Source organism: Solanum lycopersicum, chromosome 2 (assembly GCF_036512215.1).
Source record: "Solanum lycopersicum chromosome 2, SLM_r2.1".
NCBI lineage: Eukaryota > Viridiplantae > Streptophyta > Magnoliopsida > Solanales > Solanaceae > Solanum > Solanum lycopersicum.
This window is the reverse complement of record NC_090801.1, coordinates 55060930-55133018: the sequence shown is the minus strand read 5'-3', so window position 1 is coordinate 55133018 and position 72089 is coordinate 55060930. Positions and strand designations below refer to the sequence as shown.

At 32.7% G+C, this 72089-nt stretch overlaps 6 protein-coding genes and 1 long non-coding RNA gene across 13 annotated transcripts in view; 6 read left to right on the top strand and 1 right to left on the bottom strand.

The window, feature by feature from the left end:
* LOC101243762 (uncharacterized) overlaps positions 1 to 707 on the top strand; it is a 3923-nt gene extending 3216 nt beyond the window's left edge. Inside the window, exon 1 of the mRNA XM_069293515.1 lies at positions 1 to 707. This exon is cut by the window's left edge and continues 3216 nt beyond it. Coding sequence (XP_069149616.1) covers positions 1 to 566 — 566 coding nt within the window. The 3' untranslated portion in view covers positions 567 to 707.
* A 411-nt stretch (positions 708 to 1118) lies between these two features.
* Positions 1119 to 2749, top strand: LOC101244054 (lectin-like). The gene is made up of 3 exons (XM_004233851.4): positions 1119 to 1487; positions 1592 to 1710; positions 2302 to 2749. The coding sequence occupies exons 1-3, from the start codon at positions 1341 to 1343 to the stop codon at positions 2672 to 2674; spliced, it is 639 nt and encodes a 212-aa protein (XP_004233899.1). The 5' UTR covers positions 1119 to 1340; the 3' UTR covers positions 2675 to 2749.
* Positions 2676 to 4870, top strand: LOC101254356 (protein PHLOEM PROTEIN 2-LIKE A1). Of its 2 annotated transcripts, none has more exons than XM_004233180.5 (3): positions 2676 to 3676; positions 3889 to 4007; positions 4266 to 4870. In XM_004233180.5, the coding sequence occupies exons 1-3, from the start codon at positions 3404 to 3406 to the stop codon at positions 4651 to 4653; spliced, it is 780 nt and encodes a 259-aa protein (XP_004233228.1). In that variant the 5' UTR covers positions 2676 to 3403; the 3' UTR covers positions 4654 to 4870. The 2 variants fall into 2 exon arrangements, with proteins under 2 accessions (XP_004233228.1, XP_069149617.1); XM_069293516.1 differs by having other exon boundaries at positions 2676 to 3745.
* A 628-nt stretch (positions 4871 to 5498) lies between these two features.
* LOC101254658 (phosphatase IMPL1, chloroplastic) lies at positions 5499 to 20651 on the bottom strand. Of its 5 annotated transcripts, none has more exons than XR_740120.4 (11): positions 20258 to 20651; positions 19591 to 19658; positions 18838 to 18971; positions 16079 to 16167; positions 15337 to 15394; positions 15197 to 15249; positions 14684 to 14782; positions 14487 to 14600; positions 13641 to 13742; positions 13223 to 13388; positions 5499 to 5832 (listed from the first exon to the last, which is right to left on the bottom strand). XR_740120.4 is itself a non-coding variant. In XM_004233182.5 (10 exons), the coding sequence occupies exons 1-10, from the start codon at positions 20531 to 20533 to the stop codon at positions 13290 to 13292; spliced, it is 1092 nt and encodes a 363-aa protein (XP_004233230.1). In that variant the 5' UTR covers positions 20534 to 20651; the 3' UTR covers positions 13068 to 13289. The 5 variants fall into 5 exon arrangements, 1 of the variants encoding a protein (XP_004233230.1); XR_740121.4 differs by lacking the exon at positions 5499 to 5832 and adding an exon at positions 12997 to 13121; XR_002026835.3 differs by lacking the exon at positions 19591 to 19658 and having other exon boundaries at positions 20258 to 20604.
* Positions 6835 to 9294, top strand: LOC101255163 (lectin). Its single transcript, XM_004233183.5, has 3 exons — positions 6835 to 7206; positions 7836 to 7954; positions 8745 to 9294. The coding sequence occupies exons 1-3, from the start codon at positions 6910 to 6912 to the stop codon at positions 9115 to 9117; spliced, it is 789 nt and encodes a 262-aa protein (XP_004233231.1). The 5' UTR covers positions 6835 to 6909; the 3' UTR covers positions 9118 to 9294.
* Positions 9756 to 12642, top strand: LOC138341772 (uncharacterized). Its single transcript, XR_011214722.1, has 2 exons — positions 9756 to 11428; positions 11808 to 12642. It is a non-coding gene; the product is annotated as an uncharacterized lncRNA (long non-coding RNA).
* A 12050-nt stretch (positions 20652 to 32701) lies between the features above and the next one.
* On the top strand, positions 32702 to 42776 carry LOC101255457 (uncharacterized). Of its 2 annotated transcripts, none has more exons than XM_004233184.5 (5): positions 32702 to 32836; positions 32960 to 33079; positions 40505 to 40570; positions 41253 to 41708; positions 42339 to 42776. In XM_004233184.5, the coding sequence occupies exons 3-5, from the start codon at positions 40553 to 40555 to the stop codon at positions 42477 to 42479; spliced, it is 615 nt and encodes a 204-aa protein (XP_004233232.1). In that variant the 5' UTR covers positions 32702 to 32836; positions 32960 to 33079; positions 40505 to 40552; the 3' UTR covers positions 42480 to 42776. The 2 variants fall into 2 exon arrangements, with proteins under 2 accessions (XP_004233232.1, XP_069149615.1); XM_069293514.1 differs by having other exon boundaries at positions 32739 to 32836; positions 32946 to 33079.
* The last annotated feature ends 29313 nt before the right edge of the window (positions 42777 to 72089 follow it).

The window sequence follows — 72089 nt, the reverse complement described above, 5'->3', positions numbered from 1 at the left end:
ACATTGTGACAGAGATTTTCTTTAATGTTGATGTACCTGAGGCAAATATTGGATCCGATTCAAGAGAGTTGAAAAACCTTAGAGAATGTTCAAAGTCTCTATCAGACTACATGGTTTACATTCTTATTTTTCGACCTTTCTTCATGCCTGTTCCTAACAAGAAAAAGATAGAAGAGACCAACAACAAGATAAAAATATTGCTTCATGAAAAGAAACATTTAAGCCAAAAAGAAGCTTGCAAAGAGATCATGAAAAAAGCTGCTGAGGGGAGCATTCTTCAGGAATCGTTCTTGTATGAAGCTTTTAATGTTGTCAACTGTTTGCAAACTGAACCTCATTGGTGTCAAGACAGAGTTAAATGTTGGAAGATTATTCACAAAACTTGGATCGCGATATTATTTGATGCTGCCAAATGCTCTGCACCACGTGCTCATGCACAATATCTTGTGAAAGGTGGTGAAGTTTTATCCTTAATCTGGTTGTTGGGTGCTAACTGTGGATCCATGGCTCACTTTGCATTTTTTGAAGATTCTGATGAGGAAAACCAAGATAGAAATAATGGCTAGGCTCGAATCGATGTATGACTAAAGTTTAGGAATGTAACATATCATGTGAAGAAGAGCATCATACCAGTTGGCATCTTTTGTAGTGTTAAAACTTATGAATAAAATTGAGCTATGGATATGTTCATCGAGTACTTTTACATATTATTGATACCATGAACCATGTAATTTTACATGGACGATGTACTCAATTCTTGTGAATTATGGGGGATTTTTGTGTCATATAGACAATGTATATACTTGTGTAAAAAGCTTACCTGCACCTAGTGTTTATTACACACCAAACCATACTAATTTACACGGTCAAGTCATATATTAAGGTGGTAAAATGTATGATCAGTTAAGTTTTTACTGTATTCCTACCCTACTAGAAACATAATTGAATGAAATTATCTAATAGTAACAATCTCCACTTCTTTTTTCCATCTAAGCATCTCTATTTTTTGTTCTTTTACACGCTACTTCAAGTAGAGGTTTATGTTTCTCGATAACATGTTATTAGCACGAGTCTCTACTCAACTTCAAATAGAGATTTATATCTTTTTGGTGACTTTTGTATTATAGAAGATGTTAGCAGTAGGATCTTCCACACCACAGATGGGAGGTTCTTAAGCCAAAAACATCCCTAAGAATATATGCTTTCTTTTAAAAATTCTAACTTGGTTACCACTCAGAGCATCAGCATATATCTGGTTTTAACATAGATTACTTGACTTGGATAATTTTTTAGCAAAAAATATTATCATTTGTAAGCTTATCAAGGCAATTGATTTCTACATGAGTTGTGGAATACTTCGCAAAAGAGCAAAACCAAAGAACAACAGCAGTAGCAGCAACAATATTAGACGTCTTCCGCGTAAATTGGAAGAAATCTTACAATATGAAGAGCCTGATGTGGAAGTACTTTTGGATGAACAAATCAGGGTATATGAATATCCCCAATTACAAAACTATCCATGTTTTATAGTCTATATATATATATATGGGCGTGTTCGTCTATATTAATCAATGTATTATATATGCTACAGTACTGGATTGATACAAAGACAAAGGCAAAGTGCTTCTTCTTGTATGCCAAAAATCTACATGTCCTATGGTCAGAAGAAAGCAGCAAGTGGAGTCTGCCCCAATATAAAGAGCATCCAAGGTAATTTAATCTACATTATGAGATATATCTCTTACCTTTTAGTAGACTTTCATCAATTTCCAATGTCTTTTTGAGAGCAGTTGAAGGCTCTCTCTGACAAGGGGTTTATTAGGCCAAGCGTCTCACCATGAGGCTCACCTGTCTTGTATGTCAGAAAGAAGGATAGGTCGCTAAGGATGTGTATGAAGAAAAAAAATATATTGGTGACATGTTTAGGAAGTATTAATCAATCCTCCGCATTTCCACTTAAGGGGCATTTCTACACTAAGATATAGAATGATAGATGTTATGAAAATAGGGACAACAACCTGCAGGAAGTCAAGCTTAAATGCCTTTTGTTATTCTGTTTTTGGTGTACTAATGTCTACTCCAATGAGACTGAGTCAATCATAGATGGTTTAGGATCCATCTAGTTCCTCGTTTCGCATTGGAAAGACTTTAATCTTTTTCTTCTTTTTGTAAATATGGTTTTTCAGAACTACCTAAGTACTGACTGAAATACAAATGTTACTAGTGTCAAAAAAGATATAGAATGTTAAAACCGCACATAGACACAAAAATGCATTTATTTTCAATTGATTATGTGTGCAGTGATCAACCTGTTCAAGTTTACGAGATGGAAACAGTTCTATCACTAGCTGTTGGTGGAAGTTTTGATGCAGGAAAGCTTTCGAGGGGAGTAGAGTACAAAGTTTCACTTGTGGTGTTATTGAAGAAATTTCTCTCAGGATGGGAATTTCCACTGCAAACTATACTTGTTAAGCCTGATGGTACCGAAGAACATCAAAGTACTGAAGATCTTATGGAAAAGCCAAAAAGAAAATGGATAAAAATTCAACTAGGGACTTTCATGATTCCACAAGAGATGGAAAGTATCACAAATTTGGAATTCTATGTGCATGAAAGGAAAGGTAGAAAACTTAAGATGGGACTGGTTATTAAAGGTGTTGAAGTTTCTGTCTAAATTCTTCTACAAAATATTATGAGTAAACAAAATAAAATTTAACAATAATAGAGATGTCATATTTCTCAAACACAAGCATTTCAATAACATTAGTGTGTTTGCTGCCAAAAGGGCGAAAAAGTTCTATGCACTGAGTACTTACCATGTAAAAATAGTTACACAATCAGGTCACATTTATAAGGTAATAGTTTTGACTGACGATCTAGAAAAAAAAATGTTAAGTTACACAGATGATTGTAAACTATCATTTCAATAAGTATGGTCATATGGTGTCGTTGACAGATGCCAAACAATGCAAAAACCCATAGTGAACCCCATTCCCCCCCCCCCCCCACTACTTAAATGATTTCACTTGGGTTCTTGCCAAGTATTAATCCACGATGCTCTTGTAACTGATTGAATTTCCATATCGTTAATCAAGGATTCAAATCAGAGTGTCAATTTACACGAAGAAGAAGAAAAGATAAGCTACTTTACAAAGCAATTCATCGACAATTGAAGGAATTAATTCTTTAGTAGAAGAATAACTTGTAGGAAGGGTGAATTCGTCAAAAAAAAAAAGAGAATCAGATGCTTTAAGATAAGATTTTGAGTCACTTATTTAAAAGAAAAAAACAGCATAGCATCAAACTTTATGGCAAAATATCAAGTAGTCATAAAGCTTGTTTTTCTCCATATCTAGATAATATAATATTAGACTTGCAGAAAATTGTTCAATAATCTCTTAAGATGGGTGCAAAGCAATCAATTAAGAATCCAAAAGATAGAGAGCGAACGTCTGTGAGGACAGAAGAACCAAGTGAGCTAAGACCAGAAATAAGTAAAACTGATGTCAATTATAATGAAGAAACAACAATTATAAGAGTCCAGCCTCCATGTATAAGACCTAAGCTTCCATATTATCTGAATAAGATCTTGAAAGAATCAGAATCTCCGTTGGAGATTGATAGATTGTCCATGGAGCGACTATATAATGGAGTCTACCTCAAACAGAATAAGAAGGTAGAGCAACTTAAGTTTCCCTTTCTTCTTTTTCTCTCCAAACTTCTTTTTATCTTATCTTATACAGAAGTATGTATGATCCTATTTCAAAATAGCTATGCAGTTGTAATTATATACAACATTTTTATGATAGTCTTCTAATAATTCTTCATTTATTTGAAGTTCACAGTGTTATGCAATCTTTCAAATAATATTAGTGATATGATATGCAGAAGTACTGGATTGACAGAACGAATAACGCAAACTGCTTTATGCTATATGCAAAAGATCTCTCAATCACATGGGTAGAAGACAATCGTTACTGGAATTGGGTAGAAATAAAAGAGACAAGGTAACAAAGTCAAGATATACTGTCTGATTCAATTTATGTGATTCTATTTCCTTTTCGGCCTGCAAAAAAGAATGAAAATTTTGGTAACAGTTGAACTTAAACTTCATATTTTACCCATGAGATGAACTTTTATATTCACACAACTGTTGGGACGTGTTTGAAACTACAAGTTTCAAAAGTCCTGCAGCCACACATACATTATTACATGATAATCTGCGAGGACCTAGCTAATGCTTTTGAATTTACCACTTTTTGCAGCGATGAAAAAATTTTAGCAGCAGAACTAAAAAGTGTGCGTTGGCTGGAAGTTTGTGGGAGGTTTGATACAGAAGCACTTACGCCAGAAAAATTGTACGAGGTTGTGTTTGTGGTGAAGATAAAAGAATATGCAGATGGACTGGAATCAATTACATTGAGGCTTATCATCCCAAATAAGTCGAGCAAAGATGTTACAGTAAATCTGATGAATGTAACAGCAAGAGAACAATGGATAGAAGTGCCAGTAGGTGAGTTATTCACAATCAGTGAGCTTAAGAAGAAGAAGAAGAGGGAAGAGATTGAGATTTTTCTATATGAAACCGAGAAACTGAATTGTAAACAGGGTTTAGTCATCAAAGGTATTGTTATTCGTCCCAAAGTGTCCTGAGATTTTCCGTCTGGTTGATATACAAGAATGACTTTGGAGGTGGATGATCTTGAACTTTTAATCTTGCGCCCCATGAACAGAACATCAAGTATCGACTTTTGGCGTCAAAGGTTTAACCATGTAGCAAAAGTTCAAGACCACCTATTTCCAAGGTCATTAGATGTTAATATATTTCCTAAAGAATAAGAAGCTTATGCAATTTATTTTGGAGATATAAGTTTGTTCAGTTCAAAATTCAGTGACTAATGACCTGCCACTCTATCCTTTTCCACTAACTACAAATGCTTTCTTTCGCGGCAACATTTAATTGTAATCCACAATGTGCGTCTAACTCACACATCAAACGTTGCAGTAGTATTCACCAAAGCCCTGGGCTTGACCTCCTATGTACTCTTCCTTGAAAAAAAAATCTGAAAGTCTCTCCTCAATGCTTGAATCTTTACTGAATGACTTGACTCAAGGATAATTATCTCCTTTGAGGATTTGAAGGTTTGCAGGATACTCTTTTAACTTGTAAGCCAACAGCTTGAATTCTTGTATATTATGGATAAATAAGTTAGTCTAAGTGAATCCTAATACGAACATATCTTGAGCAAATGCATGCCACAGCGTAAAGCCCAGAAACTTTTGGGATTAAGTTATACATGATAAATTCATAGTTCACCCAGCAAGTAAGTTAGACCGGGTGTCAATCACCTTGCACCCAGTTTGGGGGGCGTGACACATCATCACCTTGTAAGAATTAAATCTTGAAAACATCATTATGTTAATGATGGCTTGATATCACGGTAACTGGAATAAACAAGGATTATACCTTCATTCTATCCCAGATTATCTGCTCACTCTTTCTTTAAACCAATTCATGCTTAAAAGAAATATAGTTCTGTTGCATTGTCCAAAGATCTTTGTGCGATGAGCACATAATTATGCATTCCTGCTAGAAGCTTAATGTGAAATAATATTTAACTTAGTATGAAAAAAACATGCATTGGTTGTGATGCTATGATCTATAAGATGAGAAGGAATATGGAAATATGAATAGCAAAAGGAAGAATATATATATTTGATAAGGACTGATCTGGACATAACGAAATAAAATCACCATATTCCTCAGCAGCAGCAGCAGCTTGCCGTATGATAAGACTTCTTCTATCAGGAGGTCAGGACAAGCATCTGATTCTGAAAGTATTGACCATACAAAGTGGTAACCAACAGTGCAATTAATAAGTAAAATAAAAAGCACTATTATTAGATCAATAAACATGAATCTTATTTCTCAGATCTATGTCTTAGAATTAATGCTATAAAGCTAGATTTTTTAATTTTAACTACATATCAGAAGAAGATAAAATGGCAAGCAATACACAATTCTAGCTGCAATATGTTCAGTATACAGCCACGAATAAACAAAAACCAGCCATCTGAAAGAAGGCACACAATTGTTATATAAAAGTAACAATATTTTGAAACCTTGCAATTTCACATGTTCTATCATGTTATCCACCTTATTTTTCAAGATAATAATTCCACTTATTATGGGCAGACATGTAATTATCTTGTACTTGACCCGGTCATGCAAAAATTCTTTTACACTACCACAGTATCACTATATAGAAGTAATTGATATGAAAAGGAGCCAGCAAGTGACTAGGGGTGAAATAACCAAGTATAATCAGGAGCAGAAAGTGCAGGAGGTCTAATAAAGTATTGCAGGAGTTCGGAATGTTTTAAAGGTGCTAAGTGCAAGCTATTTTTCAGATAGGAGGGTGTTTTTCCAATGAGGTGTAGCCAAATAGCTAGAGTAATGCAATTTTCAAAGTTTAGACATTCTCCAAATCCAGCAACATTAGTGAATTTATTACCAAAAAGGAAAAATCTACAGTCATTACTTTTTTTTTTATGACATGATGTATGGACCAACTTGGGTTCAACTCGACTAATTCCATGGGGTACCTTCTACCTCCCACCAGCATAGATACTGGATATCTGCAATCTCATAACTCATAACTTATTGTAAAGGAATAACCTTTTTAAGGTCTATCTGTGCTGGCATGAATCTGTTCATAGACAGTGCAAAGTGGAAGACAGGAATAAATTCTTAAAGTAGATTCCGACTCCACTCAAGAAAAATAAAATCAAAAGATGCTCAACTAAGAGAGTTTCAAAATAAAAACTCCCTTTATTCACGCGAATGACTAATGATTAGGCCGTCCAGAATACATACACCAGCATCCACAAAGAGTTCTTCTCAGAGAAATGGGGTCAGGGTTGTCACAAGATCAGGATTTACAACAAAATCAAGAACTAAGCAATGCTTCTCCTCAAGGCCACCATAGTGATGCTGCCGTACTCAATGAAGAACCAAGAAAGATTATGCCACAGAGCATCAAGAGTACTAAGACTAACAAGACAATGGAAGCCGCTAGAGTACTCAGATTTCCACATAATTATGAAGAAATCCTAAAAGAGGCAGATTCTTCAGTTGACAGATCCTCCATGGACAAACTATATGACCAGCTATATACGGGAGTATTTCTGAACCAAAAGCGCAAGGTAAGAAAAAATTGTCTAAGGCTCAATTTGAAACGCTGGACACCCTTCTGAAAAGGAAATTTTTCCTTTACCAAAACTTCTTTATTATACTATTTTCAAAAAGATTTTTTAACCTACTCACTCACATAACAACATTCATGTTTTTCAAGAAGTCAACTTAATCTCCATTTCTGAACCTTCTTTCATATAAAAGATTAACAAGACTCCAACTTTTACCTTAAAAGTCGTGTCCAAACCAAATGAGGCACCTAAATTTGTCCGGAGTAATAGATATATTTCTAGTGTTCATCCTTGAGAAGTTCGTTATTTTTTAATGTTGATATACAGTTTCAGTGGGTGATCACACTGGGTATGTTGTTATTTGTATATACGGGTTCTACAGTCCCTACATACTATTTGGAAGCATATATCTACTTTATGAGCTTATGTCATGCTCTCTGTATATTTTGTTAAAGCTTAGAATTCTGCCTTCAACTTAACCCCAAGAGAAGCATGTCCTCTTGTGACTTGTTAGACCAATTCTGTTATGCAAGTTCAACTAGTCAATTAAGCCCAATCACTTGAAATTATAGTTTTATTCTGTAGCCTTATCTACTTCTATGGCTATACTTAATTTGCACTTCATGCAGAAATACTGGGTCGATAAGAAGTCATATGGCAACTGCTTCATGTTGTATGCAAGAGATCTCTTGATCACTTGGGCAGAAAACAACCGTTTCTGGCACTGGCCCTTGGTACAAGAGTCAAGGTAATAGAAAATGTTTCATTTGACAACTCATTCAAGTTGAACTTCAGTGTAGATCCAAAGCATCTTTTACCACACATAGGGCTGGAATAGAAAATAATAATCTCTCCGTTCCACTTCATATGGTGGTATTTGATAGGTTATGGAGTGTTTTTTTTTTAATAACCGAGAAATCCGTTTGTGACCCGCCCTTTGGACCAATCACAGCCTTCTAAACTCAGTGGATGATGGGTCCGCCCTCTACCCTTCTCCACCTAAATACCGGGCTTTGCTTTGCATGGTGTGGGGCTTGAACCTGCGACCTAAGCCACAAACCCTCCACCTTTTGCCACTCGAGCTAGGCCTTGGGGGCATAGGTTATGGAGTTTTAGAAAGAAAGACTTCTGGTACATACCAAAAGTATCCTTAGAACTTGTGGTCATAAGCATTACATGATACTGTGGCGTAAGAATAAGATGAGAAGTTTAAAGTTGAAAAAAACTGAAGATAGAAAAAGTCATTCTTTTTTTTTTTTTTTTGGGGGGGAGGGGGGATAAACCTAAAATAGGAGTGACATCTAAAGCAGAACAGGAAAAGTAATGTGCTAAAAGAGATAAAAAAAATTAGTAAACATGTGTTAGCTGTCAGGCCACGAAATCATAATCAGCATTCAGGAGTTAAAACTAACTAAAACTTTCACATTTCCTATTAGAAGCTATTCTAAACCAACATGTACTGCATACTAAAAGGTTTTTGTAGTTGAAGACTAGCAAAGTAAAAAGGCCAGAAATGACACTTTTTATTGTTTATGCAGTGATGTCCTTCTTCCAGCAGCAGAACTACTAGATGTTTGCTGGCTAGAAATCCATGGAAGATTCAATACAACTAAGCTGTCGCCAGGGCTCATTTATGAGGTTGTCTTCATTGTCATGTTAAAGGATCCTGCTTATGGATGGGAAAATCCAGTGAATCTACGACTCATACTCCCAGATGGTAGCAGACAAGGACATACCGAGAATATGGTGGAAAAACGACGAGAAAAATGGATAGAAATTCCAGCAGGAGAGTTCATGACTTCGGCAGATCAAAAGAATGGAGAAATAGAGTTCTCTCTATATGAATATGAAGGTGGGAACTGGAAGAAGGGGCTTGTCATTAAATGTGCTGTCCTCCGTCCAAAAGCCTGAGTTCTATGGCATATGATACGAATTTAGCGTGCAACTGCAGTTTCTTTTTAGCTTTTTCACCCTAATGTTTACAATGATGAGCATTGAACTAGCAGCAAAAAGCATGAGATTGTGTTCTTTCTTTTGTATATGTAAATTAAGATGCATGTGCTATGCAGATATGTTCGATGCCTCAGAGATTTGGCGTTAAGCCCAGAACTCAATAGTATCAAGTGATAAACGTGTATAGACAAGAGTTGACCTATTTAGGAAAATCTTGCATACCATGTGTTAAACTAATAAAGAAAAGATAAAAAATATAACTTCTTCCCCACTAACAGAGATAGAAACCTATGTGTCACATTCCGCCAAATGACAACTAAATTTTGCGTCCGGATGGGGGCGGAAGCTAGAGTTGTGGAGAGGTTTGCGAAGAACTCTATAATCTTCTAGATTAATATAGAAGGCTAGAGAATTTCTTAGAATTCTGTAGAATAACTTCGATATTTTCTTGGAAAGGTTTAGAAATTCCAAGAATGTGTAGAATTTTCTAGAGAGGGAATAAAGTGTAAATAAGGAGGGACTTGCAAAGTAAGTAATATTTACACTTAGGTCCTTAGGAGCTAGTATAAATAGGGGGTGTCATTCATTTGCAAGGCATCCAAGCTTGAAACAAGCAATCCAACAAAGTGTAAGCAATCTTCCAAGCAATATAAAGTCTTCTTCCAAAATTCTCAAGTCTTTCTTTACATTCTCTTAGTGATCTTAGTTTTAAAGGCTTACTTGAGCTTACAAGATCGTGAAAGATTCGTGAGTAAGTTGTCAAGTGCCGCACGGAGCTTTAGTAAGACTCTAAGTCCGTGACAACGTGGTACCAGAGCAAAGGTTTGTACTAAGGGAATGGCTAACGGAGTAGACGTAAATGCCGCTAGCACCACCAATGTCAGGCTGGATGGTGGGGAGGAGTGGATTGCAAGGGTTGAAGTGGTGAGGCAGGTCGTAGAGATTTTAGGCCGACGCATGAATCTGGTTGATGGCAAGTTTAAAACCCTTGAAGACTTCACCCTCTAGGATACTGAATCCATCCGTAAAGAGTTGGAGGGACTCCAGCGGTCTGAGTTTGAGATTAAGAAGGTTATCACTTCCTTGGAGTGTTGGCTCATGGAGGCGTTGAGCACGATTGAGACCATGAAGGCCGAGATGAAAGCACTCAAGGAGGGCGTGGAAACTGGAGGATCATCGTCGCTTGACCGTGATAGAGAGGCCAGGGTCGAGGCTTCCAAGCCATCCATATTCAGAGGCGTTCGTGATGCTCAAGAGGTGGAGAACTTTCTGTAGTACTTGGAGAATTATATCAAGTGTAACCAAGTGAAGAGCGACGAAAACAAGATCAACACTTGTTGTATCTTTCGGAGATGGTCATGTTGTGGTGGAGGCGTAAAGAGTCAGAAATAGGGAAGAGGCGTTGCACCATCAACACTTAAAGAGCGATTCCACGTAGAGTTCAAGAATGTGTTCTTCCTTAACAATGTCATATATAAGGCGAAGCGCAAGTTTAGGGAGTTGAACCAAATGGGAAGCATATGCGCATATGTGCAGGAGTTTACCACCCTCACGCTTCAAATTCCTAACCTCACGAATGAAGATATGTTGTTCCACTTCATGGATGAGCTACAGAGTTGGGCCAGGACGGAGTTGAAACGCCGATATGTCAGGACTATTGATGAAGCCATCACACAGGCCGAAGCTTTGACAAACTTCAGGCACGAGAAGCCCGACAGAGCCAGAGGAGAGAAGGGAGAGGTAGTCATGACCATGATGGGGGAGATGGTGGAAAGGCGAGGAGCCGCGGCCACATCCTAAGAAGCATGAAACCCACAAGTGTGACGGCAAGGAGTTTGGACGTCATGGCAACAGAGGTTGCCAAAGAGGTGGTTGCTAAATATGCGGTGGCTCGCATGGCTATGCGAGGTGCCCTGAACTGAAGAGTCTTGGTGCTATCCGACGAGAGCGTTAAGAGAAGGAAGCACATGAGCAAGAACAAGGCGTGGAGACGACACAGTTGGGATTGATAGGATTATGCGAAGCTATCACCAAGCAACCAGAGAAGCCGAGAATATGCGGTGCGCAGCATGTCAACATCACCATCAATGGAAGACCCGCTCGTGCTATGGTCGACACAAGTGCAGAGGTCAATATCATGACCAAGACGGCAGCGACAAGGTTGGGTTGTGTTACAGTCCAAGTAATGCCAACTCAGGACGGTCAATGCAACCGACTCTCGTAAGTGGAGTCGTGCATGGAGTAAGCATCACGCTAGGCGAGTGGCAAGGTAAGACCAACTTCACTATCGCTCTTTTATCTCTTTGACAATATTCTTGGGCAAGAGTAATACATATATTGGACGCAGGACGCTAAACTTGGTTTCAAATTTTAACTTTAACCTCCAACTTTTATAATGCACAAACAGACACTTTAACTATCCAACTTTTAAATAAATAAACACATGAGTCCTACATGGCACAATACAAGTAGGACACCACGTAGGACAAAAAATGACATGAAGGATGACATGTAGAACATGTGTGTCTATTTATTCAACTTTATACAAGTTTAAGTGTCTACTTGTGCACAACCGAAGTTGAAGGGCATAAATGTGATTTGAAGTCATTTTAAAGGGCATATTTATGTATCATGCCTTCTTTTAGCAGTGCCACACAGTGATCGATCCTTACTTCCAACGACTTCTGTACATGGAGCAAGGAGGAACATGCATGGTTCCCATGGTTAAGGCACCAAAGACAAAAGGGCAGGTCCGACTAACGGCCATGCAGCTGAAGAAAAATCTTAAGAAGGAGAAGTCGACATTTGTAGCCGCCATTGCAAGTTTGAAAGAAGACAATGCTGCTAAAAAAGTCATGCCACTGTGCACGAAGAAGGTTCCAAAAGGGAACAACGTTGTGATGCTAAAGAAGCAGTCGAGGCACTCACCTCCTAGGAAGGAGGTAGATCGTGAGGCCGAGTTCGAAGAAATAAAGAAGCAATTGAAGAAGTTGCGCGAGGGCATTGACCGAGTCAATGGACTATTGATCACGCGTACAAGAAGACAAGACTCGGTCGCCGATGAAGTGGCGACGCGACGCTGTCGTCGCATCCATAGGTGGGGAGAGTGTCACGTCGCGCCACATGACAATTAAATTTTGCGTCCGAATAGGGGCGGAAGGGTATAGAGTTGTGGAGAGGTTTGTGGAGAACTCTAGAACCTTCTAGACTAATATAAAAGACTAGAGAATTCTAAGGAATTCTCTAGAATAACTTAGATATTTTCTTGGAAAGATTTAGAAATTCCAAGAATGTGTAGAATTTTCTAGAGAGGGACCAAAGTATAAATAAGGAGGGACTTGTAAAGTAAGTAATATTTACACTTAGGTCCTTAGGAGGTAGTATAAATAGGGGGTGACATTCATTTGCAAGGCATCCAAGCTTGAAACAAGAAATCCAACAGTGTAAGCAATCTTCCAAGCAATACAAAGCCTTCTTCCAAAATTCTCAAGTCTTTCTTTACATTCTCTTAGTGATCTTAGTTTTAAAGGCTTACTTGAGCTTACAAGATCATGAAAAATTCGTGAGTAAGTTTTCAAGTGCCGCACGGAGCTTTAGTAAGACTCTAAGTCCGTGACATATGGGTCTGTAAACCTCCAGGATTAAAAAGTAAAACTCTCGATTAAAACATCAAATTCAAGTTCAGAGCATTCGCCAGAAGAAACTAAAATTTGTACAATCTGGGAATACATTTTAAGGCCCAGTATTGCACTCTCTCAGTTACATACAAACATTTAATGGATTTGTTTGCCGGTTGTACACTTGTACAATAACATGGAAAAAATGGGAATCATAACATAATGTTAATAGATAAAATCGTATAATTTGATTGACCAGATGTCATAAAGTCAGTTCTACTAACAAATGTCTTTGTTCCAGTGAGAATTCAATACAATTTATTTCTGCTGCCAACATCCTTTTACCTAGAAGACATGTTATATTAATATTTACCTTACACCGACGTATATTTGACCAGTTCCATACAATAATATGTAAAATAGAAAATACAAATGCAAATACCGACCTAATCAAAATCTGATTGTAGAAGAATCTTTCAAGCAGCACATCTAAAGGACAAAACACAGGACGTATCAAACTTCTGTATGGTAATTTTCTGGCTTGAACCACACTGAGAAATCAATCCCTTTGCTCTTCAAATTTTCCGTTGCTGGACCAATTTTCTCAAGGAGCTGCGCATGTTAATGGAAACGACAATGAGTAGCAACGCATTTCCATTAGAAGGTTGCATGCTCTAGATTTTAACCAAAATTTAAAGGAATAAGAATACTCCATCTTCTAGATACTTATCATAAATAAATATTAAAAACAAAATTGATCAACCAGATTTGACGTACTGTGTTACATCAACTGCAAGTCTGCAACTTATGCAGATCAAAAACAGTTAGCAAGTTAATTTCAGTTCAACATAGGTAAATGCTGACCTTTGCATGGAGCAAACCATTGGATACCAAGACAGATCTATCAAATACTGAAAAACTTCCTCCATCCATACACGAAACTGTCCCTCCAGCCTCTTCAACTATCTGCTTGAAACATACACCACAGTGTTAAATATAGATTTGATCACTTGAACATAACTTGTCATTAGTTCGTAAACTAGAAGTAACCCCCTTCAGAGAAACTTGAGAAGGATAACATTTGAGCTAAACTCACTTTCATGAGTGGATATCCTGGTGGTATTTCATTACTACAACGTTACCAACATCTGATACTTCAAGTTAAAAAGATGAGAACCATTCACTTCTTCGATTTAAAAACCAACCCACTGATCTTGAAAAATTTGCATCAAATAGGATCATACGGAACTTAGAAATGAGATAAGTTTATATACTGCTACTTAGGTTTCATTCTAACAAAAGCATTCCTGTTATAGAACCTTAACTCCTTCTGCACACTTGCCCCGCTGCATTACTTGTTTATTGCACAATGGTTAGTTCTACTTATCCACCTAAAATATCACACACACATGCACAATGGTGAGTGCTGCATTTTTTTCCTTTTTGGATAAGTACATAATATGCTGCTTTCTTTCACCGACTAAATAACTTTCACAAATCTATAAAGAAAAAGGAAAGAAAACATGTGGCAAAGAAAACATTTTTAAGCATTTTTCCTATTTAATAGAAAGGAGAGGAAAACAAAATATTATATTGATACTACAATTTGTTGATTGGACCTATTATGCATCACCTCAGTTCTCTACAATTTTCTTCAAACATGAGAAGAAGAGTGTCTGGAAATATCGAAAATAATGAGAGCAAGAATACCAGAACTCCTGCAGCCATGTCCCATGGCTTTAGACGATATTCCCAATATGCTTCAGCAATCCCCAAAGCAACATGACACATATCCACTGCAGCAGCACCAAGCCTTCTCACACCCTATGCAGAATATGGCAGGAAGAATTTTTTTTCGGTGGGGAATGTGCAAAATTTCAAATAAAGATAAGGGATAAAGTTGCTACCCGGCTGACATCAGTAAATTCCTTGAACAATTCCATATTGGTTGCCCATGGATCATCATGCTCATATCCAAATCCAGTCACTAGAAGAGATTGTTCCACCTAAACACACAACAAACAATAAAGAACAGTAACGAATAAGTCAAAAGAATTGGTGAAAGAAGATTGACAGTAAGTGTGTCTTTCATTTAGTGAGCTTTATGTGTGACGCTATTGTCAATTTAAAACTTCAAAGTCAAGCCATATATAATGTCTTTGCCCAAAAAGAAGGTGCAAAACTAGCAGGACTTTCAAATAGTAATAAATACACATGCATGTAAATGGGTATAGACGCATAACAGGTCACACACAGCAGGTAGAGGCCCACACTACCTGACTCTCTAATGCAATAAGACAAGCTAGAACCACGTTTATCAGATGTACTGAAAGTTATCATCAAACTCTCATTCCTAGTCATGGGTCTGTGGAAAATGGGAATTAAGCTTGTTTTACTCATTTGCATGTATAAATTCTCACCTTGTCAGTTCGACTGACATGAATCTTTTCACCATTAGCAAAGGCTCCTTTGCCTAGGAGAAGAAAATTGCATAACGTCATTAGTAGATCTTTGGAGTTTGCAATTGAATAAATGACTTGTTATAGATAAACTTCTTTACCTGCAGCTGCAGAAAATATTCGAGTATTCCAACACATAGGGCCACCAACAAACTCAACCTGTATAGAAAAAGACCTAAACAATATTATGTTCAGGACAAGGAATCCAGATGTCATATCTGACCAGATATTAGAACAAGAGATTTGGTGTCATTGGTAGTCTTCCCACTTTATGGTTTCCAATTTCGTTCTCAGTCTTCCGTATACTACATAAAAGTTACTATAAGATAAACGTCACATAATTTTGGTTGGTCAGCTAATTCAAGTCTTCAGTGAATTAAGAAATGCAGAGTTGCCAGGGTTGAATTCGGGGGCATCTATTATAGTTCAACTAACACATCCTACATAAATTATGGATAGCTTCAGAAAGAAAATCTTACAGCAATATTAAAGCTAGTCACTTTTCAATTATATAACATTTGTGAGGTTTGCTGAAAATTCCTTCCTCTTTTTTATCTCTCAGTTCAGGTCCCTCAAGAGTATAAGAATTCTCATTTATGTTCTTAGTTTTAATAATATAATTTGTCCAAGACAGTATATAACATATCAATAATCAATCTCTAGCACTATATGATTTAAGTTGCTAGTGATGGTTCAAGCTTTTCGTTCTCTTCTTGCACATTAAGTTGGAATCAGCTATCATAAAATTATCAGAGACCAAGCTCGCTGGATAAGAGAGTGCTCTTCGACTGAGCCATGGTAAAAAAATCTAAAAGGCACATCGGAAACTATCTCAGCATATACCACAGCAGCTGCAGCTGGCTTCCCTCTAAAAAGAACACCCACAGAGACTGCAAAGCTGGGATAGCCATGCGCAAAGTTTGTTGTTCCATCTGCAATACAAAGTTACCAATTAACATCCATTCCTTGGTTGAGTTGTCTTTAAGATAATATATGGTACTTGTTTCTAGTGAAAGAACATTTTATTGAACTCAGACATGCAAGATATATATTTACAAGTAAAAAGATGAATTTATCAAGGTAAAATTAAGCACTCTTAGGGGTAAGGTCTACATAAATCTTACTTTCTCAGACCCCACCTATGGGATTACCCTGGGTATGTTGTTGGTTCTATTGAACAACAACAAACAAGAATCAAAAGAATAACTCTCCCGGTCCCAAAACTAGGAACATGTTTAAAATATATGGGAGACTTTGCAACGTTTCAAAATTACCCTTAAAATAAATGACTTTTAAATCGAAATGTACACTTTTAAGGACTTTTTGACTATTAAATGGGACCCAACATGGGTAAAATGTTGATCGTGTCCCTACATATTTGTCAAAGAAATGTGTTATTCTTTTTGGAACTAACTGAAAAGGAAAGTGTCTCATATCAATTGAGACAATTGAGACAAAGAGAGTTATAAGTATTTTTAGCAAAAGATTTGGAATGTTTCAGTAGTACACACTGTGGATATCTCACTTGATATGAAATATTTTAGCATACCAGGGAAAGAACTGTATAGACCAAAAATGTGAAATGATCGTGTCAGATTTTGACAAAACTTAATAAAGTAATCTGGATTATTATAGATCTCAAGTTAAGCCATGATATTCGTAAAATTGCAACCTTGATATCTAGTCGCAAATGTTTCAAATTGCTCATTATTATGACTTCCCTGAACAAAGTAATGACCATTTTACTAAAGTTGTGCAAGTTTAGCTTGGTTGCACTAGCCACTCATGTGCTTATGTGATTGCATGCCTGTGCCAATGCAGCTGCTTGGATGTTCATGCACTTGCGCAATCGCACAGCTATATCAAGCTTCCCTCGCTGCTGCAGAACATATATGCAGGGAGTCCAAGATTTTCAGTGTTCCCTTCTTGGCTAAGGATTTCGGGTTTGCATATAAAGAGGGGACTTGCAAGACAAAAAAGAGACACCAGAATTCAGTTTTATTGGTAAGATAAAGCACAAGCAAAATTTCTTCCTTCTACTTCTAAATTTCACTTTGAAAATATGTTGTTTAGGTGATTCTCCACGAAGTTCTCAATTCTTCTCTTTTTTTATTTTGGGAACTGTGGTGTTTGGGTCAGCTTGCGTCTCGCGTAATCCACTTGCTACCTCCTAACAATACAGGTTTCAAGCAAATTTCCCAACAAGTCTTCAGTATAAGAGAATAATTTACTCAATGTCATCCCTTACTGAGAAACTGGTTCTAAGATTATTATTCCATACTTCCTTAGGTTTTTGGTGTAAAGAACAAAATATAGAAGAGGAAACCTAATCAGTGGATTTCGTAGGTTCTTTGCAAGTATTTCTGTTTCTATTTTCTTCTTTTTTTCTCTCTTCTCTGTTCATACTTTTTGGTCAGCATAGCCCTTAATGCTGAGGAATACAAGTTACCCGTTTCAAAAGAATTACTATTCCAACTCTTCAACTACTACACCACCTCCTTGGGTGTCTATGATGCTCTCAACTCTTAGCATGAACCAGTTTTACTTCATAAGGCTGTGAATGAATTCAAGATTTTTTGGAAGAAAAAAGAGGGAAAAGAAAGGGAACTTCCAAGACCATAATAAGGAACAAAAATCATTTTTTCAAGGCCAAATAAGACACAAGACAAGGAGCTTATGAAGAGACTAGGACACCAAATACAGTTGCTCTCTTTCGTTTTGTTAATTTCCAATTTAGGATTATCATGAAGCTTGGACTAATTACTATTTTTACTGGTCTTTATTACTAACAAGTACGTTGTTTGTTCAATCTTGTATTTAATGCTTTTCATTGATTGACCACCAACTAGATCCTTCTCTAGATTTTAAGGAACTCGGAAGAGATTCTTCATTTAGAATCGGGATTGAGAAGATTAAGATCCATACTAATCAAATAGATGATAATGGTATGATTTGATTGTAGAATAGGCTTCTACTTCAAACCAGAGGCATGGAAAATAGAGCTAAACTCATTGCATCCTCCTTATCTTAACAACCATCAAAAATAGGTTATTAGTTAAGAAGGTTAGCTTCACTTGACATAGGAATGTACCCTGAATAATCCGAATTAGTTCACATTATCAGTAAGATCAAGAGGATGATAGAGGTCCAAATGAAATAATTAAGTGAGGTCAGAAACACTAGGCTTGTTAGATGCTACCACAAGATTTTCTCTTAGCTAGTTAGTGTTAGTTATATTCTTTCCTTCTTTTAATACTTAGTTATTTTACTTCATTGTTCGATGCTTCCACCGATTTTCGACTATGAAGTTAGGACGATGCTCAATATTCATCCATATATTGCTTTTGCAATTACATGCCTTAGCGTGTGTAAAATCTGCTAGTATTTAGGTTAGTAAAGTTGTATATTTGTTAAACTGGAACAAGTTAAATGTGACCCCTTCAAATTAAAATAACCTGACCATTACAAGTTAAAACCACTTAAAACTAGACAATTCATTTCTACTTATGAGGACCTACATAAGTTCTTAACCTCAATAGAGTGTCAGCTAACATGTGTAACTACTTTCATTGCCATGAAGTTGGGGATCTGTAAGAACAAACCTAAAGGATCAATGCACCAAAGATAATCAGATGACGAGTCCCCAATAATTCCTCCTTCCTCCCCGAGAATTAGATGATCTGGAAAATTCTTCCTCACGACTTCAAGGATAGCAAATTCACTATTTTTATCTGTGCTGCAATAAGTTTAAGCCAACACATGTTACCGTGACAGCATGATGAGAGTCTCCACATAAAGAAATAAAATGAATATCATAACCTAAGGAGCAACTAAAGGTAGCTCACATATATCACCAAATTGTTAAGCATAAGGTCAACAGATAAAGTGAGACCGTACATACTCGCTAACAAGGGATTCTTTAAATTTAGTGTTAAGTTCAAGCAATGGTCTTAAGAGAATGGAGAAATGTTCCTCCAGCAAGAAAACGAAGTATCACGGAGCAGAAACGAATGATCACATAATGATGGAAGAAAGTCAAAGAATATTTACTAAAGTCTGATGAAGAATTTAATCATTTCAATGGACGCATCGAAAATAAAAAGGAAAGAAAATATTCTTTGCTACAAAACTAGACATCGTCATAGTGATAGAAGTAGATTCACTAATTACAGTGAACCATATAGTGCTCGGTGTTATCACCAGAAACTGAGAAACAATAAACAAACAAGAATGAAAAATTTATTAGAAACAATATGCCACTGATCATCAACGTAGAAGAAAAGAAACAGAAGCACTATGTCAATTCTGATTTGAAAAAATAACCACCACTAAAGGGAAGTAATACAAAGTCTTACTCGGTCACTAGGTCAGTGAGCCCTTTATAGGTAACATTTCGGGGCTTATTCACAGCATCCATTACAACCTAACATGAAAATGAGAAAAATGAGAAACAAAGTAATAGATTGGGAGCCAGAGAGATTATTTAAATTCTAGATGCAGATGGGAGATATAGAAGTAATGGAAAAGAAAATTGATGATTCCTAATTTGTCCATAGAAAGAAAAGTAAGACATTGATACTCCATTACTATAGTCAGCACTAAAATCTCTCTTTTACTTGACACTTTAGCATATCAACGGAAGAACCCTTTTTTTTTTAATGTTTTACCCTCAACATCAATCATTTATTCCCCAAATTATTTCGTAAGACACAAGACTAATTTATATCATATTAAACGTTTTTTCTTAAGAGGTGTGTAAAATTCAAAATGGACAAGTAAAAGTGCACAGATGGAGTCTATCTTTCTCCGACATCCACACTCCTCAATGAAGCTTAACATCATATTCTTAAGCATCCAACTTATCCTCTAGGTAACCAGTTCCCTGTCTCTAATGCCCAACAGAACAAAGGGTATCCTAATTTAATAAGTAGTACATTGTAAACAAGAACTCAAAATTCAATCTTTAAGCAGAAAATTGCCAAGAACATAGAAATAAAACCAGATTAAGAAAGGAAGCCAAACCTGAGCACCAGTCTTAGCTGCAGCTTCAACCACTTTGAGTAGCTCACTGGAGGGGATACTTCCGGTTGAATCAGCAGCAACCTTTGAGTACTCTTTCTTGATACCCACCTCCGATAAAGCAGCCTTGGTGCAAAATCCCCCGCCAGTGGACAAACTTGTACAAAACCCATATTGTGAATTGGTGCTACGACTCTTGGGAAATACAGGAAGACGAATTCTGGGTAACTGACAAATTCTCAAAGAAGAAATTGTGGATGAAAGAAGACATCTCCCCATTTTCACACACTGTGTAGTACTGATTTGTGCTCAGAGTTTTCTTTGAATTTTTGGTCTAATTTCAAGAATATGAACTATTGATATTTTACTTTGGTCCCTTAATCATGAAAATTGACACGTAACATTTTCTTTTTTATAGGCATAATACATATATTGGATTATAAACTTGATTTCAAATTTTAATTTTAATTTTCAATTTTCATAAAGCAGAAATAGGCACTTTAATTAACCAACTTTTAAATAAATAAACACATGAGCCCTTTACGTACATCTATAACAGCTCAGTCCATAAGTGATATTATCCGCTTTGAGTATAGACATGCTCGACTCTAAAACGCATCACTAGTTGGTCAGACTTGCTTAGTTATATACCCAACATCTCTCCTATTTTTTTCGAATGTGGAACTTCTAATCTCAAGTTGGGGCGTCACATACACCCCATTTATGAATCTTACATGACATTAAACACGTAGAACACCATATAGGACTCAAATTATCAGGTAGTATGTTATGTAAGACGTATGTGTCTATTTGTTCAATTATACAAACTAACTCTCAAAGTTAAAGAGCATAAATATGAATAGATGTCAAGTTAAAAAAAAATTATATTTATACATTATGCCTCGAAAATAATGCACTTTTATCATGTTGGTAAACTGTATTAGGAAATTTAAATTCTCTAAATAAACAATAAGGATAGGTGAAGACATTCTATCATATATCTTTTATCATATCAAGTTTCAAAACCAAATTATGTCCTTAATTCTTACTTTTGAGTTTTGATGTTCTGGACAATCTCCTAAGCTAGCTAGGCATTTTCTGTAATAAATCTATCCTTGAAATCACTTTGATTCTCAGAGAACATAAAAAGTAGCTTAAGATTGAGCCTTCAAAAAATGAGCTTGAATAATCTTGCTGAAAAATTACTAGTTAATTGTACATACCACATTTATAATCAAAATAAATAAAGTGTGAGAAAATGTTTTGGTTAGTTTTCCTTTAAAAAAGAAAAATCGATTCATCCATTAGGAGCATTAGTATTTCAATTAGGAGGAGTTTGCCTTAAAACTTAGGCTTTAGCTCTTAGTTAACTTCAATTAGTTGTTGTGTTTTGTTGTCGGTTTATGTTTATTGCAATAATTATCTTTTGCTCAAGTTTATGTTCTAAGTTCATTTTATATTTTTTTACAATAGTCAAATAAAAAATAAATTCAATTTCTATGGAAGCATAGAAAATAAAAAGATTAAAAATAGATTGGATTGAACTCAGTGATATCACCAAAAATTAATGAATAAAGTAAGTATTAGAGTAGGAATATTTCTTACTGTCCATTGAAAAAAGAATAAAATTGATATGCAATAATCATACATAGTTAATAGTATAATCACATTGTACAAGAAGAGAAGAGAAAGAGAAAGGACACCTCAAAAAGTAAAAGAATTGAAACAAAAATCTCTTTAAAAGGAGAAAAGATCATATAACCTATCAAGAACTAGAGAAAGTCTAATGAGGTGTAACAAGTACACGACTTCTATTAATTAGGCATAATATATAAATATACTTTTTAACTTGCTTCAGTTGACATTTATGTTTTTCAATTTTCGGTGTGCACAAGCATACACTAAAAATAGTATAAAATTGAACAAGTAAACACATGTGTTTCACGTGACATTGTACACATAGAACTCTACGTAGGATATAAATTTGACATGTCAAATGCATGTCATGTAGGATAAATTGTTTCAAATGTTCTTTTACAAACGAAAACTAACATTGTTCAGATCTTTAATATCATAAAAATATTTCTTTGCTTTAGTGGAAGGGTGGAATATTAATTTTCTATATTATAATTAATTTTAGCTGTAGCTTTTGTTAGACTGAAATAATAAATTCATATTATGCGTGAAAATTAAAAAATAAGAAATTGAAATAAGAAAAAGTTTGATTTGATTGATCTTTTGATTTGTGTGTTTAAACGAATTTCATTTAGTTTTTCCCTAGTGATAATCAATTTGAAAGAATAGTAAACACCCCTAATTTCTTAATTGAATATATGATATTTAGATGAATAATAGTTTTTTATTCAATTTTTAAGAATAACTTTTCACAAGTAAAAAAATGTGACACAAAATTCAATTTAAACTTTTTAGATTTTTTTCCGCTTGCATTTATTCATATTCTTATCTAGCATTGATTTTCAAAAATAAATATAAAGTTAGTAAAATTAAATGCTTTTTTCCTTTATTAAAAATGGAAAATGATATATAATGTTATATTTATTATCTTATGTACATATTCAAACAAACTCATCTTTCTTTTAAAAATAGAAAATAATAATAAATGCGAAGAAGTGTGAAATTTATTTGAAATTCTGATATTTGAGAGAAAAAGAAGAGGAAGCGGGAAAATTGTTAAACTTTAGTTTAAAAAATTTAAAAACAAGTCAAAACTGAGTTAATTTTATATGAAATATCTAATATTATTCATTATTTGTAATTAAGATACATTTGTAATTAATACATTTAATTGGTTGTTCATAAATGTTGCTCCTATAAATTCCAATGACATTCTCTTTCTTTCTTCACTAAATCATTTCTCAAATTCTTAAATGAAAAAAAATTCTTTTGAGGAAAATGCAACAACAACAACCAACAAGTACTGGAACGGCTCACCAAGGCGTCATACCAAATCCTGAAGGAATTTGGTGTTATAGGTGTACCACTTGCCGCGATGTGTTCACTTCAAGCCAAGGGCTCGCTGGGCATCAAGGTAAGCACAAATCTGAGGGTACTTGGATAAGAGGTGCTCCTCATGAAAAGTTTTTTTGTCCATCTGCTGAAATTCCGGATCTCTATCGGCAGTTGGGTACACGAAAGTCGACACCAACAGTGTTACGCGGCGAAGGAAACTTCTACCGTCTCCGTAATCCAGTGGTGTACAAGCCTCGAAGACTGCCTGAACGCCCATGGGCGGTTTTGCATCAACCACAACAAGCCATGGTGCTTCAGGTGCCTCATGTTGTTACATCTGAACGCATCACTTCTCTATCTATTCAAGATCAGAACTTGTTTGCCAACCATCCTAATCAATTGGTTGAGAACACCAACGTTGATGATCAAGAGGAGATTGACTTAGAGCTCAGGCTTTAGATCTTAATCAACTTTAGTTTGTTGATTTGTTTTATTATTGTGTTAGATTTGTTGGTTTGTTTTGTTTTGTTGTCGTGTTATGTTTGATGTTTTGTTTTGTTGTCATCTTATGTTTGTTGAAACATTTGTCTTCTAATTATATTGGTGTTTTGATTTCATTTAATGTCTTTACTATTGCCTAATAAGGAATTCAATTTCACCTCAATGGAATGATATAAAATAAAAGGATAAGAAAATATTATTCTTTGTGGAAAAAAAAACTAGATATAGATAATGATTAAAGTAGATTCACTAAATACCATGAATCATAACAAATCAGACTCATTGTTATCACTAAAAAGTGATAAATAAAGTAACTGGTCCAGATGATATCTTACTTGCCCATAAAAAAAATAAAAAGATTTATATCCAATAACTATATCGTCACCACTATAATCACAATGTACAAAAAGAGATGACAATAAATACCTCACAAAGCATAAGAAATATGACAATTGTGAACAAGAGAAAAGGTAAATAAAAAAGGGAGCAAAAGAAGGTAAAGTAAAATAGGAATAGAGATATCTGAATAAAAATCAATAACTAATTAAGAAATCTTTTGATATCTATCAAGAACTAAGGGAAGACTTGGTGGAGACTTCATACTTATCTTTGATAGTGCCTTCAATAAAATCCTTCAAGCGATCGAGTGGGATCATTCCTTCAGAACAAACTGACATCTCTTTAACAAACGGGGCTTTCTTAGCAGAATCTTCGATTTCTTGATCTTCAATGCCCTTTCCAGGTGCATGGCTCGCATCTCCATCTAAAAGTCCTTCTATCATGACCATCAACTTGTCAATTTGAGATTCTTGGTGTTGTACATGCTTTGTCAATCCTTCAACCAACTTCGTCAAATTTGCGAGTTGTTCCTCAGGAGAGAAAGCAACAGACACCATCGTTTGCATGACCATCGGAGATGCAGGAGAGTAACATGGGTTGTCGTGTAAGTTAATTTTCAGTGGACTCACGTTATGTGATATACGTGGAGATGATTCATAAGTTGAATCACAGTTCTCCCTTGTGGTAGAGTTCTTGGAACCAGATTGCTCAAGTAGAGTCAATGTCTTCTTGATCTTTTCAGCAACACTACTTCCTCCTTCTAGAGCATTTGTGGAGGAACTTGCTCCTTTTGGAATCGAAGACCCAAAAACAAGAGTTGACGCAGACGACACTTGAAGCGTTTGTTGTCCTAGTGTAGCAGCCTTGCTTCTCTAACAGCTCCAAAACTTCCAAAGGTAACACCATAGATGTCTTCAACTTCAGTAGAGAACTTGGAGCTAGTGACCTTAGAGGAGGTTGATCGAAAGTTGTTGTTCATGGAAGTCATCTCGATATTCTTTGACGTTTGAAAAATTGAGATGAGAGGTAGAGATTGTCTCGCTGGGCGTGCCAGAATTTGTAGACAATAAAATTCGTGTCGAGAAAACAATAATCAAGATCGGAAAATTACAGCAACAATTAATTTTATTATTTCAAATTAGAGTGTTACAATCTCTATAATTCCTCTGAATTCGCCTTTTCAAATATAAATTCAAGGTCTTTAAAGCTTGTTCTTGAATCTATGATGAACTTGAACTTGAACTTTATCTTGATCTTGACTTTTATTTGAACTCAAGGGCTTCGAGCTTGTTCTTGAATTCGGTGGTCTTGATCTTGATCGTTCTTGAACTTGAATGCTTGAATTCTTAAACTTGTAGCTTTGTTGAGAATTAAATGGTGTTTGTACCACGGATTTTCTCTAGCTTCTTGTTTAGATTTTTCTGTCTCTTTTCTGAATAATGAGGACCCCTATTTATAGTTTTAGAATAGAGGAGTTGCGATTGGAATAGAATTCCGTTCAGCTAATCAGATCTAAGTGACATGACATATGGGCTTTATGGAGCGGACTTGTCATCTTTGACACATGTCATGATTCTATTGGTTTTCTTATTTGACTTGGCATGCCACATCATCTGCACACGTGGCGCCAAGATGGGCTCTAGAATGAGATGGGATTGAGTTTAACAAATTGGGTTCATCCAATGTAGCCCAAATCAATTAATTTAGACTTTAATTAAATCCGTATTTATTGGACTTAAATATTTAAGTCAATTATATCAATTCACAATATTTATTTGGATTAATATATTTATGAACTCAATATAATCCGAATCATTTTATAAATTTATATTTAATAAATTTTAAATGCTTACACCCATATTTTGGGTTGTATGAGTGTCCTACATCTTGGACATGGCCGGAACTCAAAAATCATTGTTGATCCTCAAAAAAAATTTTAACTGGCTTGCTACTTAGCGGAAGACTACTCAAGCATACATAAGCTTAAAATTGAATAAAACTTTTTAAAACAATTGACGAAATCTTAAAGTTGTTTGAGAATATTTGATGTAAATGACAAAAGTTAGCAAAATGTCTAAAACTGAACACTGAAAGACTCAAAATTTTCCTTTCTATAAGGCCTCTGCTGTTGAAAGATAGATATCGAGACAAAACCCACAACAACTTTTATCAAACTACTAAAGGAATAAAAAACTGGATTCCTTTTAAAAGCAAGAAGGACTAACCAAAAGTTGACGAGTAGTGATGTGATCTCATTGAAACACTTATTGATGATACTAAATACATATATATGCATCATGAGATTATGGAACATCAGATGACATAGTACATGAAGTTTACCGTATGTTACAAAATTGAATGAAACAAAATAACTAAGCTAAAGTACTGAAAATAACTCAAATGAAGTAAAGCATTCACGTAAACAAAAATAATTTAGTTTTACACTATAAGATGCATTTATAACAAATACTAAAATATTAACACTTTACTTTATAAGGAGTTTCTCTAACGAAAATAATCACTACGAGCCTCGTGATATTACAATGTATCACCCATGTTGGCAGAGTCTCCCTATACTTTGCCAGAGTATATAACACAACTTTAACTTATGGATACACCAAAATTCTTCTTGAGGTAGGTGAGGAGTAACCTGTATTGTGATACAAACACATCTACGCTGGCAACCTAGGTTATGGAGTTTAAGTTATCTTAATTTTTACTCCAAATCAGTGCTCAATACTACTTCGAATATATAAATATGTATGCTCATATAAAATACTCATTGATACTCAAAAGACCCTCTTTAAGGGATAACTTTACTTTACTTTATCTATCCGAAATGCTTTTGAAAACTTTTTATTCTTTTCTAGAAATAATACTTTCTTTCTAAATGTAAAAATTATACATTTAGGATCATTAAAGTTCCCTTAATACTCCTCTCAATGTTGTTTTAAATTACTCTTGGAATCTCTTTAAATTCCAAAATCAATCTAAGTAATTAATACCACAACAACTTTCAATAAAATCTCATTAATTAGGGTTCATTTGAAAATATAAGCATGAACAACAATGCAAATATCTAAATGCATAAAGTATCATGATCTCATGATTAAGAAATTAGAACTCGAAAACCCTAGCTTTCTCCCATTGAATCCTTGCTCCAAGCCATAAAAGTGTTTATGAGAACTTTAAGGTCAAACTACACCGGGGGTTTAAACTTAGAATGGGTGGATAGAAACTGAACTAACCCCACTTAAAAACAATTGCATCACTTCTATGAGCACTGTGTATGGTTTATATAGGCTTGTACATAGTGTACCATAAAAAGACTATTGGAGAGCAACTTCTAGACCAAATTCCACGAGTCAGGGTCTACAACATAATCAACGATGCATAGGTATCTTATATGCAACTCATCGTCAAAATTTTCCTTAAGTCCACTCTCCTTTCTACGAGCCCTGGGTTATGTACCATAGGACTTTGTACGATCTTTAGTCCCGATTATAGATCCAAGGTTCATCAATTTTTTTAAGTCTATATCTCTTATACAAGCCCTGATCTATGACCGTACAACTTCATATGGAATGTCCTATTGGTTTGTAGGTACTCATTTAAGAGTTGACATGTTCAGTTTTCCAACTCAGCTTCTACGACCACTATCACATACCATAGGTGGTTTCGTTCAAAATGGCACCAGTAACGTTTCTACGAATTTTTAGCTTCTAACTCATTTATCGATTTTCAAGGTGTTATAGTGTCAAACGTAGTCCAAATCCTATATATAACCACATTTTTGGGGTGTAAAATCATAGTACAAAATAACAAATTCTTTTTTATCTAAATAACTTTACACATTTTTTGGGGTGTAATACCATAGTCCAAAACATGTAGGTTTCTTTTTCTCTATGTAATTGTACACATTTTTGGGTTGATTATATCCAAAACACGAGATAGAAACTTGGAGATCCTCTTATTTTGTCCTATTTCGCAACTTACCTTTAAATTTTGATGTTTTAAACCAACACCTTCACACCAACTTACATATCGAGAGATTTACTTGCCCGAATTTAATTTTGAAAAGTCATATAAGTTCCTTAACATTTTAGATAAAAGGAAACTCAACTCAAACTAAGACATTTTGCCAATTCTATCTCGGATTATCCTAGACTTCACCTCGCTTAGATTCCATCCAAGCCTAGCCTGAAAATTAGAATTCCTCAATCCAAAAGTTTTCTTACCCACTTTCTCTTACATTTAGCTTACCAATAACGACCAATAGGGTCGTTACAAGGACCAATCGAATTCTACAAGTTTTTCATTTCAACTTCTTTCAGTTGTTCATATCTATTGCTTTTGAAAACTCTTCAAGAGTTCCAACTCAATTTATTAAATTGCACAACAACATCAATAAAAATAAAAAGTTAACTAGAGTTCTTCAGGGAGATTTGCCGTTAGTAGATTTGATATTTTGTATCACAAAGATGATTACACAATTTTGTATCTTTAAGAAAAAGATACTTTAGTTGTTATTTCCGTCGAGGAAATCAGTAACAATTAGGGGTGACAAAATGGATAAATAATATGGGTATCCATTCATAGTTTTCATTTTAAATGAATTGGGTATCCAACTCATTTAAAACGAGTAATACCCATATTACCCAATTAAAAATGGGTAGTTAAATGGATAAAATGGGTAAAAGTAAAAAAAAAGTGATAAAGGGTAGGGTAGTAAGAAAGTTTTTTTCGGGGTGGTGGGGTGGGGTGGTGGTGGTGATAAGGGTTGGGGGGACTGGTAGGGGTTATGGAGGTGGGTAGTGGGGGCTGGTAGGAGGTAAGGGGGTAGGTGGGTAGGGGGATGATGTTGTAACTTTTTTTTTTAAAAAAAATATTTTTTTTGGATTGGGTGTGGAGAGGTCTGGTAGTGGGTGTGAGGGAGGGGGGGGGGGGCTAGTAAGGGGTAGGGGGTGTGAGGGCTGGTAGGGTTTGGTGGATTTTATCTTATTTTTTTGGGAGGTAACAAGATCTCTAATATAATATGGGTAAATATGGTTACCCATATTATCCATTGGGTAACTCGTTTTTACTCATTTAAAATATGAGTCAAGCCGGATAACTTACCCATTTTTACTTAACTCATCTTTTGATCGACTCATATTCGACTCGACTCACTCGTTTGTCACTCCTAGTAACAACTAATCATAATGTACCAATGAGGTTATGGTAAAAAAATATTGTACTCTTCTTCCTTTTGCCTCAAAGTGATGTTTTTATGTATGACTTGTACGTTATGCTTTGAATTTTTATATCACAAATATGACATGTATACTCTTCGTTATTCTATCTCTCTAAAGAATAAGTTGTGGTATATCTTCATCCGTTTCGGGGAATAAAATCTATTTTTTAGATGTGCTTTACATACGCCATTCACTACTTCTGCAACAGACTGAAACATTTTAAGCTACACCTGAATCATCCTATAACACCTCACAACTCTACTCTTACAATTTGAATCTTTTGTAACACACCGAACTTTGAAAAGTGCTAAAGAAGGGAAACATGCTAGTCCACGAACCCAAACTGGACCATAAACCCTTCACGACACCCTAGACGACCTGTTTAAGGGTTCACGACCCTTTTTAGGCATCGTGAAGGACTGTCCAAGGCAGCCAAGGTGAAGGTCACCTAGACAAGCCACTAAATAAAATGTGTTGACTTGTATGATGTGCTTAGTGGTCTATACAAGTCATCCATCAAATCTTAAGGGCATCCTAGATGATCTATTTAAGGGTTCACGACCCATTTTGAGCATCGCGAAGGACTACCCAAGGCAGCCAAGGTGAAGGTCACCTGGACAAGCCACTAAACTACTCGTGCTGACTTGTATGATGTGTTTAGTGGTATGTACAAGTCATCCATCAGATCTTGAGTTTTGTCTCAACTTCAACAATCATATCACTCATCACAAACTGAATTAGATGACATATTCCTATCAAATTAAAGGTTTTTGAGTCCTCTTTTCAACGTCATTAAATTTTCCCCATTTGACTCTATACTTATAACTCTATGCTTCCCCTCTAAAATTTAAACTTCTCCATACAAAATAGAATTAAAACTATTTGGGTGTTTATTATCATAAAGATACTTATGTGTTGTTTGGTTGAATAATGAAAAATAATTTTATTCAAAATTATTTAAAACTTAAAAATAATGTTTCAGGTTGAAGTGATCCCAAACCAAACAAGGGTTCAAAAGCACCCACTTTTGAAACTTCAAAGATGTTGATGTTGACACCATGGAGAACTCGAATGACTAGTCCAAACAATATGTGATCATATGGCTAAATTATCATATGATATAGTTTCTTCGTTATGTTTTACTAAAGGTGTCAGAATTTTTTATTTTCATCTAACATATTATCATCATTATAATTTTGAGAATTTTAAAAAAATTATTCGTGAAGTGTTGTACAAATCTATAAGGAATATCATTGCCTTTTTAGATCACTCAAAAGTACGATTAAAACAAACTGCATCCTTTCAAACATATATATAGAAAATAAACAAAAAAAAACTCGACGTTTTTACATGATAAAATATATAGCCTTTCCTTATGCAAATACTTGAAATGTATTATCACTGATCTCCAAGTCAAATAGAAGATTCTCATATGTGATTTATTAGGCGGCGAGGATTTAATTAGGGTAAATACAATATGAGGTAGCTTAAAAATTATATAAATATAATCTGTTCTAATGAAAAAAATATACTATATTTTTTTACTAAGGTATGTGAAGATTTTAGAATCTTAGATCTTGATATTAAAATTTAATTTATGGTAGACATTAAACATCTTTTTGGTAGTATAGTCAACCAGAAATGTACTTCCTTCGTGAATTGATACTTATATGATACTTTTCCTTTTTCAAAAGTTGATTTAACTAATATTTGAAAGTTGATTAAAATAACTTATATTTTAAAATAGGTCAAAGTCATCTGCAGCCCCTTAAAGTTGTCTGCATATTTCACATAGACACCTCAACTATGACTATTACCTATTGAACATCTAAATAGTTCAAAAAATATACCTATTAAACACAAAATGTTGATGTGCAAAAAAAATGTTTTTCATTTCAGCTAAGTGCGTGAAAAAACGTTAAATATTTTTTTTTTCAAAAAAAACTTAATACTTTTTGCCACTTGGCATTTAAATAGTTTAATTTTTTCAAAAAAATAATTTAAAAGTAAAACAATTTGTTAAAACAAAAACAAAAAAGAAAAAAAAAACCCACCCCACCCCTTTCAACTCGTCTTCTTCACCAAAGAGAACAAGAAGACTTGCACACTTTTTTCTTTCTTTTTTCTATTTCTTTTCTATATTTATCAAAAACAATAAAAATTGAATTGACTAAGTGAATTTAAAGGAAAAAAAAAGAGAAAACATCTGACTGAAAAACTAGCCGATTGTCGTCCATTTGGGTCACCTTCGAACAAATATTACCATTCAAATTAAAATATAAACCCATTAAAATTATCAAAAATAATATCAGATTGGTTCAATAAAAATAATTTAGGTTCTCTCGATTAATCTTTGCTATCGATTTCAAGACGGTTGAAAGACTTTCTTTCTTTATCACTCTTGTATTAGTCTTTGAATATCTTATGAACTCACGTATTAGGAATAAAAAATAATTATAAAAGCAATTAATAAGGATATTGAATTTTATCGTTTGAGAAAGAAAATCTTGTTAGAAAGAAGATGAAAAAGAGTAGGGGATGAGTAGGGTTGAGTTTCTCATTTATTTATTTTTTTAAAATAGATGAAAAAATTTATTTGAAATAATTTTCATTTTTTTAAACTTAAAATTCTTTTTTTCTATAATTGTTGGACCCTATGCCACATGTTATCTTTTAATTTGTCATTTTGCCACATCACATCAAGTGCATTACACATACTTTTTTTTTTATTATCGAAAAATGTCTAATAGGAACAAATATGAATAGATAAAAGTGTTCAATATGTATGAGCCTTAGTTGAAGTGCCTAAGTGAATTATGCGGACAACTTTAAAGGGTCTCAGATGAATTAAGTCTTTAAAATATTTAGATATTTAACAACCATATGATGATAACTTGTATTTTTTCCATATCAATATAATGTGATACAATATCAAATGCCGGTTAATCTTTGACGTAAAAAGAGTAATAATTAAGCTACTTTTTGAGAAAATTTCATCAAGAACGGTCTTAAAGTACTTTATTTTAAAAAAATACAATTTTATTCAATAATATAATTTAATCAAAGTAATAACTAAATTAAAAAATCGAACTCATTTATTCATGAATAGAAAACCTAATTGAATAAACAAAAAAGCTAACCAACCAATCTATCATTACTATTTAATCTTTTTTCGTATTGCTAGATATATCTATTAGATAAAATAGTAACAACGATAATCTTTAAATTCTGAATCTGTCTTTAGACATAATCATTAATGCACACCCTCTTTCCCTTTAGCAAATTTATTTTTTCATTAGTAAAATAATCCACCAACCTAATTAGGTGGTCCTATTGAAAACATTAAGGATGGAATTGAAATGAATAAAACATTTTAGGGATCAAATTGAACTTCCTAAAACATTATGTACCAAATATGCACTTTAGTTAAATCTATATTCACACTGCAATAATCCAACTGTCAGCAGAAGAAGAAGCCTTCACTAAGCCAAAAGAAAATGGCGGTCTTCTCTATGATGCTTTGGCAAGACCTACAAAGGTAACGTATCCCTAATAAAACAGCAAAAAAATGCATTTTGTTTCTGTTATGCACAATTTCAGTTCTTAGTTTTCTCACTTCCTTTGTAATTTTTTGGGTATATAAGCAGCTTTGATTGTTTAGGTGTGTAAAGAAGACAACCCATTTGCCCAAAAGGAGAATAAATTAGCATGTGAGCTGAAGTTTCTGAAGAAATTGGCTTCGCTTGCCTTTATAACCCTCTTTCCCATTGTCAATTTCAAGGTAAAAGTACTGATAATTGGACTACTAATCTACATAATTGAAGAAAAAAAGGGGAAAAATGGTTCTTTTTTTTTTTTTTGATTGCACTGAGATATACTGCTAAATCTTTATGTAATTGAGAATCTAGATTGTTGGGTATATAAGTATTGAATGCTAGCATGAAAATTCATGTTACTGTGATTCATTACTGGGTATCCATTTGGTTTGCTATATGTGGAGATTTTACTCTTCTTTTAGAATTATACATTATTTCAAGGATGTGAGGTTCTTACTTTAATTTTCCTCATGATTTATACCTGTATAAGTTAGAGGGAAGGAACTATGTATTATTTTATACAAGATTTTTTTAGAAAAAGATTTCATTTTTTGGAAAGACAGTGGTTGCAAGCAATCTATTAGGACCTTTGACCCTTTCTGGTAGATGATCAACATTGTGTACACCAGGATGGTCTTCCAAAGAAAAAGCTCACTTTGCTAGATTGTCTACGACCTAATTGGGTTCCTGATATCAATGAGTAAAGTTGCCTTTACGTGATCCACCAGGACAAAGATATCCTTAGTAATTGGATTGAGAGTGAGATTGCTAGTTTTCTTGCTCCTCAACGTATCTACCATAATCATAGAGTCAACATCAATAGTGTCCTGCCTCAAGCCATTGTCTTTCAAATTGCCCGGCATATTTGGCTGCTATGGCTTCGGCCGCATGATGATTGTTGCACTGTATTGGGAATTCCATCTTGCAGTTAGGAAAAGTTTTATCCACTAGATACTTTGAGGTACCACATAATATGCTGCTCCGTTCTCCGTGTAGAATCTGTTCTGGTTGCAGATCTACCAGCACATCTGCTTCTTCAATAGTTGCATTTTGGGCTCCCATATATAAGCTTGAAAATGAACATCTCCAATTTTCTCTCTAGACCATTGAGATAATCTCTGTCCCAGTTCTTTGAGCTTCTGTTGTAATCTCCACGTAGGATTACCCTCAATTTCTTGATCATTCAATACTCACTATCTCTTGGAAATCAGGTTGTGTTATCTAGAAATCCAGGAATTTGAAATACTTCATTCCAGTAGTTTGCTCATTATCACATTTCAGCAGCATGGGCTTATGATCAGAGCCAGCCCTGGGCAAGTGCCTCACAGTCTTGAAGTGGTCATCAGTGTTATTAAAGCAAAAATCACAAAAATCTCAAAGGATGGTGGTGCTTCAAGTGCAAATAAAATATGGACTTAGTGAAAATAGGCGCAAAGGGAGAAAAAGATACAAGTATATATATACACATATATCTAGTTCAAAACTAACAATTATAAGCATGAATGACAAATATATGAGCAATGAGATTGGAAAAAATTATGATAAAGTGAAATATCAATTGTTTAGTGTCACCTCTGTAGAAGATGTGCATTGAAAAGGGTTTCAGACCAATCAGATCAATTTGAGGGGTGTACATGACCATTTCTAAGCTGATCACTGAAAGATTGAAAATGGTTATAGGGAAGCTGGTTGGGATCAAATGGCATTCTTGAAAGGAAGATGAATCATGAATGCTGCTCTTCTGGCTAATGAAATGGTCGACTCTAGGGTAAAACAGAAGAAACCATGCATCATATACTAGCTAGATATTCAATAGGCTTATGATCATGTTAATTGGAATTTCTTGCTAAAAATTTTGATAGACATGGGCTTTGGAGAGAAATGGAATTGCTGGATACAGTTTTGCATCTCGAATGTAAGGTTCTCACTCATTATAAATGGTAAACCGGTTGGATTTTTTCAATCCCATAGAGGTCTTAGACAAGGAGACCCTATGTCGCCTTTTTTGTTCCTACTTACTATGGAGGGTCTGCACCACATGTTCAAGGTAAATAGTTGGGTAAAAGGATTCAATGCTCATATAGGGAGAGGTGAAGATCTTGAAATCAAACATCTTTTTTATGCAGATGATGCTCGGGTTTTTGTGAAGCAAAAGTGGACCAATTAGACACTTAAGAGCAATCCTTACAATATTTGAGGGCATTTTCAGGACTTTATGTTAACTAGTCGAAAAGTTTTCTCTTCCCAATTTATCAGGTAGACAATTAACAAAGTCTAGCTGAGAATCTGGGATGTCAGATAGCCTCTCGGCTTACAAAGTACCTAGGATTGTCTCTGGGGGGCCATGAACAAGGAGTTGGAGGCATGGAATCGAGGTGATGGAGAGATGTGTGAAAAGGCTATCAAGATGAAATAGTCAATACTTCCACTACGGGGTAGGTTGACTGTCATCAAGTCAGTTTTAGATGGGCAACCTATCTACATAATGAGCCTATTTCCAATACCCAAGAACACTATGAAGAGAATCAACAAAATGAGAAGATCCTTCATTTGGCAAGGAACAAAGAATAGAGAGGCTACAACCTGGTGAAATGGGAGATACTCACTTTGAGCAGAAAACAATGTGGCCTTGGCATGAGAAATCTTTGCATCCAGAATAAATGCTTGCTGTAAAAATGGCTATGGAGATTTTGTACGGGAGATAGAGCCCTATGGAGAAAATTCGCAGCAGAAAAATATGGCTTGTTTAGCAAATGGACTACTGAGAAGGTGAAGGGGTCGTTTCAATGCTGTGGGTGGAAGTCCGTTAAGAAGGCTGTGGCCACAGTTTAATAACAATATCTATACTAATGTGGGAAATGGTCTGAAAACATATTTCTGAAATGAAATCTGGAAAGGGTATGATAGCCCAATGAACTTATTCCCAAACCTCTACACCCTGAGCTTACAAAGATTTGCTACTGTTGCTCAAGTATGGAGCCAACAAGAGTAGAACTTAGTGTTCAGGAGGGCTTCTGAATGGATGGGATGTGGGCGGGCTACTTGAGGTTCTTAACACCCCACCAGCCATGTCTCAAAGAAAGGATAAACGAATTTGGAAGCTACATAACATAGGAATGTCATAGTTAAATCTTGCTAAATCTTGCTACTGGTAATGAATGTTAATCAGTCGATACTAACAAGTGGCCTTGGAAGCTAGTGTGGAAGACGAGAAACCCATTAAAAGTAGCATGTTTTGCGTGGTTGGTCATAAGAAAAGTTTGCCTTACCCATGAGGCATTACAAAAAAGGGGATGCAGTTTTTTTTTTTGAAACTGAAAAGGGGGGGGGGGGGATGCAGTTTTGCTCAAGATGCTTATGTGTGAGTAGAAAGCTGAAGTAAATAATCATTTGTTCATTCATGGTATAGCAGCTTCAAAATTGTGGAATATGTGGAGAGAGGTGATTAGGGCAAAATTTGAAATGGAGAAAAGGTGGATGACAAAGATGGTAACTACACCATATGAATATGGTATCTGGAGATCAGTAAGAAATCTTTGGGCTCGTTTCGTTCTAGAATCAGATTCCAGTTGGGTAATGGAATGAAGGTGTCATTTTGGGAGGACAAATGGATAGCCCAAAGAATCCTGAAACTATTATTCCCGGACTTATGTACACTGAGCTTGCAACAAATGCAACTCTGGCTGAAATGTGGACAGGACAGGGGTGGAACTTACATCTTAGGAAGAATTTAAATGATTGGGAGATGGGGAACATTGTGACCTTCCATGATACAATGGCACAATTTAGTACTCTGAGTAGGGAAGAAGACAAGGTTGTGTGGAAATCGACAGCAAAGGGGTCTTCAGTGTCAAGTCAGCTTACAAAGATCTCCATCATTCAAATTCAAATGACAGGATGGAGCTCTGGCCATGGCAGATGATAAAATCCCATACAAGGTAAACTGCTTCACATGGTTACTAGCAAAGGAAGCAGTGCTGTCACAAGAAAATATAAAGAAGAGGAAGTTCCAACTATGTTCAAGATTCTATTGTGTGAGGAACAGGCAGAGATAGTTGACCATCTCTTTCTGCATTGCAAATGGACAAATCAATTATGGAGAATATTCAGCAGCCTTAGGAAGATCACTTGGGTGAAACCAAGAAAAATAGCACAACTCCTAAATTGTTGGATCAATATAGGCAACACTACAATTAAGGAGGAGAGATGGAGGATTGTCCCAGCTTGTATATGGTGGACAGTGTGGAAAGAAAGGAATCAAAGAAGTTTTGAGGGCAAGAAGAACAATTTGCAGAATTTTAAGATGAATTGTATAGCTCTTTATTGTTTTTGGTGTAAACAGAAAGTTTTAGTACAGTCAGAAGAACTTTTTGATGTTATAGATTATTTGTGACAAAAAGAACAGATGGAGTCAGTCTAGTTTGTAATACTTTTGGAGGGGGGCTACTTTGATGTAGTATACCTGTGGATAAATAGGAAAAAAAGGTTATCATTCTCAAAAAAAAGTATACTAGGGGTTAGCTGGGTGATGCCAAGGACAACCATTGAGCTCTTTAATAGCCGGACAAGAATTGGCAGCAGAGGGAAAAGTGAAGACTGGTGGACGACTATCCCCCTGAATATTGGGGACCCTATGGTAAAAGAAAGGAATGCTAGGTGTTTTAAAGGACAAAATGATAGTTTTGATTTCTCTGAATATATGGACTCTTGTGGCGTGGTTGATATTGGGTAAACAGGTCCTAAATACAGAAGGTGCAACAACTGGACATCTAGCAAAAGGATATGGAAAAGGCTGAACAGAGTATTCATTAATAGCTTATGGGCTCAGAATTCAATCAGCGTCATCGAAGGTGCGCTAAGCACGCTTAGGCCCTGAAGCCGTCTTTGTTGGAACCATCCGTCCGTAGCTGATCATTTTTATCCGCACATTTGTTGTCATCAGCCATCCTTTTTTCCTTAGTACAATTTATCTAAGCTTGATCAGCAACTATAGCATTCTTTCCAGTAGGAACCCTCTTCTCTGCCCTCTTCTGTTCTAATTCTCTACGTTGAGTTATTGAGTGCCCCAAGATTTTGCAATTTCTACAAAATTTAGTTACTATAGGAGAGTCCTCATTGGTACTGCAATTTATTTTACGCAATTCCATCCGTGACAGTGGAATGGAGTTCCAGCAAAAGCACCCAGATAGGGACTACAGGAGATTCCTCATCTGATCTGAATGGTGGAGTGCATTTCTCTAGCCACATCACTTGACCGTCTATTTGAATAGATCGGTTATACCAAACATTTTTTAAATCTTCCTCATTGGAAAAATCTATAAACATAACGCAAAAATCGTAAACTCAAATCTTAACTTCACCTCTGATAAATTTGTGGCCTAGTCATGAATTTACCCACCAGAGTTAGTTTCACTCTTCAGCAGTAATTCCATAGTAATCGCTTGATTTGAAAATGATTGTCGGCATGCAATTGTTAGTATCATAACGAGCTTTCACTTGTGGATTCCCAAGTCGCTGGTTTCTAGGCTTGGGATAGCACTTAACGGTCGATTGAATTGCTTCAGAATGTTAGATTTCTGTGGAATTTCCTCCACAGCTAAGGTCACCATAGTAGTATCAATGTTTTTATCTACCAGTGGCGCCGTGCCAGGTCTACTGGTGTCCCATTGGACGGAGTGTGAGGCTCAATCACGAGAGAAAACAACCGTTGAGAAATAATACTCATGTATTGTATGGAAAACTTTTTCTGTTTACTTATTTTTATACGGCATAGAATGTGAAATAAGAACAAGGGTAAGTCATACATGGATAAATAAACTAAAGGTGAAGTGACCCTTATGATAGTAAAGAAACTTTTATTTTGGTTAACAAGTAACATATATTTCTCTCTCTGTCGAATACTCAGTTGACTCATACTAGTCTCATACAATAATGTTAAGTAAAGTGTTTTTTATTGATACTTCTTCAGAGCAAAAAGAAAGTTGTCTCTGTCATGAGCAGATATGGGTAAATTCATGTGGAAACAAGTTTTCATCTGTCTGGCTTGGAAAATGATAAACATTTCAGGATCTCATCTTTTCCACGATCTTGGCCAGAGGACTTGGAATTAAATTATTCTGAAGAAGCCACATAAATGATACAATTGAACCTACTTTGTCTACTTCATGATTAGACACTATCTGAACTTTTTGTGCTACAACTAGAAGAGCTAATGGAGATTCTACATAGAAACTCAGTAAAAAACAAATTTTTGGCTGAGTTGTACATTTTACAAGGCATTAGTCTTTTTTTTCTAAAAAAGTTGTTATTTTCAGTTCTCCTGAAAAATATTTTCAATCAAACACCACTAGAAAGGAGTGTTTCACTTTACTCCTCTCTAATTGTGTATGGCTCGGGTTTTTGACAAGTAATGTTGAATTTAATAATGGATTCTAACAAGGAATCAACATCATTTACATAGGGGCCAAGTGGCATCAATTAGCTAACAGAAAATACATCTAAGTTTGAGGCTATGTATATTTCTCCTTTTGCCAAACTTTTGTTCGAGTTTTTAGAAATACAAAATAAGGAAGTTCATGATTTTTTTAGCTGTTTCCAATCTGTTGATCTCAGTTTTATTTACGGAATTGGATTACCTTTCCTTCTTTGCAAAATTCACTTGTTGGATCAAAGAGAGGAAATGATCATTTAAATTTCTGTTACCGTTTACTTCTCATTGCCTTAAAAGGGAATCTGTTCTCTAATTGCCATGAGTTATACTGCTAAATCTTCTGAAAATAGAATCTACATTATTGGAAAGAAATATTAAACGCTGGCATGAAAGCTCATCTTAGTGTAATTAATCACTTGATATTATAAGTGATTAAGGATTTATGCTTAGCTTTCATCCTGGATCGACAGCTAGTATTTTATAGTTGTGCATTGTTTCACTTCTCCTTCTGTAGGATACTCAGTTGGCTCATACTTCTCATAAAATAGTGTTCAGAAGATTATTTTCAGTTGATACTTGTCTCTTCGTGACAAAAAGTATGTCACCTTTGTCATGAGTATCATGGACTCTTGTTTAAACAAGTATTTATTTGTCTGCCTTGAGAACCTAGTTCTGTCATTATTTTCCTATCCATCTTGGATGTTATTAATAATTTGAGACAATTAGTGATATAGCTGGAATATTTCTTGTAACTGTCTTATCATTTTACTAGCCATTCTTGAAGTAGGTTACCATTGGGGACCAAAGGCAACACATGTACGTGGAATATCATTTACTTCAAGGGATAATACCAAAATAAAGGAAAATAAATGGAACCTACAAAGTTTCTATTTGACTCAACCATGATTTAATACATTTTCTCCTCTTTCATGCATAATTCTGGAAGTAATCTTTGAACGTTGTCTCTTTAACTAGCAGAGTAGTTTCACCACAGTTCTTTTCCTCTCTTTTTGTTATTTTGGTCCTTCTGTTTTGTCCTCATCATTTATGTTTGATGATTCTGTTAACTGAAGCCATGTAGTATTTGATCTAAATAGATTGAAATAATTCTACCATTGCTTTAAAAATTGCAAATAAACATTTCTCTTATCCTTCACTAACCCTTGTCTGTAATCTGCAGATATTTACTACAGTTGTCTTCTTCTCTTCATTTAATGAGATATCAGTGATGCCTCATCAGAACCAGGTATGATTGTCATCAGGGAATAGAGTGAATTGTGAAACAAATAGGAAATAATGCAATACTTGGGTAGAGTTTCAGTGAATATAATATCCCTTCTCTTATAAGGTAATTAGGGAATGAAAATCCTACATATGACAAGTAAGAAGAATCATTGGAAGGAATGAACAATATATGTCACATCCTAATTCTATTCTGTGATAAGGTTCCCTGGTTCATAAACTCTAAGCTGACTGGTCATATCTCTCTACCAAGAGAAAATAGGGAAAATACCATACTCTTAAGATTCTATAAACCCTTGATTGGTACATATACTTTTTAAGTTTGTAACTCTACCTGCTTTCTTAACCTAGTGATGGAGTTACCTAATGTGTTGAACCCCTGAAGGATCAAGGACCATAAATAGTTGGAACAAGTCATCATTGCCTTTTAAAAGCAAATATTTCAACTATTTATTTATTAGGACAAAATCAATTGAAAAAAAGAAACTTAAGAGTTCCATTATTTATGGTCAAATAGAAAAAGATAAAACCAAAATAACGGAGTTGCAATTGTGTACTCCTTGTTGTTATATCTTTAAGATGCAATGACTTTTTTTATGCCAACTCTGTTTTTAAAAATTACTTGGTTAGAGCTCCTTTATATGTATTCCTCTTCTTCGATTAACATGGAAGTAACAACAATACAGGGACAAAATGGGCAGCAGGGTATGTGGATGTACCAATGCATCCATTGTAAAAAAAACTTCCCTTCAAGCCAGGCCATAGCAGGCCATACAAAGGGTCATTTCAGAGATGGCTGGGTTAAAGGAACCCCCCAGAGCAAAGTATTTGTACTATTTTCTGAGTATCAGCAACAGCAGGGTTCTATCACTGACTCTTCAATTCCCGAGAAACAGATTTTTTCTGCAGCAACTTCTGACACTGACTTAGCAGATGCTCATCAATTGCAAATAGGTGATGTGCAGAATTCCAGAAGCCTGGTCGTGCGGCCTCCATCTCCAGCTTCGTCTAGCAGAGAACCACGAATCCCTAGGCATCATTTGAGGCTTCGTGATCTGAAGATACTAGCTAGGCTAAGGGCTCGTCTTACCAGAGAGGAGCAAGAAGTCATTTTGCGTCTTCTTGATAGTGCTATGGAACAGGTTCATTCATTAATTTAAATATGCACCTGCTCGATCTTTTTCCTTCCTTCATCACTCCTATAATTTTCTTAGGTGTCATTTGGTTCAAAACTAGGGATTATATCAATCCCACTTTTTTAGGAGACGAGTGATTCCAGGATTTTGGTATAGAAATAACAGTGATCTTAGGTAATACTTCCGGTCAAATACGAGATAAGTTTAACCTCAAAATTTATAATGGAAGAACCCAGTTAATCCCTTGAACCAAACAATCCCTTAACAAATTTCTTATTATATCTTACTCTAATGAATTGCCACCATCTTTATGAATTTTGGTTAATCCACCATATATTATATTTCAATAGCAGTGTTCAAGTAATTAATGTGTGGTTGGCTTTTTCACCTCCTGTACCACCAGCATGCTTGGTCCCGTTAGAAAGATTGGAATATCAATCTCATGTAGATAAACTACAAAAAACTCATGCTACAGGAGCAAAATCTTTCTCAAATTCTAGTGTTTCCACGACAACTAATCAATTTTGTTCTACCTAATTCCTCTTTCATGACTACGTATTTTTCCAGCTTAGGATGTCGGTAATCTTGTTGAATGCAAATAATTTGGTGATTGATAGGAGTATTATTTTGTTACAGGCAAAACAATCAAGCAAGAAGAGCACTGAGGCGGAGGTGATCCCTAATAGAAACTCAGAAGCAGCAGCCGTGATTGGAACTACTGACACAGATACCGATGTGTCCTCTGAGGAATCAGATGATGAGTCCAAAAATATGTGATCCTATGGTTGAAGCATATATGCAATAGTTTCTGGGCTATTTCTTATTAGTTATGGTTCCGAAGATTGTTCAAATTATTAGTGAAGTGTTTTATTAGATATATGAACAGTATAATGTTGTTGCTTTTTTAGATCATCTAAGAGTAGTGTTGAACAAGGTTCTTCCCTTTATCCCCTCTGTTGAATTTATGTATATGTGACTGTTACTGAGGCTTTGTCTGTGAGGCCTTGGTTGCTTTATTAATTGAAGATATTATGTATGTTTTGCTATTATGAAGGAAGCCAACTGTTACACTTATAGCATAGGATGATGATAGAGTAACTCATGGCAGATTATTTCTTATTATTAAAGTATAAGATGGTTGAAGTAGAGGTGGGGTGGGGTAGATTACCTAGAAAATTACGTATGGAGTTAACAAATTGTGAATTGTTTACATTATTTTTTAGATGTAATATTTTATTTTAACTTGTATAAATGTCATAACAATCTGTTTCAACAGTATATTGTTTATTTTGGGCTAGATTTGTAAAATAAAATAGGCCAAAATCTCATTATGATGTATTGGTGATCCATTCATCTTGTTGATGGTGGCTGTATTTATCATAAAGAATTTTCATTGAGAACAACGAAATGAATTTGTAACGAACTAAAAAAAATATTCATCAAAATATAAAAGGAAAAAATGGTAATGGACAAATAAGGTAAAAAGTTAAATGCATTTATAATAGTCAAAGGGTAATTTTGATTATTTCTTTAAAAAATAACTCTGTTTTGAATTTTGAAATTCAAATGCAATATTTTTTCACTTCCTTTGATCGGGATTTTCAATAAAATGGTAATAATGTTTGGAAAAATAATTTTAAAAGGTTAAATGTATCTATTATAATTGAGGTAATTTTGCTATTTCTTTTAAAAAAATGTTAGAAGGAAAAAAGAATTTGAAATATATCTGAACTTTAACCAAAACTATTGTAACAATTTCAAACTTTGAGCAAAACCTATTGCCTATGCACCATTTAATGGTGTATCTTAAAGATATATAATTGCCCAATTGGACAAGTTACTAATTATAATAATGCAATATTTATGATGTCATCTTGGCACCTGCCCAACTGGACAAGTTACTAATTACTCCCTCCGTAAGGTATTTTTTGTCATGGTTTCTATTTTTAGAGTCAAACTATATAAACTTTGACTAACAGTTTAAGATGCATTTTTTCATCATATTAATATGCAAAAAATTGTAATTTATAGTACTTTTCATATAGTTTTAGAATATCTAATTTTGTTTGTTTAAAATATCAAATTACTATGATCTAATTTACTTTTGAAAATTAGTCAAATTGACTTTCGATAAGCGCAACATGACAAACATTTCTGGATGGAGGGAGTATAATAATGCAATATTTATGATGTCATCTGGGCACCTATAAATCTTTAAATTATACTATTAAATAGTACAGAGATAATAGGTCATATCCAAAGTTTGGGATTGTTACAACAATTTTGTTCAAAATTTGGATATTTTTCGAACCCTTTTCCCTTAAAAAAAACAACTCAACTTTGACATGTTTTGAATTTTGAAACTTCAATGCAACATTTTTCCGCTTCCTCTTCTTTTTTTCTTTATACTTATTAGACTCATAAATTAAAATATTAGAATCTAGGGTAAAGGGTCAGAAAATAATTCAACTTTGATCGAAATTGTTCTTACAATATAAAACTTTATAGAGCACCTTTTACCCCATGCACTATTTAATAGTTTATTGTAGGCTAAAGTCATATGCGGCCCCTTGAAGTTGTCCGCATATTTCATTTGAACACCTCAACTTATCTTTGTTCCTATTGAATACTTTATTTGTTCAAAAGTCATTCCTATTAGACACAAATTGCTGACATGTCAAAAAACATATACCACACTCTCTTTGGGCGCGTAAAACTATTGAAAATATTTTTTTTTCTTTTTTTATTAACTTACATGCAGAAATTAATAAAAAAGGAAAAAACAATTTCTTTTGAAAAGGAAGTCTTCTTCTCCACTTCCTCTGCCATTTTCATCTTCCATTTTCATAATTTTTTTCACATACACAGCACATCCCATCCTCTTCACCGATCTGTTTCTTTTACCGTCTCCAATTCTTCTTCTGCTTTTTCCTTTTTATTCCTTTTTAATGTAGATTTGCATATTTAATATTCCGACAAAACTTCATTTATTCCGGCGAAATAAATATGAATTAATAAAAATTTGTTATTATCTATTATAATTGCGATAAATAATTACAAATGGAAAAAAGATAAATGCAATGAATTGAAGGTTTTGATGATTTTAAAATGAAAAAGAATAAATATTTAGCTTAGGTGGATAATGTATTACCGACGTTGATGAAAGGAGTAAGATTCGATGGAGGAAAAAAAGATGTGAGTTGATCAATGGAGGAGAAGGAAGAGGTCGGATGATGGTTTACTGGCTTGTTGGGGCTGCCACCGGCGTTGATCGATGGAAGAGCAACTATGGTTTTTGAAGAAGAAGACGCAGGGTAGGGGGTAATTAATAAGAAAAAATTTATTTTCTTTAAAAAAAACATTTTAGATTATTTAAATAATATTTTTAAAAAATTGGATTTTAATGCCACGTGTCATCATTTTATTGGTATGTTTATTGTCTGCCAGCGTTTGAAATACACGCATCTTAATGTTTTAACTGATTGTCATTTTGTGTTAAATAGGTATATATTTCTTAAGGTCCAAGCGTTCAATCGGTACAAGTCTAACTTAAGGTGTCTAAGTGAAATATGCGGACAACTTCAAGGGCCGCATATGACTTAAGCCTTTATTTTAAAGATATATATGTGCAAATAAAGATACTTTACTATTGGTAATGATGCAATATTTATGATGTTCATGTGGACAAATATATACCTTTAAAATACACTATTAAGTAGTTCAAGGGTAAAAGACCTTCCATAAAATTTGATATCGTAACAACAATTTCGACCAAAATTAAAGTATTTTGATACCTTTTCCCCTAGAATCTAATATTAGATTTCTTGTTTTGTTCACATTTATGATTACTATTTTTCTTTTTTCGAAAGAAATTTTAGCTTTATATAATCCTAATTAGAGTTGTCAATATGAGTTAGCCACCCAATCATAACTTAGTCCATACAATTTTTAAAATTTGACGGGCTAGGCCGACTGACCCATTTTTTTGTGGGCCAGAAAACAACTAGCCCAACCATCAATACATGGGTTACGGACCGTGGCGGGGCATCCCACTTTTTTTAAAAGTATCTTTTTTATAAATTTCTAAAAATAAATTATGTTTCAAAAATATTAACATAAATATCTATAAGATAATATTACATAGTGTTAGGGTTACCACTTGTTAACCAATAGTGAATGATGATTCTGATGATGTAATAATAATAAGAATACTAAGTGAATTGCGTTTGATGATTCTAAATTCGTATATTAAACTTTAAATAGACTTGGTTTTAAACTTTTGTTACTTTTAATAATCTATATTATTTTTTAATTAATTTTATATTTAACCCACGCGCCGCTTCAACCAATATTGTTGAAGCTCCCACGGAGCTATAGGCTTATACGAAACGGGGTAAAAAATATTTTTCTTAAATAGGGTTTAAAAATTTTAACTCGACTTTATTAAATCACGATTAGATCAGACCGTCCCAACAAGCCTAGCTATATTGACGACTCTAATATTAATATCTAGGTAGTAACAATATCATGATCGTCTCTTTTTTTTTACAAAGGAAAATAACATTAGAATTTCACTATTTTCCTATTTTTAACCCCTAGGAGCATGAATTGAAATGAAACTTTAGAGCAAACAATGCTAAATAAGCACACAGAAACAACCTTAAAAAGTTATAAATTGAATATTGTACTCATTTTCAATCTGTAAGTACGTTGGATATTTTTATAAGTTGAATAAAAATAATTGGTATTCATCTACAAATAGTCATCTATTTCTATTAAGGATTAGTGGAATTTGCTATTATGTTTAAATTTGATTTTCAATAGAAAAATAATCAAATCAAATCGGTTTTAAAATACAAATGAAAATATCACTGTTGTAAATTGAATGTTTTTTGTTTGATTGAATTTCTTAAGTTTATCATTGTCACATGAAATATAAATTCATCAATTTAATGAAATAAGAACTACAAGTAAAACTAATTATAACATTTGCTAACATTATTGTTAATGTTTTAATATATTCCAAAGAAAATTATTTTTCACTCTCCAACCGAACACATGAAAACATAATTCAGAAAAATATTTTGGAAAAATTATTTTTGCGATAGCAACCCAGATAACGACTTATACTTCACGAATGTCCGTAATGCGCTTTACGCTGGTATAATTTTATTACTTGTATAATACTTTTTCACATACATTTTCAAAAATAAAAGATCTGATTCATTTGATAAGCATCAAACATAAAGGTATATAAATATATAAGTAGTTATGAAAAGATTTTTATTACTTCTCTTTTTACACTTTCTTTGATTCTAGACTGATTTTTTTTATGAGATGATTAATATTTTACCTTTCAAAGATATCTTTGTCCTAATAATCTTTCATCTTTTTCGTTTTTGCTCCCTTTTCTATTTACCTTTTCTCTTGGCCCCCCCAATCATCATATTTCTTGTGCTTTTTGAGGTATTATCTATTTTATTCTCTTGTGCAATGTACTTATAATCTTGACTATATATAGTCATGGAATATCAATTTTTTACGTTTCATTCTATAGACCCGTAAGGAATCATCATAATATATTATTTTTAATTTATCAATTTATGATAATAACATTGAGTCTAACTTATATGATCGCTCAACTGATCGTAGAAGTCAACGAATTGACATGCAAACTTTTGATGGGGCGCACCTCTTGTCCAAGTGACTTGAGACATTTGATTTTATCAATAAAAAAAATGAAAAATAAAAAAATAAAAAAAAATAATTTTTTTTTTAAGAAGATTTTGTTGGTGCCCAGTAAGCGCATGATCAAATGCATGCAAAAGTAACAATAAAAGGTTATGAATTGAATTTTGTTTTATCCCATTTGTGACTTGTAAGTGATTATTATTATAAGTTGAACAAAAAAAATTGTTATTCATCCTGAATTATGTCATCTAATTCAGGAGTATTTTGACCATTTCGATGAATTTTAATAGCCTTATTTGATGACTAGGATTTATGAGAACTTATTGCTTTTAAAATGATCTTATTTGATTATAGCTAAATGACAATATTTCAATTATAAAATTCTTTTAATTTTTACTTAAAGAAATCACGATAGAGTTAAACAAGTCTTATAACTATTTTCATTTTATTATTAGAAGTCCTAATCTTTGATATTTAGAAAAGAGTGTATCAGTTTTACTCCTTTTTTAAAATTTTTGTTTGAGTTATTATTAGAAATACAGAGAAATAAGGTTCATGATTTGTTTTATATACTTTTCAATCTGTTGATCACATATTTTAAATACTTTTCAATTCATTTGAAATTTATGAAGGTTAAGGAAGTTGTGTTTGCTTATAATTTTTTTTTGTAAAGGAGTTTGCATCAAAAACGATTTTTAGCAACAATTAACTAACCAAAATAGCTTAATTGTCGCTAAATATATTTTTAGTGACGATTAGTAGTCTTTGTAAATCTTTCTAAAGACTATAAAGAGATTGAATCCAATGAAAATTAACTAATGTCACCACAGGTTTTAACACTCTTTGTTAATGTATATATTTATTTCCGCTATAAATTGTTTTTGTTGTAACGAAAGAAGAGTGCATTTGCCTCATATTTGGAATACTTTTCCTCATTGAATTTCCACTTTTACTCTTCTCTAGACTTGTCGAAATGGGCTTAGCTCATGGGGTTGACCCAACCCAACCCGCTATTAGGGTAGGTTGGGATAAGATTTTTCCAGCCCATTCAAAATTGGGGCTTATATGCACGATCTAAGTAAACCTTTGACCCTTGAGGCTTTACGGAGGCCAGATCAAGATCGATCTATGAATCAAAAATATTATTAAATTTGAACTAAAATAACTAATTTTTAAGACATAATGTTTCTTTAATTTATAAATTTATTATTTTTCAAATTTCCACTACTTATTTATATGTCAAAACGATTCTTATATTTTGTTAAAATTTTCTAAATATATTTTTATCCATAATGATTGAAACAATATCATTGTTTTCACATTTAATTTGAAAATTCTCATTTTCTTGATATATATTTTAAATATGGAATTGTAATTTGAATTACCACACTAATCATATGTGTAAAGTTATAAGTTTGTTATGATTGAAATTATTACGTACTATCATATAATTTTGTTAGAGATGTTAAAAATTTAATTTATTAAAAAAATTTTAAGTTTGAATTTGGAATGATAAAGAAAATTTTCTTCTAAGAAAATGAAAAAAGGGCTAGCCCCACAACCCTTCTAGGGTTGTACTGGGTTGGACATTTCAAGGTCCTTTCAAATGAAGCGCCGCCTCACCTAGCCCTTGAAATTCCTTGGCTCATGGGCTTGGGATGAGTTGACTAGGTAGGCTTGTTTTGACTACGTACATTCGAAAGATGCTGACAATTGTGGAAGATTCTGAAGGAATGTCGAAATTTATGTAGCCCATAAAATATTATAGATTTGCATGGAAGGTCCTTGGAATAATCTAGACATGCCGTATATTCTAGAAAGAGGAATTATTGGTGATTGTCAAGCCTAGTAAACTGTATATTGTAGAATTATTTCGTCGGGCTAATTTCTATGAAAGTTGTAGTTGAGGCGGTTCGGTTGGGATGAGAGATGTACTTGTATTCTAGCTTAGTTTTGCCTTGTTGATTATTGTATTATTTGATACTCACTCCTTACTTCTACGCTTGTGTAGGTTCCGAGCTTAAACCCATGTGATCTTTCTTCTTCATCTATTTTTAAGGCTTTCAGAGGACATTTTTGTAATCCCGACGGGCCCTCTTGTTCCTCACATGTTTTGTTCTATTCAAGAAATAAAGAAATTGAGAATTGTAATTATCTTTCAATTTCATATTTTATATATTAGTGTTGTACACATGACAACCACGTTTTAAGGGTATTTTAGAATGACCAAGTTTTCTGTTCTTATCCTATTGTTGTTTTTCTTCACTCATTTCTTTCGTGTTGTTGGGTTTGAGACTGACTTATCTTGGTAGGATTACACACTGGTCATCACGTTTATTTTTGGATCGTGACATTACTATAAAAGTAATTATTTAAGCTTGATTTACCAATCCATATTTATAAAAAACACACCTCTTCCATAAAACAACCATTTTGTTACCCAAACTCAAAAAACCAACTCTTCCTCCAAATAACCACACCTGTCGTAATAGTTATTGAATTTTAATATGTCCAAATTAAATTTAAACTTAAAATCAAACTACAAAATGAATAATTTTAAGTTAAGGTCAAAACACCAATTAATAAAAACAAGACTTGTTCTAAAGATAGGAAATTTAGACTAATCACTAGTTTTTCTATCAATCTGATTACCTCCCTCACTTCTACATCCCTCCAGTAATCTCAAGTCTACCTAAATAGTATTAACCACAAATATATGATTTTTTGTAATTCCTTTCAAAGCTTAAATAATTTATGTCTTTTTCCTTCTTAAGTTTCAATCTTTTGCTTAGATAGATATATTCTATGATCAGATTTATAATCACATATGGAGATATGAAAGAGGGGATGGAGAGAGGAAAGCCTAGTTTTTTTTAACCTTTATACCCTCTTCAAAATTTCTTAGATGTCATTTGATTTTCAAAACTTAAGATTCCATCGCCAATCCACCTTTTACATATAATATAATCAAAAAAATTTGATATGAAATAATACTAACCATAGCTAATACCTCTGGTCAAATACGAGATTTATAAATGTAGATACTAATAGTCGATCCGAGGAAATAATCTTTATAATTACTTTGTACAAAGTGAAAATAACATTTTCAGATGACTTTTATGTAAAAAAAAAAAGAAAACCTCTAATAAAAAAGGCATAAGACATATAAAAAATTGTTTGTGAAGGAGTATAAACGAAATTTAATATCTTTAATGAGATAACCTAGATGATCCTTGTTCTTTAGAGGATTTCTTTTCATAACTTATTCAAAAGAATTTTTATTTGTTTTACTTGATTAATGTGACCCCTAAAAGAACCTAAACTCTAATACAACTCAATTAGAATTAAATCTTAAAATTCATAAAAAAGGAATAAACTAAACCTATTAATAGTGGAGAATCATGAGATATGACTCGATCTATATTTTGTTAGTAGTGGACCTCGATTTAAAGGAAATGAGTGATGGTGAAGGACTATGCTTTGATGAATATGGTGAATATACATGGTGGAGAATAAGATTCATTAAGAGTTGAATGAAACGTTTCAACGATGTATTGTGCTCTTTCTCTATCTCAAGTGCTTAAGGGAGATTATTTGGTATAGGGAAGAGTCATTTTTTCCTTTTCAGTTCGGTTAAGAAAAATGTAAGGGTGTGTATAGGATTACGAGAAAAATTATGTGTGTATGCAAGAGTACGTGTGTCAAGTCATCATGAGGGTGAGAATAAAAATAAATGACGATTTATATAGCGTATCAGGTCATCATGAGGATGTATACGAAAAATGTGATTGTGTGTAGAATATAACAAGTCATTATGATGGTGTATATGAAAAATGTGACTGTGTGTAGGGTGTGTCAAATCATTATGTGGGTGGATGTATATTGTATGGGACAATAAAAACCGTGATGGGATCTTTCCAGACCCAAGCAAAAGAGACAAAATTATTGGCACTCTTTTTTATTTTATAAAGATAGTTAACAAATAACAAAAAATATTACACGTTAATTAATTAATTAATTAATCTTAACTAAGAAAAATAAAATATAATTAACAAAATACTAATTTGAAAGAAAAATATTTTTTGAATTTTTTCTTCTTTCAAATAAAGAAAAAATATATATGTATATTCTCGAAAAACGTCTTGTTTTTGTGTGATTTTCAAATTTTCAATGAATCCCATTTGAATGAAAAAGAAAGTCAAAATACTAAGATTAATTCCAATCATATAATGTAATGCTAAAATAGTATTTTAAAAATAAACGAAAGAAGGATAAAAATTATATTTCTTGAAAGCAATATGATCTGGTAATTACTAGACATCGGGTCAGGTTATTAAATTTAGGAAAAATTATTTAACATTTTTTACCCCAAATTAGATGACCTAAATTTACATGAACAAGAATATTTTGAAAAAAATTGGTAACAAAACTTGGCTAAACAAGGAAAATAAATAAATATAGTTATTATATGGTCAATAAATAACTTTTTTATATTCTTAAAGTAATTAAAAGATCCTCAGCTTTGACATGTGTTGAATTTTGAAACACTAAATGTAATATTTTTCCTCTTTTCTTTCATCTTCTTATTATCGTATTAGAGTGATAAATTAAAACATTAGAATCTAACATCAATTTCTTTCTTTATTCTTATTCTTATTATTTTTTTTTCAAAATGAAAGGAAGTTTAGTTTTATGTTATCTTTATATCAAGCTCGCAACCATATTATCTTCTCTCTTTTCTTTTTACACATAGAAAAATAACATTCAATTTCACTAATTTCTTATTCTTATCCTCTAAGAATCAATTCAAATGAAACTATAGAATAAGAAATTTTAAATAAGCGTATGACCAAATGCACACATATACAACCTCAAAAGCTAGAAATTGAATTTTGTATCACATTTACAACTTATGACTAGTTATTTGAATAAGTTGAATTAAAAAATTATTAAGCATCTGTAAATACTCATCTATTTCTATTATAGAATTAGGAGAATTTACTATTATGCTTAATTAAGATAACAAGCGAATAATTTTTATCGCTCGATAAGATGAGGAATGACAGATGCAGAAACACAGGTAGGGTACGTGTCATGGCATGACCTACTGCAATTGATAAATATTTAACCACTGATGGCCATATAGTTTCCTCCTGCACCATCAAATTTCTCCAACAGGTATGGTAAAGCGTCCTGATCTTCGTAACATTATAGGGGTACTTGTATTTGTCCAATTGACAGGTCAGCAAATGGACATAAAATCTTCTAATGGGGCGCACCTCTTATCCTTCAAGACATCTGATTTGGCTAAACGTGAAAATCTCACGACTGATTCTGCATCCATAACACCAAATATCAGTAAGACTTTTTAAATCCCTAGATGAATCATTCCACTTATTGGTGGTTATTGCTGCATTTTTTGTTAATAAATTTGTTTCCTCTTTGGTTTATTAGACTCATTAATTCAAAGATAAGAATATGACATTAAATTTTTGTTTTATTCACATTTAGGATTATTATTTTTCTTTTTCTGAGTTGAAGTTTAGACTTATTTAATTTCTATATCAAGCTAGTAGTCGTATCATCCTCTCTCTATTTTTCTTTTTTACTATCGAAAAATAACACTGAATATTACTAACTTCTTACATTGATCGTATAGGAGCACCGAACAATCATTACTAAATAAGAACATGATCAAATGCATAAAAAAATAACTTTAAAAAGTGAGACTTGTGAGTAATTATTCTTATAAGTTCAATAAAAAAGGTTATTATTAATTTAGAATGATGAATTTTATAAATGGATTATCTAACAAGGAATCAACATCATTTATATGTTATAGTTTTTTAATATCTCACGTTTCCTTCTGTTAGAGTAATTTTAAAACGGTACTTGTCTCTTTCAGGCAAAACTTAGGAAAGATGTCCTTTTTTTCTTCTACAAAGTGATGGTTAGACCAGCTATAGATTTATGCATGGGGTAGAGTGGGTGTCAATTAATTACTCTCACACTCAAAAAATGAATAAAGAGAAGAGTGGATATCAACCCTAGGCTTCAAAGGATATCAAAATAATAAAATATTTGGATAAAAATGAACTCAAGTTGATATTCTCATGGAAATACAAAATATGAAGTGTGAATCGCTCATGCTTCTAGTAAGTTAGTATGCTCGCTATATTATTGATAAAATTGTCATAACTTTGCACTCCAAGAATAAAGAGCAGTTGACAAAATTGGAAAGAAGACTTAAAGATCATTGATTGGACAGGTTATAGGCCACACATTTCTTTAAACTTTAGGAGATATAAATTTTTGAAATTGATCCAAGTAAAAATTATATCAATCTCAATCGGTAAGAAGCTTTCAACTCAACGTTATGCTAAAGCTTTTTTTGACCTTATTACATCACCGCAAAACTCTTCAAATTAAAAATTGAACCACTACACATCTATACAATTAGAAAACATATAATGGGTCAGAAATTTACGGAGTGTTACAGATAAGCCCAACACATTACAATAAAAAAAACTTTTTAGCTGTAATGATCTAATAACCTTTACCGACATTAGAGACATTTACAAAAATTGTTAACTGCCACTAAAGAATGCCCCATATGGGACATATGGCTTTAATCACCACCATAATACCACCATATTGGACATTCCTTTATGGATTGAAACTTGCAATCAAAAGGAAATTTACAAACATTGAGATGGCTATTCGCACTGATGTAATCTTGCTGCGTTCTTGGTGAAAAATTTCATAGAGAAACCTTTGGATTTCGGGGCTAGAACTAATGTAATATCGCAACGTTCTTGAACTGGGTTTTGTCGCCTATTTCCAATAAGTTCTAATTTTCTAAGTTTTGATGAAAAATCTGACTTTGTTAAGTTGTAGTTTCGTTTCTAGTCTAAATATATAGTGTGTCATATTGATAGTGCTATGGAACATGTTCAATACTTTTTTTTTTTGAATATGCACTTGCTTGATCTTTTTCCTTCCTTCATCACTCCTATAATTTTCTTCGGTGTCATTTGGTTCAAAACTAGGGATTACATCAATCCCACTTTTTATATAAGATGAGCGATACTATGATTTTAGTATATAAATAACAGTGATCTAAGGTAATACTTCCAATCAAATACGAAATATGTTTAACATCAAAATTTATAATGGGAGAATCCAATTTATCCCTTGAGCTAAACAATCGCTTAACGAATTCCTTTTTATATCTTACTCTAATGAATTTCACCATCTTTATGAATTTTGGTTAATCCACCATGAATTATATTTTCAATAGTAGCGTTCAAGTAATTAATGTGTGGTTAGCTTTTTCACCTCCAGTACCACCAACATGCTAGGTCCTTTTAGAAAGATTGGAATATCAATCTCATCTAGACAAACTACAAAAACTCATGCTTCAGGAGCATAATCTTTCTCAAATTCTATTGTTCCCATGACAACTAATCAATTTTGTTCTACCTAATTTCTCTTTCATGACCACATATATTTCCAGCTTAGGATGTCGAAAATCTTGTTGAATGCAACTAATTTGATAATTGATAGGAGTATTATTTTGTTACAGGCAAAACAATCAAGCAACAAGAGCATTGAGGCAAGGCAGAGGTGATCCAAATAGAAAATAAGAAGCAATAGTTTATGGGCTATTTCTTATTAGTTATGGTTCTGAAGATCATTCAAATTATTAGTGAAGTGACCTATTATTATATATATGAACAGTATAATGTTGTTGCTTTTTTAGATCTTCTAATAGTAGTGTAAAACAAGGTTCTTCCCATCATCCCCTATGCTGAAGTTTAGACTTATTCAATTTCAATATCAAGCTAGTAGTCATATCATCCTCTCTCTATTTTTCTTTTTTACTATCGGAAAATAACATTGATATATTACTAACTTCTTGTATTGATCCCATAGGAGCACGTAACAATCATTGTTAAATAAGAACATGACCAAATGGATGAAAAAATAACTTTAAAAAGTGAGATTTATGAGAAATTATTCTTATAAGTTGAATAAAAAAGATTATTATTAATTTAGAATGATGAATTTTATAAATGGATTATCTAACAAGGAATCAACATCATTTATATGTTATAGTTGTTTAATATCTCACGTTTGATTCTGTTAGAGTAATTTTAAAATGGTACTTGTCTCTTCCAGGAAAAAATTAGGAAAGATGTCCTTTTTTCATCTATAAACTGGTGATTAGACCAGCTATAGATTTATGCATGGGGTAGAGTGGGTGTCAATTAAGTACTCTCACACTCAAAAAATGAATGAAGAGAAGAGTGGATAGTAACCCTAGGTTTAAAGGATATCAAAATACTAAAATATCTGGATGAAAATGAACTCAAGTTGATATTCTCATGGAAATACAAACTATGAAGTGTGAATCGCTCATGCTTCTAGTAAGTTAGTATGCTCGCTATATTTTTGGTAAAATTATCATAACTTTGCACTCCAAATAGAATTAACGAGCAGTTGGCGAAATCTGAAAGAAGACTTAAAGACTGTTGATTGGAAAGGGTATAGGCCACACATTTCTTTAAATTTCAGGAGATACAAATTTTGGAAATCGATCCAAGAAAAAACTTATATTAAAATTAACCGGTAAGAAACTTTCAACTCAAGTTTGTGCTAGAGCATTTATTTGATCTTATTACATCTCCGCAAAACTCTTCAAATTAAAAATTGCACCATTACACATTTATACAAATAGAAATCATATCATGGGTCGGAAATTTACGGTGTGTTACAGATAAGCCAAGTACATTACAATAAAAATAACTTTTTAGCTGCAATGAGCTAAAAACCTTTACCGACATATAAAACATATGGCTTTAATCAGCACCATAATACCACAATATCAGACATTCTTTTATGGATTGAAACTTGCAATCAAAAGGAAAGTTACAAACATTAAGATGTCTACTTTTACTGATGTAATCTTGCTGAGTTGTTGGTGACAAATTCCATAGAGAAACCTTCGAATTTCGGGGTTAAAACTAATGTAATCGTCTAACGTTTTTGAACTGGGTTTTGCCTCTCTTTCCTCTAAGTAGGTTCTAATTTTCTATGTTTTGATGAAAGATCTAACTTAGTTAAGTTGTAGTTATGTTTCTAGTCTAAAATTATAGTATGTCTGTTGAATTAATATATATGAGACTGCTAATGAGGCTTTGTCTTTGAGGCCTTGGTTTCTTTATTAATTGAAGATATTATGTAATGTTTTGCTATTATGAAGGAAGACAGTTGTTACACTTATAGCATAGGATGATGATAGAGTAATTTCATTGCAGATTATTTCTTATTATTAAAGTTTAAGATGGTTTAAGTAGAGTTGGGCTGGGGTAGATTACTTAGAAAATTACGTATTGAGATTGGACAGAAATTTGGAATGGGTGCACTTGACGATATGAATCATTTGAAAAATAAACGTATTCGTTCTGTAGCAGATCTTTTACAAGATCAATTCGTTTATAAAAAGTGAATTGTTTACATTTTTTTTAGATGTAAGATTTTATTTTGACTTGTATAAATGTAATAACTATTTATTTTAACAGTATATTGTTTATTTTGGGTAAGATTTGTAAAATACAATAGGCCAAAATCTTGTTATGATGTCTTAGTGATCCTTTTAGCTTGTTGATGTTGGTTGTATTTTTCATAAAAGATTTTTTATTTAAGAACAACAAAACGGATTAGTGAAAAACTAAAAAAATATTCATAAAAATAAAAAAGGATTAGGATATCCAAAAAATGGTAACGGACTAATAAGGTAAAAAGTTAAATGCTTTTATTATATTGAAAGGATAATTTTAATTATTTCTTGAAAAAATAACTCTGTTTTTAATTTTCAAAACCCCAAATGCAACATTAACCGGCTTCCTCTTCTTTTTTTTCTTCTTACTTTCTGATTGACTTGAAAATTCAAATGTTATAATTTTACATCATATTTCTTGCATTATTTACATTTATTTATGATTTTTTTTTGTTTATATCAAATTTATGAAGAACTTGATGAAATAATTGTTATAACACTTTTTTGTTATATATTTCTAAAGACTTTATATAAAATTCAAAACAAGACATTTTTTGTCACATATATGTAAGATATTGATATCAAATTGATTACAATACCTTTTTTGTCATATGTCTCCAAGGTCTTGATACCAAATTCATAAGAAGAATTAAATTGTAATTGGAATCACTACTACTCATATATATAAAGTATGTTGTGATTGATATTAATATGAACTTTCATGTAATTTTGTTAGACATGTGATATAGTTAAAATATTGACAAAGTTTGAAGTTTTAATAAAGATAGAAAGAAAAAAATAGAAGAAAGTGAAAAAGAAAGCTAGGGGTTGGGCTAGGTTGGTCATTTCAAGACCCTTTCAAATAAAGGGCCGGATCACCTTTCCACCTTGAATTTTTGGCCCACGAAGTTTGGGCCAGATAATTTGAGTTTGCCTTACCGATTTTTGCAATTCTCATGAGAAAAAGGACTAACATATAAATACTTAGGGACTATATAATAATATTTAATTTTATGTCAGTCCCTGTGGAGTACTATAAATAAGCACCTTTACTCCTAAAGGCATCACACAAACTCCTCCTCCACTCTCCCCCCCTCCCCTGCTCCTCTTCCTCTTCCACCTCCTCTTCCCCCCTCCCCCTCCCCCTCCTCCTCCTCCTCCTCCTTCTTAAAACAAAAAAAATGCAAGAACAGACTGAGTTACATGGTGTATGGAAGTTTCAATGCATCACCTGTAATAAACTCTTTTCTTCGAGCCAAGCCATAGCTGGCCATACAAGGATTCATTTTAAGGAGGGTAGGGTTAAAGGAACCCACCAAAAAAAAGTTTTTGTCCCATTTCCTAATTCTCAACAACCAGAAAGTTCTACTACCATAGACTTATCATCAACTCACCACCAACAACAAATCTTTTCTACCAACATAAGTGACAATGATTCACCAAATTCTCATCAATTGGGTCTGTCTCCAGTACCAACCCATCCTAAGAAAGATCTGCGACTTCGTGATATGAAGACTTTGGCGAGACTCAGGGGTCGCCTCACCAAAGAGGAGGACAAAGTTGTTATGCTTCTTCTTGATATGGCAAAGAAATAGGTTACTAGTTACTTTTGATAGATATATGTATTTCAATTTGCTCCATCTTTGTAATTCCTTTCAAAGCTTAAATAATTTATGTCTTTTTCCTTCTTAAGTTTCAATCTTTGCTTAGATAGATATACTAAATGATAAGATTTATAATCACTTGTTGATATATGAAAGAGGGGGTAGAGAGAGGAAACCCTAAATTTTTTATCCTTTATGCCCTCTTTAATATTTCTTAGATGAAAAACGTGAGTGTGTATAGGGTGTGTAAGATCATTATGAGGGTGCGTGTATATTGTAAGGGAGAAAACAAAAAAACTGTAATGGAATCTTCCCCAAGTAAAAGCGACAAAATTACTGGTACTCTTTTTTTAAAGAGTGCATTAACAAATACCAAAAAATACTACTGATTTATCAATTAACTAGCATTAACAAAAATAAAATAAAATAGAATTAACAAAATATGAATCTATAACAAAATTATTTTTCTAATGTTTTTCTTCTTTCAAATAAAACAAAATGTATATCTTCAAGAAACGTCTTCTTTTGGTATGATTTTCAAATTATCAATAAATCCTATGAAAATGAAAAAGAAAGCAAAAATACTAAGATTAATTCCAGCCATATAATGTAATGCAAAAATAGTATTTAGAAAAATATATGAAAGACAAATAAAAATCATATTTCTTGAAAGTAATAAGATCTAGTAAACACCAGTCATCGAATTTGGTTATTTATATTTAGGAAAAATGATTTAAAAAATTACTCCATATTAGAAGATATAAATTTAGATAAAAAGGAATATTTTGATAAAATTTGTAACAATGTTTTGCCAAATAAGGAAAATATATAAATATATATATCATGGTCAATCGATATTTTTTTTATATTTCTTTAAATAAACAAATAAAAAACCTCAACTTTGACCTCTTTTGAATTTTGAAACCCTAAATGCAGTATTTTTCCTTTTTCTTCTTCTTCTTCTTCTTCTTGTTCTTGTTCTTCTTCTTCTTCTTCTTATTTTTATTTTAGCTTTATAAATTAAAACATTAGAATCTAACATCAGCAATGGGCAAGGATTATACTTTGATAAATATGTTGAATATATTTGGTGGAAAATAGGGTTTATTAAGAGTTACAATAAAATGTTTCAGCGATGTATTGTGTTCTTTCCCTATCTCAAGAGCTTAAAGAGAGATTATTTGGAATAGGAAAGAGTCGTTTTATCCTTTTAAATTCAGTGAAGAAAAATGCAAGAGTGTGTGTAGGATTAGGTGAATGAGTATGAAGAAAAATATGATTGTGTAGAGTGTGTCAAGTCATCATGAGGGTGCGAATAAAAAAAATGACTATGTATATAGTGAACCAGGTAATTATTATAAGGGTGTATATGAAAATTGTGATTGTGTGTAGAATGTATCAAGACATTATGATGATGTAGATGAAAAACGTGACTGTGTGTTGGGTGTGTTAGATCATTATGAGGGCGGGTGTATATTGTAAGGGACAAAAAAAAAATTGTGATGGAATCTTTCCAGGCCCAAGTAAAAGCGACAAAAAATTATTTAAACTGTTTTTTATTTTATTTTTCTAATTTTTTAAAGATAGTTAACAAATAACAAAAAATACTACTAGTCAATTAAATAATTAATCTTAACTAAGAAAAATAAAATATAATTAAAAAAATACTGATTTGAAAGAAAAATATATTTAGAATTTTTCTTCCTTCAAATAGAGAATATATATATATATATATATATATATATATATATATATATATATATATATATATATATATATATATATATATATATATATATATATCCTTAAGAAACGTCTTCTTTTTGTGTGATTTTAAACTTTCCAATGAATCCCATTAAAATGAAAAAGAAAGTCAAAATACTAAGATTAATTCCAAACATATAATGTAATGCTAAAATAGTATATAGAAAAATAAATTGAAGAAGGATAAAAATCGTATTTCTTGAAAGCTATAAGATCTAGTAAATACTTGAATCGAGTCAGGTTATTAAATTTAGGAAAAAATTCATAGAGAAACCTTCGGATTTCGGGGCTAGAACTGATGTAATCTTACAACGTTCTTGAACTGGGTTTTTTCTCCTATTTCCTCTAAGTAGGTTCTAATTTTTTAAAGTTTTGATGAGAGATTCGACTTAGTTAAGTTGTAGTTATGTTTCTAGTCAAAAATTATAGTGTGTCATATTGATAGTGCTATGGAACAGGTTCAATCCATTTTTTTTTGTATATACACTTGCTCTATCTTTTTCCATCCTTCATCGCTCCTATTATTTTCTTTGGTGTCATTTGGTTCAAAACTAGGAATTATATCAATCCCACTTTTTATATAAGATGAGCGATACTATGATTTTAGTATAGAAATAACAGTGATCTTAGGTAATACTTCCAATCAAATACGAAATATGTTTAACATCAAAATTTATAATGGGAGAATCCAATTTATCCCTTGAGCTAAACAATCGCTTAACGAATTACTTTTTATATCTTACTCTAATGAATTGCATCATCTTTATGAATTTTGGTTAATCCACCATGAATTATATTTTCAATAGTAGCGTTCAAGTAATTAATGTGTGGTTAGCTTTTTCACCTCCAGTACCACCAACATGCTAGGTCCTTTTAGAAATATTGGAATATCAATCTCATCTAGACAAACTACAAAAACTCATGCTTCAGGAGCATAATCTTTCTCAAATTCTATTGTATCCATGACAACTAATCGGTTTTGTTCTACCTAATTTCTCTTTCATGACCACATATATTTCCAGCTTAGAATGTCGAAAATCTTGTTGAATGCAACTAATTTGATAATTGATAGGAGTATTATTTTGTTACAGGCAAAACAATCAAGCAACAAGAGCATTGAGGCAAGGCAGAGGTGATCCCAAATAGAAAATAAGAAGCAATAGTTTATGGGCTATTTCTTATTAGTTATGGTTCTGAAGATCTTTCAAATTATTAGTGAAGTGACCTATTATTATATATATGAACAGTATAATGTTGTTGCTTTTTAAAATCTTCTAATAGTAGTGTTAAACAAGGTTCTTCCCATCATCCCCTATGTTGAAGTTTAGACTTATTTAATTTCAATATCAAGCTAGTAGTCATATCATCCTCTCTCTATTTTTCTTTTTTACTATCGGAAAATAACATTGATATATTACTAACTTCTTGTATTGATCCCATAGGAGCACGTAACAATCATTGTTAAATAAGAACATGACCAAATGCATGAAAAAATAACTTTAAAAAGTGAGATTTGTGAGAAATTATTCTTATAAGTTGAATAAAAAAGGTTATTATTAATTTAGAATGATGAATTTTATAAATGGATTATCTAACAAGGAATCAACATTATTTATATAATATAGTTGTTTAATATCTCACGTTTCATCTTGTAAGAGTAATTTTAAAATGGTACTTGTCTCTTCCAGGAAAAAAATAGGAAAGATGTCCTTTTTTCATCTATAAAATGGTGATTAGACCAGCTATAGATTTATGCATGGGGTAGAGTGGGTGTCAATTAAGTACTCTCACACTCAAAAAATGAATGAAGAGAAGAGTGGATATTAACCCTAGGTTTAAGGGATATCAAAATACTAAAATATCTTGATGAAAATTAACTCAAGTTGATATTCTCATGGAAATACAAACTATGAAGTGTGAATCGCTCATGCTTCTAGTAAGTTAGTATGCTCGCTATATTTTTGGTAAAATTATCATAACTTTGCACTCCAAATAGAATTAACGAGCAGTTGGCGAAATCTGAAAGAAGACTTAAAGACTGTTGATTGGAAAGGGTATAGGCCACACATTTCTTTAAATTTCAAGAGATACAAATTTTGGAAATCGATCCAAGTAAAAACTTATATTAAGATTAACCGATAAGAAACTTTCAACTCAATTTTGTGCTAGAACATTTATTTGACCTTATTACATCTCCGCAAAACTCTTCAAATTAAAAATTGCACCATTACACATCTATACAAGTAGAACTCATATCATGGGTCGAAAAATTTACGGAGTGTTACAGATAAGCAAAGTACATTACAATAAAAATAACTTTTTCGCTGCAATGAGCTAAAAACCTTTATCGACATATAAAACATATGACTTTAATCAGCACCATAATACCACAATATCAGACATTCTTTTATGGATTGAAACTTGCAATCAAAAGGAAAGTTACAAACATTAAGATGGCTACTTTTACTGATGTAATCTTGCTGAGTTGTTGGTGACAAATTCCATGGAGAAACCTTCGAATTTCGGGGTTAAAACTAATGTAATCTTCCAACGTTCTTGAACTGGGTTTTGCCTCTCTTTCTCTAAATAGGTTCTAATTTTCTATGTTTTGATGAAAGATCTAACTTAGTTAAGTTGTAGTTATGTTTCTAGTCTAAAATTATAGTATGTCTTCTTGATAGTGCTATGGAATAGGTTTTTCCCATTATCCCTTCTGTTGAATTAATATATATGTGACTGCTACTGAGGCATTGTCTTTGAGGCGTTGGTTGCTTTATTAATTGAAGATATTATGTAATGTTTTGCTATTATGAAGGAAGAAAGTTGTTATACCAATAGCATAGGATGATGATAGAGTAATTTCATGGCAGATTATTTCTTATTATTAAAGTTTAAGTTGGTTTAAGTAAAGGTGTGCTGGGGTAGATTACTTAGGAATCTACGTATTGAGTTTATAAAGAGTGAATTGTTTACATTTTTTTTAGATGTAAGATTTTTTTTGACTTGTATAAATGTAATAACTATTTATTTTAACAGTATATTGTTTATTTTGGGTAAGATTTGTAAAATACAATAGGCCAAAATCTTATTATGATGTCTGAGTGATCCTTTTATCTTGTTGATGTTGGTTTTATTTTTCATAAAAGATTTTTTTTGAGAACAACAAAACGAATTAGTGAAAAACTAAAAAAATATCCATAAAAATATAAAAGGATTAGGATATCCAAAAAATGGTAACGGACTAATAAGGTAAAAAGTTATTATATTCAAAGGATAATTTTAATTATTTCTTGAAAAAATAACTCTGTTTTGAATTTTTAAACCCCAAATGCAACATTAACCGGCTTCCTCTTCTTTTTTTTCTTCTTACTTTCTGATTGACTTGAAAATTCAAATGTTATAATTTTACATCATATTTCTTGCATCATTTACATTTATTTATGATTATTTTTTTTGTTTATATCAAATTTATGAAGAACTTGATGAAATAATTGTTATAACACTTTTTTGTTATATATTTCTAAAGACTTTATATAAAATTCCAAACAAGACATTTTTTGTCACATGTATGTAAGATATTGATATCAAATTGATTACAATACCTTTTTTGTCATATGTCTCTAAGGTCTTGATATCAAATTCATAAGAAGAATTAAATTGTAATTGGAATAACTACTACTCATATATATAAAGTATGTTGTGATTGATATTAATATCAACTTTCATGTAATTTTGTTAGACATGTGATATAGTTAAAATTTTGACAAAGTTTGAAGTTTTAATAAAGATAGAAAGAAAAAAATAGAAGAAAGTGAAAAAGAAAGCTAGGGGGTGGGCTTGGTTGGTCATTTCAAGACCCTTTCAAATAAAGGGTCGGATCACCCTTCCACCTTGAATTTTTGGCCCACGAAGTTTGGGCCGGATAATTTGAGTTGGCCTTACCGATTTTTGCAATTCTTATGAAAAAAGGACTAACATATAAATACTTAGGGACTATATAATAATATTTTATTTTATGTCAGTCCCTGTGGAGTACTATAAATAAGCACCTTTACTCGTAAAGACATCAAACAAACTCCTCCTCCACTCTCCCCCCCTCCCCTGCTCCTCTTCCTGTTCCACCTCCTCTTCCCCCCTCCCCCTCCCCCTCCCCCTCCTCCTCCTCCTCCTCCTCCACTCTCCCCCCTCCCCTCCTCCTCTCCCTCTTCCACCTCCTCTTCCCCCCCTCCCCCTCTCCCTCCTCCTCCTCCTCCTCCTTCTTAAAACAAAAAAAATGCAAGAACAGACTGAGTTACATGGTATATGGAAGTTTCAATGCATCACCTGTAATAAACTCTTTTCTTCGAGCCAAGCCATAGCTGGCCATACAAGGATTCATTTTAAGGAGGGTAGGGTTAAAGGAACCCACCAAAAAAAAGTTTTTGTCCCATTTCCTAATTCTCAACAACCAGAAAGTTCTACTACTATCGACTTATCATCAACTCACCACCAACAACAAATCTTTTCTACCAACATAAGTGACAATGATTCACCAAATTCTCATCAATTGGGTCTGTCTCCAGTACCAACCTCTCCTAAGAAAGATCTGCGGCTTCGTGATATGAAGACTTTGGCGAGACTCAGGGGTCGCCTCACCAAAGAGGAGGACAAAGTTGTTATGCTTCTTCTTGATATGGCTAAGAAATAGGTTACTAGTTAATTCTGGTATATATATGTATTTCAATTTGCTCCATCTTTGTAATTCCTTTCAAAGCTTAAATAATTTATGTCTTTTTCCTTCTTAAGTTCCAATATTTTGCTTAGATAGATATATTATTTGATAAGATTTATAATCACTTGTGGATATATGAAAGAGGGGGTAGAGAGAGGAAACCCTAAATTTTTTATCCTTTATGCCCTCTTCAATATTTCTTAGATGAAAAACGTGAGTGTGTATAGGGTGTGTCAGATCATTATGAGGGTGCGTGTATATTGTAAGGGAGAAAACAAAAAAACTGTAATGGAATCTTCCCCAAGTAAAAGCGACAAAATTACTGGTACTCTTTTTTTTAAAGAGTGCATCAATAAATACCAAAAAATACTACTGGTTTATCAATTAATTAGCATTAACAAAAATAAAATAAAATAGAATTAACAAAATACGAATATAAAACAAAATTATTTTTCTAATGTTTTTCTTCTTTCAAATAAAACAAAATGTATATCTTCAAGAAAAGTCTTCTTTTGGTATGATTTTCAAATTATCAATAAATCCTATGAAAATGAAGAAGAAAGCCAAAATACTAAGATTAATTCCAGCCATATAATGTAATGCAAAAATAGTATTTAGAAAAATATATGAAAGGCAAATAAAAATCATATTTCTTGAAAGCAATAAGATCTAAGTAAACACTTGTCATCGGATTTGGTTATTAAATTTAGGAAAAATGATTTAAAAAATTACTCCATATTAGAAGATATAAATTTAGATTAAAAGGAATATTTTGATAAAATTTGTAACAATGTTTGGCCAAATAAGGATAATATATAAATGTATATATCTTGGTCAATCGATATTTTCTTTGGTGTCATTTGTTTCAAAACTAGGAATTATATCAATCCCACTTTTTATATAAGATGAGCGATACTATGATTTTAGTATAGAAATAACAGTGATCTTAGGTAATACTTCCAATCAAATACGAAATATGTTTAACATCAAAATTTATAATGGGAGAATCCAATTTATCCCTTGAGCTTACCAATCGTTAACGAATTACTTTTTATATCTTACTCTAATGAATTGCACCATCTTTATGAATTTTGGTTAATCCACCATGAATTATATTTTCAATAGTAGCGTTCAAGTAATTAATGTGTGGTTAGCTTTTTCACCTCCAGTACCACCAACATGCTAGGTCCTTTTAGAAATATTGGAATATCAATCTCATCTAGACAAACTACAAAAACTCATGCTTCAGGAGCATAATCTTTCTCAAATTCTATTATTTCCATGACAACTAATCAATTTTGTTCTACCTAATTTCTCTTTCATGACCATATATATTTCCAGCTTAGGATGTCGAAAATCTTGTTGAATGCAACTAATTTGATAATTGATAGGAGTATTATTTTGTTACAGGCAAAACAATCAAGCAACAAGAGCATTGAGGCAAGGCAGAGGTGATCCCAAATAGAAAATAAGAAGCAATAGTTTATGGGCTATTTCTTATTAGTTATGGTTCTGAAGATCATTCAAATTATTAGTGAAGTGACCTATTATTATATATATGAACAGTATAATATTGTTGCTTTTTAAAATCTTCTAATAGTAGTGTTAAACAAGGTTCTTCCCATCATCCCCTATGTTGAAGTTTAGACTTATTTAATTTCAATATCAAGCTAGTAGTCATATCATCCTCTCTCTATTTTTCTTTTTTACTATCGGAAAATAACATTGATATATTACTAACTTCTTGTATTGATCCCTTAGGAGCACGTAACAATCATTGTTAAATAAGAACTTGACCAATTGCATGATAAAATAACTTTAAAAAGTGAGATTTATGAGAAATTATTCTTATAAGTTGAATAAAAAAGGTTATTATTAATTTAGAATAATGAATCTTATAAATGGATTATCTGACAAGGAATCAACATCATTTATATGTTATAGTTGTTTAATATCTCACGTTTCATTCTGTTAGAGTATTTTTAAAATGGTACTTGTCTCTTCCAGGAAAAAATTAGGAAAGATGTCCTTTTTTCATCTATAAACTGGTGATTAGACCAGCTATAGATTTATGCATGGGGTAGAGTGAGTGTCAATTAAGTACTCTCACACTCAAAAAATGAATGAAGAGAAGAGTGGATAGTAACCCTAGGTTTAAAGGATATCAAAATACTAAAATATCTGGATGAAAGTGAACTCAAGTTGATATTCTCATGGAAATAAAAACTATGAAGTGTGAATCGCTCATGCTTCTAGTAAGTTAGTATGCTCGCTATATTTTTGGTAAAATTATCATAACTTTGCACTCCAAATAGAATTAATGAGCAGTTGGCGAAATCTGAAAGAAGACTTAATGACTGTTGATTGGAAAGGGTATAGGCCACACATTTCTTTAAATTTCAGGAGATACAAATTTTGGAAATCGATCCAAGTAAAAACTTATATTAAAATTAACCGGTAAGAAACTTTTAACTCAAGTTTGTGCTAGAGCATTTATTTGACCTTATTACATCTCTGCAAAACTCTTCAAATTAAAAATTGCACATGTATACAAGTAGAAATCATATCATGGGTCGGAAATTTACGGAGTTTTACAGATAAGCCAAGTACATTACAATAAAAATAACTTTTTAGCTGCAATGAGCTAAAAACCTTTACCGACATATAAAACATATGGCTTAGTCAGCACCATAATACCATAATATCAGACATTCTTTTATGGATTGAAACTTGCAATCAAAAGGAAAGTTACAAACATTAAGACGACTACTTTTACTGATGTAATCTTGCTGAGTTGTTGGTAACAAATTCCATGGAGAAACCTTCGAATTTCGGGGTTAAAACTAATGTAATCTTCCAATGTTCTTGAACTGGGTTTTGCCTCTCTTTCCTCTAAGTAGCTTCTAATTTTCTATGTTTTGATGAAAGATCTAACTTAGTTAAGTTGTAGTTATGTTACTAGTCTAGAATTATAGTATGTCTTCTTGATAGTGCTATAGAATAGGTTCTTCCCATTATCCCTTCTGTTGAATTAATATATATGTGACTGCTACTGAGGCATTGTTTTGAGGCCTTGGTTGCTTTATTAATTGAAGATATTATGTAATGTTTTGCTATTATGAAGGAAGACAATTGTTACACATATAGCAGAGGATGATGATAGAGTAATTTCATGGCAGATTATTTCTTATTATTAAAGTTTAAGATGGTTTAAGTAGAGGTGGGCTGGGGTAGATTACTTAGAAAATTACGTATTGAGTTTATAAAAAGTGAATTGTTTACATTTTTTTAGATGTAAGATTTTATTTTGACTTGTATAAATGTAATAACTATTTATTTTAACAGTATATTGTTTATTTTGGGTAAGATTTGTAAAATACAATAGTTCAAAATCTCATTATGATGTCTTAGTGATCCTTTTAGCTTGTTGATGTTGGTTGCATTTTTCATAAATGATTTTTTATAGAGAATAACAAAACGAATTAGTGAAAAACTAAAAAAATATCCATAAAAATGTAAAAGTATTAGGATATCCAAAAAATAATAACGGACTAATAAGGTAAAAAGTTAAATGCTTTTATTATAGTCAAAGGATAATTTTAATTATTTCTTGAAAAAATAACTTTGTTTTGAATTTTTAAACCCCAAATGCAACATTTACCGGCTTCCTCTTCTTTTTTCTTCTTCTTATTCTCTGATTGACATGAAAATTCAGAAGTTACAATTTTACATCATATTTATTGCATTATTTACATTTATTTATGATTATTATTTTCTATTGTTTATTATCTAATTCATGAAGAACTTGATGAAATAATTGTTATTACACTTTTTTGTTATATATTTCTAAAAGTCTTTATATAAAATTCAAAACAAGACCTTCTTTGTCACATGTATATAAGATATTGATATCAAATTGATAACAGTACCTTTTTTGTCATATGTCTGTAAGGTCTTGATATCAAATTCATAAGAAGAATTAAATTGTAATTGGAATCACTACTACTTATATATATATATATAAAGTATGTTATGATTGATATTAATATGAACTTTCATGTAATTTTGTTAGACATGTGAAATAGTTAAAATATTGACAAAGTTTGAAGTTTTTATAAAGATAGAAAGAAAAAAAATAGAAGAAAGTGAAAAAGAAAGCTAGGGGTTGGACTTGGTTGGTCATTTCAAGACCCTTTCAAATGAAGGGCCGGATTACCCTTCCACCTTGAATTTTTGGCCCACGAAGTTTGGGCCGGATGGATCTGAGTTGGCCTTACCAATTATTGCAATTCTCATGAGAAATAGGACTAACATATAAATACTTAGGGACTATATAATAATATTTAATTTTATTTTAGTCCCTGTGGAGTACTATAAATAAGCAGCCTTTACTCCTAAAGGCATCACACAAACTTCTCCTCCCCCCTCCCCCCCCCTCCTCCTCCTCCTCCACTCTCCCCCCTCCCCTCTTCCACATCCTCTTCCCCCCCTCCCCCTCCCCCCCTCTTCCTCCTCCTCCTCCTCCTCCTCCTCCTTCTTAAAATAAAAAAAATGCAAGAACAGACTTAGTTACATGGTGTATGGAAGTTTCAACGCATCACCTGTAATAAACTCTTTTCGTCGAGCCAAGACATAGCTGGCCATACAAGGATTCATTTTAAGGAGGGTAGGGTTAAAGGAACCCACCAAAAAAAAGTTTTTGTCCCATTTGCTAGTTCTCAACAACAAGAAAGGTCTACTACTATTGACTTATCATCAACTCACCACCAACAAAAAATCTTTTCTACCAACATAAGTGACAATGATTCACCAAATTCTCATCAATTGGGTCTTTCTCCAGTACCAACCCCTCCTAAGAAAGATCTGCGGCTTCGTGATATGAAGACTTTGGCGAGACTCAGGGGTCGCCTCACCAAAGAGGAGGACAAAGTTGTTATGCTTCTTCTTGATATGGCTATGAAATAGATTACTAGTTAATTTTGGTATATATATGTATTTCAATTTGCTCCATCTTTGTAATTCCTTTCAAAGCTTAAATAATTTATGTCTTTTTCCTTCTTAAGTTTCAATATTTTGCTTAGATAGATATATTATTTGATAAGATTTATAATCACTTGTGGATATATGAAAGAGGGGGTAGAGAGAGGAAACCCTAAATTTTTTATCCTTTATGCCCTCTTCAATATTTCTTAGATGTCATTTGATTTTCAAAACTTAAGATTCCATTGCCAATATACCATTTATATATGATATAATCAAAAAAGTTTGATATGAAATAATACTAACCATAGCTAATACCTCTTGTCAAATACGAGATTTATAAATGTAATATTAATAATTGATAGAAGGAAATAAACTTTATAACTACTTTGTACAAAGTGAAAATAACATTTTCAGATGACTTTTATGTGGAAAAAAGAAAACCTCTAATAAAAAAGACATAAAACATATAACATAATTGTTTGTAAAGGAGTATACACGAAATTTAATATTTTTAATGAGATAACCTAGATAATCCTTGTTCTTTAGAGGATTAATTTTCATAACTTATTCGAAAGAATATTTATTTCTTTTAGTTGATCAATGTGATCCCTAAAAGAACCTAAACTCTAATACAACTCAATTAGAGTGAAATCTTAAAATTCATCAAAAGGAATCAACTAAACCTATTAGTAATGGAGAATTATGAGATATTAGTCTATTTATATTTTGTTAGTAGTAGACCTCGATTGGAAGGAAATGATTGATGGTCAAGGACTATGCTTAGATGAACATGGTGAATATACACGGTGGAGAATAGGATTTATTATAAGTTAAATGTAATATTTCAGCAATGTATTGTGCTCTTCTCTATCTCAAGTGCTTTAGGGAGATTATTTGGTATATGAAAGAGTGTTTTTGTCCATTTCAATTTAGTTAAGAAAGTTGTAAGGGTGTGTACAGGATTACGAAAAAAATATGTGTGTATTCAAGAGTATGTGTTCAAGTCATCATGAGGGTGCGAATAAAAAAAATGACGATGTATATAGTGTACCAGGTAATTATCATAAGGGTGTATACGAAAATTGTGATTATGTGTAGAATGTATCAAGACGTGTGATGATGTAGATGAAAAACGTTAGTGTGTGTAGGGTGTGTCAGATCATTATGAGGGTGCGTGTATATTGTAAGGGACAAAACCAAAAAACTGTAATAGAATCTTCCCCAAGTAAAAGCGACAAAATTACCGGTACTCTTTTTTTTAAAGAGTGCATTAACAAATACCAAAAAATACTTCTGGTTAATCAATTAATTAGCATTAACAAAAACAATAAAATAGAATTAACAAAATACGAATCTAAAACAAAATTATTTTTCTAAAGTTTTTCTTCTTTCAAATAAAACAAAATGTATATCTTCAAGAAACGTCTTTTTTTGGTATGATTTTCATATTATCAATAAATCCTATGAAAATGAAAAAGAAAGCCAAAATACTAAGATTAATTCCAGCCATATAATGTAATGCAAAAATAGTATTTAGAAAAATATATGAAAGACAAATAAAAATCATATTTCTTGAAAGCAATAAAATCTAGTAAACACTAGTCATCGAATTTAGTTATTAAATTTAGGAAAAATGATTTAAAAAATTACTCCATATTAGAAGATATAAATTTAGATAAAAAGGAATATTTTGATAATATTTGTAACAATGTTTGGCCAAATAAGGAAAATATATAAATATATATATATCATGGTCAATGAATATTTTTTTATATTTCTTTAAATAAACAAATAAAAAACCTCAACTTTGACCTCTTTTGAATTTTGAAACCCTAAATGCAGTATTTTTCCTTTCTTCTTCTTATTATTTTTATTTTAGCTTTATAAATTAAAACATTAGAATCTAACATCAGCAATGGGCAAGGATTATACTTTGATAAATATGTTGAATATATTTGGTGGAGAATAGGGTTTATTAACAGTTAGAATAATATGTTTCAGCGATGTATTGTGTTCTTTCTCTATCTCAAGAGCTTAAAGAGAGATTATTTGGTATAGGGAAGAGTCGTTTT

Bases quoted from the DNA above. Each gene is read 5' to 3' on its own strand.
- LOC101244054 (XM_004233851.4), top strand. From the start codon at position 1,341: ATGAGTTGTGGAATACTTCGCAAAAGAGCAAAACCAAAGAACAACAGC. The intron at 1,488-1,591 runs GTATATGAATAT...TATATGCTACAG, and splicing joins TTTTGGATGAACAAATCAGG to TACTGGATTGATACAAAGAC. The intron at 1,711-2,301 runs GTAATTTAATCT...TTATGTGTGCAG, and splicing joins CAATATAAAGAGCATCCAAG to TGATCAACCTGTTCAAGTTT.
- LOC101254356 (XM_069293516.1), top strand. From the start codon at position 3,404: ATGGGTGCAAAGCAATCAATTAAGAATCCAAAAGATAGAGAGCGAACG. The intron at 3,746-3,888 runs GTATGTATGATC...TATGATATGCAG, and splicing joins TTATCTTATCTTATACAGAA to AAGTACTGGATTGACAGAAC. The intron at 4,008-4,265 runs GTAACAAAGTCA...CACTTTTTGCAG, and splicing joins GTAGAAATAAAAGAGACAAG to CGATGAAAAAATTTTAGCAG.
- LOC101255163 (XM_004233183.5), top strand. From the start codon at position 6,910: ATGGGGTCAGGGTTGTCACAAGATCAGGATTTACAACAAAATCAAGAA. The intron at 7,207-7,835 runs GTAAGAAAAAAT...CACTTCATGCAG, and splicing joins TTCTGAACCAAAAGCGCAAG to AAATACTGGGTCGATAAGAA. The intron at 7,955-8,744 runs GTAATAGAAAAT...TTGTTTATGCAG, and splicing joins CCCTTGGTACAAGAGTCAAG to TGATGTCCTTCTTCCAGCAG.
- LOC101254658 (XM_004233182.5), bottom strand. From the start codon at position 20,533: ATGGGGAGATGTCTTCTTTCATCCACAATTTCTTCTTTGAGAATTTGT. The intron at 18,972-19,590 runs GTAAGACTTTGT...AACTTATTGCAG, and splicing joins CTCACTGACCTAGTGACCGA to CACAGATAAAAATAGTGAAT. The intron at 13,743-14,486 runs GTATTCTTGCTC...TGTTTCAAGCAG, and splicing joins ACATGGCTGCAGGAGTTCTG to ATAGTTGAAGAGGCTGGAGG.
- LOC101255457 (XM_004233184.5), top strand. The intron at 41,709-42,338 runs GTTCATTCATTA...ATTTTGTTACAG, and splicing joins TTGATAGTGCTATGGAACAG to GCAAAACAATCAAGCAAGAA.